Genomic DNA, 72089 nt, shown 5'->3' with positions numbered 1-72089 from the left:
AAGCACTTGGGCTTCAGGCCAGTTATTTTACATTAAAAAGGTTCGTGGTCTGCACTTTTGTGGGAGGAGAGGCTGGACTCTGCCCTTCTGAGCTGGGAATTTCTGGTTAAAGGCTTATAGTGCCTGCATATTTGAACTGTTTCTTACTGAAATTGGTACACCTTGTTTGCTGTAGCATAGACTAGATCCAGGCCTGCTGAATCAAGTTTTGTTTGTATGCTTGTTGTTTGTTTGCTTGTTATTTTCCTGAAATGCTACTTCCACCTAAAACGCGGCTTTTCAGCACTTCTGTGGATCCCTAGTGATATCTGCATTGCTTACTGTACTTATTTCCTTGTTTCACTTGAAAGAAAGTTACTGTTTGTCGTTTTTGCATTTAAGTTACCTGTAACACATTGCATTTAAGTTACCTGGCACTTGCTCACTAAAGCAATTATATAAGTCAGAACTAAAAAATTAAAATCACTACACCCTCACAAACTCCCCTTGAGTACCTTGTTCCCCAGTGGCCCTTTTTTTCAATTATAAAGGAATTCCCAATACTATTCTAGCATGTCCAAAGGTCAGTTGTCAATCTCCTCTCCGGTCCAGCTGGTGAATCTGGGAATTTTGAGGCAATGTTACAACTGCCTCATGTACACAGACAACCCTCTCCTCCTCCCAACAAATTCCAACACATGTGAGATGCAACCATATAGCCAAACTGAGGCTAAGCTCTCACCTCAGTACTGATGTAACCAGTCAGGAGGAGAAGGAAACCACACTCACTACAATTCCAGTCTCACATAGACCTACCACGACAGCAAACCAAACACATAAACACACAAAAACATACTCGGAGGCTCTAAATAAAAAACTGACTAAGCAGCAGACACCTCCAAAGCAGACACCCAAGCAACCGCTACCCCAAAACAAAACACGTGCAACACATAGCTAACAAAGCCAGTATGCCGAACAGTCACAGCCCTTAAGGCTAAACAACACACCTGATACACTTGTAATAGGTGACTCTATCGTCAGGCACACTGACGTCCCACTCACCAGACTGAACAAGGAGAAGGTCACGGAGAGCTGCCTGTCGGGTACTAGGATCCGCCACATAACACAAGCACTCAGGTCACTCTAAGGCAAAAACAAATATGACTCAGTCATTGTCCATGCTGGTGTGAATGACCTGAGACGTACCACCCTGGACTACATGAAAAGAGACATAGAGAAGCTCTCTGAGCATGTAGCCCAGGCTGGTATGACCCTGACCTTGAGTAGCATCTTACCCTCACCAAGAATGATGCCACAATATGAAGACAAGATGATCAATTTCAACAATTGGCTTAAGTATTGGTGTCATTCAAAGGGGATCCAATGCCTGTCAACCTGGGATGACATGCTCGACAAGCCACGATGCTTCGCTAGGGACAGCTTGCACCTGTCACCCCTGGGCTTTCAGATATTGGCAAAGGCTCTTGCTACCCCCATAGTGCCTTTTTTAGGCAAGGCTCAGAAGACAAACCCACCTCTATAGGTGTCACAAGGGATAAGAAACTAAGAGTAATGCTACTCAATGCCAGAAGTCCAAACCTCAAGATGCATGCACTCGAAACTATCCTTAGCATGGAGAACATCGATATCTGTGCAGTAACAGAAACCTGGTTCAAGGCTCCCGAGAGCACCCCAGCACTACCAGGTTATACCTCATACCATGCTTTTCAGCCCCAAAACTTGGACCAAACCTCAAAAGGAGGGGGAGTATCAATATTCGTCAAAGATACCCACACCTCCAGGTTGGTGGCACAGCACGAAGCATCAGAGACTATCCATGTGCAACTAACAGTGGGTAAAACTGCCTTCCAGTTTATAGCCTGCTACAGACCACCCTCTCAAACCAAGGAACCCCACGCGGCCTTCCTGAGAACACTGGAAAATAAGAAGGTCTCTCCAAACACCATTATATTGGGCGACTTCAACTACCCAAACATAGACTGGGAGCATTACTCTAGCTCCGACACCCTAGCCCAAAGGTTCCTAGAATTTATAAACTCAAATGCTATGGAACAACTTGTTACCACTCCCACAACGGGGGGAAAACATACTTGACCTGATCATTACCAACATGGGGACTCTATGCTCCAGACTAGAAGTGTATCCCTCATTGGTAAGATCAGACCATAAACTAATCTCACTGGATATTCACATCCTGACCTCACCCCCTTCCCAGAAAACCACAGTGAAAAACTTCTTTAAAGCAAATTTCACACTCCTCAAAACCGAGGTAGAATCCTTCAAAGCCCCCGGGCCTGTGGAAAATATGGCCCAGACCGCAGAATCTTTTATAAACGCATTCTATGAACACCTTCAGGAATGCATGGATCATGCAATCCCAAATAAAACCAAAACCCAATCCTCCAAAAGCAGACATCCTGTCTGGTGGACCCCAGCTATAAACAAACTATACAATAGAAGGAGGAAGCTACTACATGATAGAGCAAAATCCCAAAAAGGGAAGGCATCTCTGATCAGTGTTAGCAAAATCTACGTGCACTCATAAAATCGCCTAAGGCCAGCTTGAGAAAAATTGCACAGGACACTAAGGATAATCACAAGGCTTTCTTTAGTTATGTTAGGAACCTGGGTGGGAATTCCCAGATATGCTCAGAATTAGTCCAAATTGACAAAAAATACACCAAACCCACAGACATTGCCAACATCCTTGCTGACAGGTTCAGCGCAAACCCCCCCCCACCCCCACCAAAAGGGGAAATATCTATCCCGGCAGAGTGCTGCCCCCCTGACATCTCAGATGCTCAGGTAAGAGCCGCCCTCTCCAAAGCAAAAAACACAGCATCAATGGGACCAGACGGTGTCCCGGGCTGTGTGCTACATGAACTCCAAGAAGAGCTAAACCCAAACATAAAACTACTGTTCAATCTCAGCCTTACTACAGGATATTTACCCAAAGAGTGGCGTACAGCAACAGTGGTCCCTCTCCACAAAGGTGGTGCCTCAACGGATCCTGGAAACTATCGCCCCGTAAGCCTGACTAGCTTGGTCTGCAAAGCTATGGAAAGGATCATCATGGACCTCATAAATAAAGATATTGGGGACCTACAGACACTGGATCCTATCCAGTTCACCTTTGTTAAGGGCAGATCCTGCCTCTTAAACCTGGTCAATTTCTTTGAAACAGTCACCAAGACCATTGACGAGGGGAAGGTGGTCCACGCAGCCTACTTGGACCTCGCAAAAGCCTTCGATACAATACCCCACTCGGGCATTATAGATAAGCTCACCAGCTTAAATATAAACCCCAGTGTCACTAGATGGGTTGCAAACTGCTGGAGCTATGTCAGACTCCAAACCAGTTACAAGTGGCGTCCCACAAGGCTCAGTCCTGGGACCTCTCTTGTTCGGTATATATTTCTCAGAGGTACAGGCCAACACAGAAGGACTGTGGCTGACCAAGTTCGCAGATGACTGCAAACTGGGCGCCATAATTGACTCTCCAGCCGACACAAGCATCCTCCAAAAGGGCCTCATAGACACAGACAACTGGTGCCAGAGCCATGGCCTCAAGCTAAATGCCAAAAAGTGTATAGTCATCCCCTTTGGCAAAAATAAAGTGCCCACAAATTACCACATAGGTGGTAATCCATTAAGTACAGATGAAGTAATTAAGGACCTGGGGACCCAAGTTGATAGCAATCTCTCATTTGACAACCACGTGGCCAAAGTGGTTAGAAAAACATTTTATATAGCCCACCTAATCATGAAGGGATTCACATCTAGATCAGGGGAGGTCATCATGCCTCTTTACTCATCCCTCATCAGGCCCATAATTGAGTACAATGCCCCTTTTGGGATGTACCTTACCAGACACCTGCAGCAACTGGAAAGACCCCAAAAGTACCTCACCAAGAGGATCAAAGGGCTCAAAGAGATGCCATATGCTGCCCGGTTAAAGAAACTCCAGCTCTACTCAGTGGCATACTTCTTGCTCAGAGGCAATCTGTGCCTGACATATAAAGCCATGTCCAACCCAGAATTAATGGACATGCTGCACCTCAGAAAATCCAAATCCCATCGAGCTACATGCTTGAGAGACTTGAACCTCAGTACTGAAATAAATAGGACATGCTGGAGAGACAGATTCATAACCCAGAGGCTCCCTCCACTCTGGAATAAAATCCCAGTCCAGGTTAGGCAGAGTCCCTCATTGACTCTCTTCAAAAGGAATCTTGATGAGTGGATGGGAGATCGTAGGTTACCCCGGGTATCACTTCTGTGTCACTGTTAGACAGAGGCACAGTATACTAACCTCGAAAAAGGGCACAGCAAAATTAATTTAAAATGGGTGGCGAAAGCCAAACACACTCTGGCTAGGCTTACAAATGCCCTAGGGCAGATAGCCTAGTATGAACCTATGAACCTATGGGTGCAGTGAGTTCCAGGAGGAGGGCCATCACCTACTAACAGAAACCATGCATCACAGCCCCCCCAGGGAATATGATGTCACTGATACAGACAGTGACCATGAGGATAGGTGTGTTGAGGCACAGGTAGGGTCATCAGGGGCTACCACTGGGCCATCAATTGACAAACCACATGTATCTACCCCATCCACGCACACAGTCACACTCTCTCTACATACCTCATCACTGTTGGCCTTAGCTGAGGGACAGCCTATGGTTGGCATTGGCCAGGACAGTGTGGTATCTATAGCATGTGTGTCAGGACACAGCATCCATAGCCAGATGTCTGGTGGGGTATCACATAGGCAGATGTTCAGGGATGCTCGTCAGAGCACTGCTGGTCACTATGCCCCTGGCAGACATGACACATTTATTTCAACCACACGCATGTTTTAGACTGTCATGGAGGCACAGGCATGAATGGAACGGTACACCAGGCAGGGTCTAAGGATGCAGAGAGCTCATCACACCTCTGTAACTGACAGCATCTGTGATCTAGCAGGTGTCATCCATAATTACACCGAGGTCATGGATAGATGGTGGGGTGAGACATTTGATCTCATCCACAATGTCATGTCCATTCATCAGGACAGGGGGTGTGAGGCACTCAACTACTGTGAATGGTGTAAACAACAACTAACAACCTGATTACATACACTGTACAGTATTACAGACAGCTATGTGGGGGGACAGATGCAACAGTAACTGCAATAATGATGGTTTTGTCCACAACAGCCACACCCAGTGAGTTATAGTAACCCCAGTAGTGCTGCAGACCTCAACAGTGTGGACGAGGACATTAACACATCTATGACCTGTGAAGGACTGTATGTCCACGGGATGGCACACATGGAATGTTGGCATATGCCAAACAGTCTGGTTCTGTGAATGGAAGTAGATCCGTTAATAATTCCACACATTCCTACATGTGGGATGGTGTACAAAAGCCTGCTATGATCTACATAGGCATTGTGCACCCCTTAACCCTCATCTACACCTGTCATGATTGGATAAAGGAGGTATACCAGGTTCAGGTTGTATTCTCTGCCTTTGACAAGTCCATTGGCGGGGTCCCATGTGTTAAGATTACCAATGACATTGGCCATGGGTTCATTGTTGATATGTTCCATGTCCCTGCAGACCAGGGTCATCAGGCTACTGGGTGGTAGTTCCCAGCTGACATGGTGGATTTGTGGTCATCCCTGCCAACATTGGTGAATCCATTGTCAGGTGTAGGCCTATTGGATTGTATGAGGGATCCCAGCTACTTACTGCACCTGCCCAGGTGGTTACCCCAAGAATGACATGTCACTTGACTGTACTGCATGATATGTCAGTAATGCCAGCCTGACATCCTACAGGTGGGATGGAGTACTGTTAACATGTACTGCCCTTATCGCGTAGGGCCCTGCTTATGGGATCTGCTAATGTTGGCATTGTATTGCAGGCCAGACGTGTTTGGCTGGGGGGGAATACCTATCCATGCCAGATGTATGTTGTTTAGGTCTCTCAAACCCATCAATGGTGCATGTGGACATATATGTTGTGGTTACATTCCCAGTTCCATCTACAGATGTATGTCCATATATACCTATAATGATATATATGTGTTCACCTTTGACAGGGAGACAATCATTCCTTCGAACGGCCCTTTCTGCAAACTGAAAGGACAAACCCGTCATTTCTTACTGCTCCACAGTTCAAAACACAAGAGTTCTAAAGGCACCTTCACTGACTCTCGAACTGCAAGTTGGAATACATATCTTAATGTCGGGAGGCATGCCCCCCTTCACCCCTGGTCTGGGGGGGCTGGGCCCCCCAAAACCCCCTTAGTGTGATATACTAGCTCCTAGTTTTCACTACAGTGGGGCTAGGCAAATATTCCCCATCCCCACTATAGTGCCATCTGCAACCAAATTGCCTAATCTGCAATGAGCGAATGCATAGTGACATTCGCTCATTGCACATTCGATGCATGTATTGCAATATTGTGCAATGATGAGAACATACTTTTGGCCTTCCAGCTTTCGGACACATGGATTTCTCCCTTTGAAAGGTGAGCCATATATATGCTGACATATATGCATTCCTAGTGCTGTATATATGTGGACATGTGGATATATACATATATATCTACAGATGTATTCGTATCTGTGTATATATGTATTTATTGGCATATATATATATATATATATATATATATATATATATATATATATATATATTCCTATATCTACATATATAGATATGTTATATCCATTTAAAGATGAATATATATATATATATATATATATATATATATATATATATATATATACAGACACACACACACACACACACACACACACACACACACACAAATACATCTAAATGGCGGAATACATTCCCTGTAGTGTTGTATACCTGGTCTGGATGATATGTATGTGAAAACATTATGATTATGCATATTTGCCATGGCTCAGTGGTAAATCACTTTGTGTATGGTGTGTAGGGTCCTGGTTTCGAGCCTTGCAGGAGCTGTTTATTTATTTGCTGGGTAGAACACAGCCCATTGGATACAGAGTGAGTAAGTGGGCTTGCATGGGTTTGCGCAATGGTAAGCACTGCTAACCTCCGGTTACGTTTACATACACTCAGCTTCTAAATTGCTTAACCTGTGTAGGCAGTGCTTAGCTCCATGTAAACCCATGCAAACCTGCTTAACACTGCTTTAGGGTGCCTTAATCACTCTGTATCCAATGGGCCGTATTCTGCCCAGCAACAAAATAAACAGCTCTTGCAAGGCTCAAACCAAGGACCCTGCACACTCTAGACAAAGTGATGTACTACTAAGCCATGACAGATACAGAGATATTCAATGTTTCAGAAACATATCAGCCAATCCTGTCATGCAACAGTACAGAGAATGTATACCAACATCTAGATGTCTACGTGTGTAACTATATTGCAACTTTAACAGATAAAACATACCCATATATGTATAGCTATACATATATAAATATATATGTTGTTTTACAAACTCTACATACATATATATCACTATCTATGCACATATACTTATATATCTGTTAGCAGATAAATATATCTATATAGGTATATATGGCCATACATCTTTAGATAGCAATTGCAGATTAACAAATACACCTATGTCCACATGCACCATTAATGGGGTTGAGAGGCCTCACACACTATACGTCTTGTACGAATAGGCATTCCCCCCACAGCCAAATACACTACCAAGTGCAGTCTGCCTCCCATAGGACATGTAATATGTGGAAGCCATCAACGTCCCCAAGATACAGATACACAGACACATATATGCAGATACAAATATACACACACACACACACACACACATATATATATATATATATATATATATATATACATGTGACTACACATACACACACACACACACATATATGTACAGTAAGATACATATGTAGGAGGTGCACACAATATAGAACAGCCACTATGCTTACAGTTAACACCTGAACAATTGGACACTGTGTGGACGACACATACTAATGTCAATCGTTGCCTGCAACATATAGCCATAGAAAGGTCATAGGAAAGACACCACACACAGGTTTGCAGAAATGGGAATCCTTTAATTGTGTACTATAACAGTTTTATATGCCATATCATATAGCTGTTCAAATACTGATAACCATATAAACAGAGTACTGCAACTGTGAAACAGTTACACTAATACAATAGTTTGGAAAGGTTCACAGCTGTTGCTCTCCAGGCCAAGCCATTCAGAATGTACAATAGTGCAGACAGACTGGGCCGCAGGTACCACACAAACAATAGTATGTACTGCAGGTTTGTAGTTCAGCAGCCTCTATCTACACTTTGTACAAACTCTGTAAGAGGTAAAGACATTTTGTGATAAAATGGGTTGTACCCGGTGCATAACAAGGCATAATGCATAGAACAGTCTGTATGGCAGGAGGCAGTAAGCTTTCAGTACCCCAAGTAATGTAAGTAATGTCAATATAGGTGGAGTATACGGTACTGTACATCCACATACCTTATAGCAGCTCACCCCTGATACCCCCACATTTTGTAACAGCCTAGGTCATTTATGGTGCTCCCCACCTAGACTCAATAATACAAGCCCATATACCACTGTTACATACACTGACCTCTGCAGTGCATAAGGGCACACATGTGTTGCGTAGGTGACACCCACACATATATGGCCCCAGCCCCACTGTATATGTGGGGGATACAACAGCAGTGGACTAATGGCAGCAATGGCAGTGTGATATACTCACAGCCCACTACAGAACAACCCTCAACAACATGACATATGTGCAAAGCTTGGTATGTATATGAAGGACAGAGGCTGGAACACAGGCACATATGTGGAACACTGTTGCCATAGACTAAGCAAAGTGCTGGTGTTACAGGATAGTGTGCAACATACCCTTAGTCAGGGAATTGAGGTTAGATATAGACATGGATGTAACCATGTACTGATAGCAGGCAACACACACACACTACCAGTGTAATATCTGACACAGGACCTGTGTGATGGACAGACAACACATGATAGGCATACCTCTGTCCAGCAAGAGGTTAGGCCCACAGTAGTGATCTATGCAGACAGACTGCATTTCAAGGTACACTAATATGTACACACACACACCCTGTAACACCAGTACTATGCAAAGCATTATGCAACTCTACCCACAGTCTGTCTGTAGTTTCTGATCCTCCTACAAATATGTGTCCACTCTGAGTGTGCAGGTTCTCCTGTAAGAGGTACTGCTACCTGCTGCCTGTATCACTAATGCCCACACTCAGGACGGATGTCCATCACACAAGAAATGTAAAGGGACCATGCCCACATGCTGTAGGGATTTATAGTGGGTGGTTGCCATGACAATGGTAATTCAATGTAGTACACATGTGTAATTATTTATATATATATATATATATATATATATATATATATATATATATATACATATATATGGCTATCTGGATATGTATATGTACATATACTTCCACCATATGTCCTGGACATGGAGTGTAGCTGTACACCAGCCCCTAAAGTCCCAAAGTCGTAGTGCAAGGGGATGACTGGTATGTATAGCAGGTATATTACTAGACTGTTGCTACTGTCATTGGGATTGTCTTCACAGACATGATGTGTGTGGATGCTGACATCTGCTTATAACATGTGTGCCATTGGCTACTGACAGACATCCTAAAGAAATCATTGTAAGGTACTGCTGCTAGCATGTAATGCCCCTGTGGAGTGCAGCAGAGATATTGGCCACTATATGTGGAACTTCGGACACACCCTGTAGAGTCCAGAGGGTATACACATAATCCCTTATTGCACCACATGTGTACCAAGCCTGACAGTATGGATGTAGACAGCCATGTAGATGGGTAAAATACATAACAACTGGTATACATTTTGCACCATCGGTGTTGGATTCACACACTCCTGCCTGGCCTGACACATAATGACTGCTGTGGAAACCACAGCCCACACCGCTGAATCCTTTATAAATGCTTTCTACAGATACCTTCAAGAATGCATGGATCATGCAATCCCAAATAAAACCAAGACCCATTCCCCCAAAGGCAGGCGTTCTGTATGGTGGACCCCAGCCATTAACAAGCTTTACAACAGGAGGAGGAAGCTACTGCATGACAGAGCAAAATCCCCTAAAGGGAAGGCATCTCTGATCAGTACTAGAAAAAAACTACGATCACTCATAAAAATCATCCAAGGCCAACTTTGAGAGAAAAATCGCAAAAGACACTAAAGGCAATCACAAGGCCTTCTTTAGTTATGTTAGAAACCTGGGTGGAAACTCCCAGATATGCTCAGAGTTAGTCCAAAATGACAAAAAAATACACTGAACCCACAGACATTGCCAACATACTGGCAGACAGGTTCAGTGAAAATTTCTCCCCCCCTCCCCCCCAAAAGGAGAAATATCTATCCCAGCAGAGTGTAGCCTCCCTGACATCTCAGATGCCCAGGTGAGAGCCCCTCTCCTAAGCTAAAAACACAGCATCAATGGGACCAGACAGTGTCCCGGGTTGCGTGCTACGTGAACTCCAAGAGGAACTAAACCCGCACATAAGGCTGCTGTTTAACCTTAGCCTTACTACAGGATACGTACCCAAAGAATGGCGTACAGCAACAGTGGTCCCACTCCACAAAGGAGGTGCTTCTATGGACCCTGGAAATTACCGCCCCATAAGCTTGACGAGCCTGGTCTGCAAAGCTATGGAGAGGATCATTATGGAACTCATAAACAAAGACATTGGGGACCTACAGACACTGGATCCTACCCAATTCGACTTTGTCAAGGGCAGATCCTGCCTTTTGAACCTGGTTGACTTTTTTGAAACAGTCACTAAGGCCATTGATGAGGGTAAGGCAGTTCACATAGCCTACCTTGATCTTGCAAAAGCCTTTGACACAATACCCCACTCGGGAATCATAGACAAGCTCACCAGCTTAAGTGTAAACCCATATGTCATAAGATGGGTTGCAAACTGGCTCAAGGACAGAACCCACAAGGTCAGAATTGCTGGAGTCATGTCAGACTCTAAGCCAGTCACAAGCGGTGTCCCACAGGGCTTGGTCCTGGGACCCCTCTTGTTTGGCATTTATTTTTCCGAGGTGCAAGCAAAGATAGGAGGATTGTGGCTGACAAAGTTCACAGATGACTGCAAACTGGGTGCCATAATTGATACTCCAGCGGATGCAAGCATCCTTCAGAAAGGCCTCATAGAAATGGATAACTGGTGCCAGAGCCATGGCCTTAAACTGAACACCAAAAAATGTATAGTCATACCCTTTGGGAAAAACAAAGTACCCACAAATTACCACATAGGTGGTAATCCATTAAGTACGGAAGAAGTAATCAGGGACCTAGGGACCCAAGTTGACAGTAACCTCTCATTTGACACTCACATTGCCAAGGTGGTTAGGAAGACCTTCTATACTACCCACCTTATCATGAAAGGATTCACATCTAGATCAAGAGAGGTCATTGTGCCCCTATACTCTTCCCTTATCAGGCCCATAATTGAGTACAATTCCCCATTTGGGATGTACCTTAACTGACACCTGCAGCAATTGGAAAGACCCCAAAAGTACCTCACCAAGAGGATCAAGGGTCTCAAACATATGTCATATGCTGCCCGGCTGAAGAAACTCCAGCTCTATTCAGTCAGATACCGCCTACTCAGGGGTGATCTATGCCTGACGTACAAGGCCATGTTCAATCTGGAATTAATGGACATGCTCCACCTCAGAAAATCCAAATCCACCAGAGCCATGAGAGGGAGAGATTTGAACCTCAACACAGAAATAAATAGGACATGCTGGAGGGACAGATTCATAACCCAGAGGCTCCCTACACTCTGGAACAGAATCCCAGTCTATGTTAGGCAGAGCCCCTCACTGACTTTCTTCAGGAGAAATCTTGACGAGTGGATGGGATATCGTAGGTTTACCCCGGGGGTCATCTCTGTGTCACTACTAGACAGAGGCACAGTAAACTAAACCCTAAATGGGCATAGTATTCTCATTCCAAGGTGTGGCGAAAGCCACACACACTCTGGCTAGGGTTATAAATGCCCTAGGGCAGATAGCCTAGTATGAACCTATGAACCTATGAGTCTATGGTACAGGGGTGCCATGGACACATACTACCCACTAGATATTGACATACATCTGTACAGCATCCCACTGCTCTGTCTGACATAATACATGACGTTTAAGGGAGGCCCAGCAGCAGTACATCTGGTAAGTATCTGCACATAACATCCCACTGGTTAAGTACACTAAGCTGCTAGGCATGTAACAATGCACTGTGCAGGCTACAGGCAGACTGGCTCAACACTGGCCTACATTTCGTATGGGGGAATGCATATATACCTGCATATATAGCAGGTTAGACAGCCATGTCACAGCACAGGGTTAGATACACATGTGTGACAGTGCATAACCACAACCAATGTGAACGCAGCCACAGCCACATATGGTAAGCTAGCATAATATTACAGTATATGAACTATCTGTTCTACACCATCCACATATGTGCCACTCACAGAATGACCCTACATATACTGGGCTGCTACACAGTTTGCTATAATGGCTGTCTGTGGTATGGGACATGTGTGTGTATGGCTCTACAAACATGTATGCCAAAACGGTACCATACAATGGGCAGCATGTAACATCTGATAGAAGGGGAGCTAGAAAAATTACATCTACCACAGTCTGTACACAGGCTGAAGTACATATTAACAATACACACACTGCCGACATTCACCATCACTACACAGACCTCAGTTCTGTACAAACATCCACAGAATGTCCAGCTTATGTCATAAAATATAACCACTACTGTACATGATGTGTAGCAATCTAATATATCACTAGCTTGTTTCCAGATATGATGACAGTATTTATGGTGTACAGCACATATGCACCACTTCAGGCACACCACATATGCAAAGGTTGACAGAGGTGTGGCTGATAGCACATACACAGGGCCAGTATAGACATGTTGCTGTGATAACCTCATATATTTTCCATTGTAACAGGGTTTTTTGCAACATATGTCCTATGAGGGATATGAAGTCAGTAAATGTCACAGCCTTCACCATCTGCAGACTGCAATCCTTACACTGCCTTCTACAATCCACAGATTGATGCACTGTGGCTAACACATGAAATCATAGGCACAACACTGCCCAGTCTGCAGATGACCCTGCAGATGGGGATTCCTCATATACATGGAACTGACATGGGAAGTATTGCAACATGTACAACAGGCATATCCAGACAAACACTGTTAAACCAACATTACTCCAAATGCAGTATAGCAGCACTTACAGTCTTTAGTCAGGTCAGGCACATCCCCCTCCTGTTGGTTGCCCTCTTTCTACAGTGTATGTTGTTAGAGGTAAATCCCCAACCATCTGGGATGCTGGTTGTCAAACATCAAATCTAGTTCCTGCTCACAGTGACTGCAAAGGCCCAACACCACCATGATGCTCCTAGGTATTGGAGTGTGTTTCCATGCAATTGGCTATGGGATTGTTACCACAGCTGTTCCACATGCAATCAGCTAGGGGAGGGCTGCAATTCATGCAGAGGCCATCAGATGATCATGAGCATCATGTAAAATACACATGCTGCTGCCTAAGCAAGGCAGGTGTGGGTCTCCACATCCACCAGAGAGGGAGTGGGGGAGGCAGACAGAGGCAGATACATGTCAGGGAGGGGTGGGAGGGTAAAACTGAAGCATGTTTGTGTCACACACCTACCAGCACAGGGTATCAACCCCCCCGACAACTATGTAGTACTATCACAGTTCAATGCAGTTATTGGATGCACCACATGGGTTACCTGATGTAGAGCACTCAGAACATATATGTGAGGGTGAGTGACATCTGCAACAGGGATACGGTAGATATACAGTAGGTGTTGTACACGTGCCTGTCTGCATAAACAGATGGCAGCATCAACACAGGCATACTCACACAGGGACGCACACACATTGACACAATTGGCAGGGCCAGGAGTGTAACTCATCAGTAGTGGGATTGCCACAACACATCAATGTGCAGGTATCACATGCACCACACGGGTCATATGGAGGCCATATGGGTAAAGGGTATGAGGAGATGTCAGACATCAGACAGCATGCTTCAGTATGCCCTGGGGGGTTGTAGTGAGTGTGGATGTGGACATATGCACCATACAACACACACACATGAACACACAGGGTGCCAGTTCTGACATGCATGGCTGTATGTCTACACGGGTGTGTGGTGGTCAACTGTGCCAGCAGGCTGTACAAGGGTAGGCAGTGGGTATCTCATGGCATCATGCCATATGACAATGGTCTGCATTGTGGCTCAGGCCTGTAATTACTGCATTTGCCCACACAGGTGGGTATTACATTCCCCATCCAGTCAGCTGGGTGACTATTGTGCGTGGCTAATGCTGTACATCACATGCCATGTATGTGTTCCTTAGTCCATGACATGTATGGTGTCTGGGATGTGCACTCCTCCCACATGCATGTACAGTGACATGTGGAACTGTACCTGGGGTGTCTGCCCCATGCTGTGAACACAGATTATCATCAGATGTGCCAGTCTTGCCCACCTGTGGCAGGAACTGGTAATGGGCAGCAGGTTCACTCTGCACCTACATTGATAGCATGCCAACAGTATTTCCTGATGTCAGTGTCATCTGTCCATACAGGGCATGTTGTCAGGCATGGTATGTCTGTTGTGAGTCACATGTGAAGGCACCACAGGTGGTGCAGGTGTCCATTGGGGAACATGCTGGAGGTGCACTGTCTGCATGTACGTGCATATTGGACAGATGGGCAGGGTGACATGCCCTCTGTAGCCCACTGATATCACTGCATAGTTACTATCAGTGGCCAATATGCAGTGTACTGACCACATATTGACTGTTGCCTAGGCATGTGTGTGCGTATGACACATGGGTTGAGTGTGTGCTCTGGGTAATAGTGGGGTTCTAATTTGGATTGGCTGGCCTTGATGTCACATGTATGGGTATAGTTTTGCACCCCAGACTCCCAGCTAATTTACATCTGTTATCCTTGTATGGTTGACATTGTGATATATAGTAGGGCCACCATAAAAGTAATAAGCAAAACCCCTTCCATATTGGCCACACACTCACCTCTGCACAGGATACGAGTTACATACACACACACACACACACACACACACACACACACACACACACACACACACACACACACACACACACACACACACACACACACACACACAAACACACCTGTCATGTCTGTGAGTTGAACCCTTAATTAACTAGTTTAGTACACTACAGCACTACACAGTTATAGTATGCACCATTGACATTACTGGAGAACTTTTTCCCCAAAGATGTATTTCACAGTGACAGACATCAGCAGGATTACCAAAGTAGGGCATTTCACCTGTACTGCGAGTGACTAGCCTAAAATGCATTGCTCCCTCTACACAAACAGTAAGACACACACAAAACATCCACAACTGTCATGTGTGGGTACAGAACGCCTGACCAAGGCCTATATCAACTACAGCATGGAGCAGCTATAGGTCGCACCACAGGGATTTCAGGGAAATTTCTCCCCAAAGTTGTATTTCACAATGAATGACATCAGCAGGATTGGCAAAGGAAGGCATTTGTATTGTACTACAAGTGAGTAGCCTATGATGCATTGCTCCAGACACAGACATTGAAACACACGCAAAACATCCAGAACTGCCATGGGTGGTGATAGAACCCTACCACAGTTCTAAATCACACTACAGCAGTACACAGTTACAGGATGCGCTACAGACATTACAGGCTATGACTTTCCCAGAGATGTGTTTCTTGGTCAGTGATATCAGCAGCCTTGCCAACATTGGGTATATGAATTCTAAGGAGTGTGTGTGACCTAAAACACATTGTTCATCACTCAGTCATAAACAGACAAAGACACACAGATTCACACACACAGTTGCCAAGTCTGGGGTTAGAATAGCTCCCTAATTACTGTATCACACTACAGCAGTATGTGCTACAGAGATTACTGGGCTATGATTTCCCCAGAGGTGTATTTCTAGGTGAGTGACATCAGCAGCCTTGCCAAAGTTGGTATATGAATTGTACAGGGTGTGAGTGGCCTAAAAAGCATTGCTCTTTACTCAATCAGACACACACAGATTCACACACAAGCACACAGTTGCCAGGGCTGGGGTTAGAACACCTACCTAACTACTTTACCACACTACAGCAGTGTGCAGTTACAGGTCATGCTATGGAGATTACTGGGCTATGATTTCCCCAGAGGTGTATTTCTAGGTGAGTGACATGAGCAGCCTTGCCAAAGTTGTGTATATGAACTGTACGGAGTGTGAGTAGCCTAAAAAGCATTTATCTCTACACAGTCAGAGACCAAGAGACATGCACACAAATACACACTCACACAGTTGCCAAGTCTGGGGTTAGAACTACTACCTAACTAGTTTATCACTACAGCAGTATGCAGTTATGGGATGGACCATGGGGATTAGTGGGCTACAGCTCTCCCAAAGGTGTATTTCACATTGGATGACCTCAGCAGGCTTGTCATGATACTTCTATGGGGAGAGCGGTGTGTGCATGGGCCATAACCCATTCATGTAGGGGTTGACATGCCTACTTGTACAGTCATGTTGCACAGCTGGCACGTGCAACATGCTGTCATGCTGACAGATACTGGTGGCTAGTATCTGCAGTAAGTGACACCTGCACCTCTTGTGTTTGGGGCCCTTTGGCTGTGTGCTGTGTGGGACAGGCCCAGATGTCTCATTGTCATGGTCACCCTCTTCAACACATCTCTATCTGTCTATCTTTGGCTTATTATAGTGTGTTGTCCTTACATATATGTCTGTATTCCTATCCACTGTGCAAGGCAGGAGTGGTGCATACTGACATGTGCCTGCACTAAGAACTGCAACTGACAGATATGTCTGGTCCACTGGTGTTTGCTGACATGGCCTTCATGAGTTTAAGTGTGTGAGCATGCCCAGTATGACCTTTCAGTATGTTGTTGACTGACATTGCCTTCATTCCTCTAAGTGTGTGAGCATGCCCAGTATGGCCATATATATTGCATGTGTGGATCAAGTCCAGGTAATTTGTACTGCAATGCTGACCTTTGTGCTGTACACCGAGAGGTAGCATGCTGTGTCTGCAGGGTATACATTGGTCATTTGCCATTGACTGTTGCTACATTTCTGCATAGCGGGGGGGCACACCTGACTTTCTACATTTCTACACATGGGTGGGGGGTCACACCTGACTGTTACTATAAGTGTACGCAGGATGGTGGGGCACACCTTACACTTTTACACATTTGCTAGGACTGTACTGGTATGTTGGGTACACCATGTCAAGTCGGTAGTCTTACCTATCGTGCTGGCTAGAGGCATACCAGTGTACTACAGATCTTAGCTTTTACTACCTACATATCAGTTCCTGACTTCCTAGCCTTCACAACTTACATCCAATTGGCTGGCCTGCTGTAGTCTGTCTGTGTAGGCCTGGGGTAGGCGTTACCCATAGGGCTCATTCAGAGGCCATAGTACAGCATTTGTTTGAGTTTGTCTACACCTATCCTGCTGGCTGTGACTGTTGTTGGGTATGGACCTTCCCAACTGGCATGTGTGAGTCACTTACCTTGTGGGTGTCCCAGTATTGAGGGTGATGCTACAGGGCTGCCTATGTCGGTTTCACATAGTACACTCCCTATACATGGTTGAGCACAGGTAATGCCATGTTTGGCATCCCTTTTACTGTATGTGCGAGTCGGAGAGAGGTGTCATTCCCTGGGTCCCTACTGTGTCAGTGCATGTGCTATGTGTTGCCTCTTTGCCAAGGCCAGGGCATACTGGGCACATCTCCTTCTGCCTACTGGGGCAGGCTCAGGTTGTTCCTCCTCTGAGTTACTCTGTGCCTGTGCAGGCCTTGGCACTGGTGGGGGGCTGTGTGGTCTTGCCCCATGCTGTTCCTGCTGCAGCTGTGTCCACAGGATCATATTGTGTAGCATGGCACATACAAGGACAATTTGGGTACATGTAGTTGATGAGTACTGCAAGGCTCCACCAGATGTGTCCAGGTACCAGAACCATGACTTGAGCATCCTAAACACATGCTCTATTATGATTCATGTTTGTGTGTGTGCCTCATTATGGAGTTCTTGTTTGGGTGTGTGTGCATTTCTGATCGGTGTCATCAGCCATGGCTCCAGTGTGTATCCAGCAACCCCCACTCGGTGAGCACGTGGGATGTCCCCATTGGCAAATGTCTGGTACAGCTGCATCAGATGCCAGATGTGGGAATAGTGGTAGCTTCCAGGGCAGCCAGCACACACGTTCATTATTATGCCCTGGGCATCACACACAACCTGGCAGTTGATGAAGGGAAAGCCCTTGCGGTTAATGTAGACCCTGCCCCGCTCACCTGGTGGTACTTTAATGCATATGTGTATGCAGTCTATTCCACCCACTACCTCAGGGTATTCTGCTATTTGGTGGAAGAGAAGCATATTGCTGGCCAATGCCTCACGGGTGATGGGGAAATATACATGCTCACCGACAGGTGCTGACATGGCATCCAGGAACCAGGATGCTGATGCCTGTGAAATCCCCATCATATCCCCAGTTGGCCTTTGGAAGGTACCTGTAGCTAGTATTCTTAGACCTATACACATACCTTGGTATCCACTGGGATGGGTTCCCTTCTGTTAGTTCTGTGTGTCAGGCGTGGCCGGCACAGCTCAACAATTTGCTGTAGGAGGTCCCTATTCACCCTATAGGGCTCCACTATCTCCAGCTCATGCAGCCTTTGGTAGGTTACCCTGGGTCTAAACACTCTTCTCCGTCTCCCCACTGTAGTCTGTCTTTGTAGGTGTGGGGTAGGGTTTACCCATAGGGCTCATTCAGAGGCCATAGTACAACATTTGTTTGAGTTTGTCTACACCTATCCTGCTGGCTGTGACTGTTGTTGGGTATGTAACCCCCAACTGGCATTCACATCCTCACCATGCTCAGCCTCTTGCACATGCTGGTTTATGATAGCAAAAGCAGCCCCTAACATTTTTTCTCTGGCTTTCATTTTGTAAAATTTCTATGTCTGTATAGACTGGTGGTGCAGAGTTTTTGGGAAAAACAAGGGGGAGAGGTGTTTACATAGTTTATAGTGGTGTGCTGGGCTGGGCTGGTGTGTTACCTGTGTAATTGGCTGATTCTGATACAGTTCACCTGTCAGCTAAGCTAGTTTTCTTTGATTACCTTCCTACTGCTGTTTTCCCTTCCCATTGCCTCCCTGTTTAAGCCTGTGTGCACGCCGCACAGACAGAGTGCTCAAATGTGCACAGAGCTGCTTTTTCCTGGTTTAACTTCCTTTTTCTTCCTGTAAAATCCAGTGCGTGGCACACACACATGCTTAGACTTTGTAAAGAGTGCTAGACCAGTTTAGACACATCCCTAGCTTAGCTGTGCTAAGCTAGGAGCGATCCTGAGCCACATGTCTCCAATCCACTTACAGTATGCCTGATACACACCCCCATGATGTCACCTATATCCTAGTCTTGCACCCAGCTAGTTATACTATTACACTCTTGGGACCTGTCTCACATCCTTCCCATTGCCTCACACCCTGCATACCTCACTAAAAAAATTACAGGCCTAAAGCAGATGCCCTATGCTGACCACATTAAAAAACTCCAGCTATACTCTGTCACATATCATCTACTCCGAGGCGATCTCTGCTTAACATACAAGGCCATGTCAAACCCAGAGCTGTTGGACATGCTACACATAAAGAAATCCCAATCCCTCAGAGCCACATGCTCCAGGGATCTAAACCTTGTCATTACAATAAACAAAACATGCTGGAAGGATAGGTTCCTGACCTATGCTTAAACACGTGAGATCTGCGAAAAAAAAATAAAAGTTTTTTTTTTTTTTTTAACAGTTTGCAATGCCAATGTCCTTCTATTTGGCCATTGGCATGCTTCCTCAATGATATGCAGCCTTTATTTGGAGTTGTCATAGTTCCATTTTGTAGATTACGGATATGCACTCGGTTACTAACCGAGTACATTTCTGCACACTGCAGTCATCCTGCACGGACAGCTGCCAGCTTCCAGGATCGCATATTACCCTCATTTGCATGGTTTTTACCTGAAAATGAGGGTAATTTGCATACAGGAGCTCAGTCCATGCAGGATTAGTCTAACAGCTCACGTGCACATCCCGGGAGCTTTTCCTGGATCGCACATCAGCCATATTGCCGACAATAGCTCTTACACTAATCCTGCATATTCTATAGGGCTTTGTAAATCCAGGGTAAAGTGTTTTTCTGTTATGTCAGAACTATACTATGGAATTATTTTAAGTTTCTGTGTGATCTCTGAACTCTTGAGTAGCACTTTGATGTAGTAGTATTGCCTTGTGTTTTAATTATTTATTATTAAATATTTTAAAACCTTTTACATGTGACTGGTTTGTGTAGAGATAAGTTAAGCTCTAAAGTACATTGCATATTTATAGAGTTTATTGTACAAGGCCACTCTAATAAGCCTTGACCGATTAGTCACACTACTAATTGGATAATAATATTGCACAGTAATAATTGGACACCCTTTTAAGGGCCTTTGGGTAGCTGATAATTATCTGTTGGTGGTGGCAGTAATTACTACCATATCGTCTGTGTAAAGGGGCACAGCTGGAGAATCTGTGTCAGCCTTTCCCAGGAGTGTCTGTAAAGTTGTATAAATACTTATCTCAAAGTGTGTGTGTGTCAGCTACTTGGGCAGGGGCATGAAGCACTGGTTGGACAGAGAGGGTACTGGAGGTTAGCTTGCCAGCTAGGCTGAGATCTAGACACTATAGCTGTGCCAGTGGGGAGTCTTATTGTGGACCTGGAGAGCAAGGTAGCAACCAGCCCCAGACTAACTGTGATCTCTGTGTGCACTTAAGGGAAATTGTACTTTGCTTTGTGTATTTGTTATTCTTTCCTCTTATATGAGACACCCTCTCTGGTGTTAGTGGTGAGGTTTGAGGCTCCTTGATTGCTGGGCCAGGGCATGGCCGTCACACCTCCATTTTGATTTTTTCATAATTTACTGCTCTCTGCCCTTGTTTGTTGATGTTTTTAATTTATCTGTATTTATTTAAACTCTATCTGCCTTAGTATTGCTACACACTCAAGTGTGCTAGCTTGTACTGCATTTAAAGTGTTTTTTGCTACTGTTCTAACTGCTTTTCTGCAAAAAAAATAAATAAATAAAAAAAGTTCTAAGCTTGTTTCCCATCTTTCATGGAACTAGTCTAATCCAGATAAATATTTGCTGTATCCAGGACTGTTTTGTAAGTTTCTGAGTCCCCCAGACCTTTCTGTGTTGGAGGGAAGCCTTCAAGCTTATCAGTGAGAGTGGTAAGCACTAGGCAGCCTATCTACTACAAGATGAGTGGTTTCTGGTCCAGAAATTGTAGTTTATTGGCTGTTTGGGCATTTCTTCCATCCCTTTCAACTTTCTGGTTTAAAAGCCTATGTTTGCCCACCGTGCAGCAGTGCTCAGCTGAGGTAAACTATTACCAGTGCCAGAAAGTCTGCTCTTCAATTTTTCCCTTAGAATGTGCTTGTTCTTTTACTTGCACTTCAGTTAGCTTAATCGGAAACACTTTAACAGGCTTTTGTAGCATTTATTTTAGCACACTTAGGTGCTATCAGCACTAGTTGTTCCTACGCAGCAACAGCACCAGTACTTATTAGTTATGACCACTCCTCCTGGTATGATTGTAGGGCAATTTCCTGTAATTTCTCCTGCGAACCTGGTGCACTTGGGCATTCTGAGACAGTGTGGCAACTGTATAATGTACACAGACAACCCTCTCCTCTTACCTCCCAACACTTATACCTGTGAGAGATGCACTTATATCACCAATTTGGAAGCAGTGCATGTTCCAACCAAGAATGGACTAGCTGGTCAAGAGGAGAAGATCAACACCTGTAACTCACTACATAGAACACACAGCCCTCCAAAACACCAGTCATCACAACCCACACATAAAAACACAAACCATACACCCACCTTCATGGAGGCTCTCAGTAAAAATTTACCCAAACAACAGAGACTCCCAAGACAGAAACACACTTGACCACCACAACACAACACCAAGCTCAGAACACATAGCTTACCACCACAGTGTGCCCCTCAACCCAAGCCCTTAAGGCAAAATACTTTGCCCAATGTACTAATTATTGGAGACTCAATTGTGACAGTCAGTTGTCTATCAGGTGCCAGGATCTACCACATAACACATGCACTCAGGTCACTCCACAACAAGTACAAATATGACTAAGTCATTGTCCAAGTGGGTGTGAATGACCTGAGACATACCTCCCTGGACTACATGAGAAGAGATGTGATGGAACTCTCGGAATATGTGGCCCAGGCAGGTATGACCCTAGCATAAGCAGTATTCTACCGTCACCCAGAATGTTACCACAGTATGAGCAGAAAATGATTGACTTCAACAATTGGCTAAGTTTCTGGTGTCATTCTAAGGGGATCCAGTATCTGTCTGCCTGGGACGACATGATCAACAGACCTCGATGCTTTGCCAGAGATGGCCTGCATCTGTCACCCCTGGGATTCTGGGTACTGGCTAAGGCTCTTGCCACCCATATAGTTCCTTTTTAGGCAGTGTTCCAAATACAAAAATTCCACCATAACAGCTACAAACAAATGCAATCTGAGGGTCATGCTGCTCAGTGCTAGATGTCTAAATCTCAAGATGCACTCGCTTAAAGCTCTCCTCAAAATGGAGAATGTCGACATCTGTGCTGTAATGGAGACCTGGTTTAAAGAGGCAGAAAGCACACCTGCACTCCCAGGCTACAACTCATTCAATACCTTTCAGCCTCAGAATACAGCCAGAAGTGCCAAAGGTGGTGGTGTCTCCATATTCTTAAAGGATACACACCCTCTAGACTGTTATCCCAGCACAATGTATCCAATATACTTCAGGTACAACTAACACTGTGTAAGACAGCGATAGAAGTCATAGCCCACTACAGAACCCCAAATATGTCCAAGTTCCTAAGCACCCTGGAACCTATCAAGGTCCAACCCAATACTCTCATACTGGGTGACTTCAACAACCTTTCCATCATCTAGGAAAACTATTCAAGTACCAATGTACAGGACCAATGCTTTCTGGAATTTATCAGTTCCAATGCCCTGGACCAGCTCATTCTGATCCCCACTAGAGGAAGCAACATCCTTGACCTGGTTATCACCAACATGGGAGACCATTGCTCCATACCTATAGTCAATTACTCCCTGGTTAAATCTGATCACAAACTAATCACCATAGAAATCTCTATCTCATCTACACCCCCCGTTAAGGAGATCACCCTGAAAAACTTCTCTAAAGCCGACTTTGGGCTCCTAAAAACAGAGGTGGCTAACATCGTGGCACCCATACCAATGGAAAATAGCTGCATGACTGCTGAATCATACACCAGTGCACTGTACGAGCATGTACACAAATGCATGGACCTTGCCATACCAAATAGAACTAAGACACTCTCCTCCAAATAAACAGAAGTTAATCTGGTGGTCCCCAGCCATCAATAAACTCTACAACAGAGGGAAGAAAGTGTTGCAGAAAAAAATGAAGTCACAAGACTGGAAAAACTCCCTTATCATTCTCAACAAAAAGCTGAGATCCTTTATCAAATCCTCTAAAGCCAGCTATGAAGGCAAAATTGTGGCTGATACCAAAAACAACCACAAAGCCTTCTATAGCTATATCAAAAACCCCAAAGGCAATACCCAGATTTGCTCTGAGTTATTGCACAATGGCACCTCCTATACTGAGCCAACAGATATAGCCAAAATACTGGCCGACAGATTCAGTGCCAACTTTACCCTTCCCCCCCAAGGGCCCTATCACAGTACCAGAAGAAAGTCAGGTACCCACCATTTCTGTGGCACAGGTAAAAGGTGCATTGTCCAAAGCCAAAAATACAGCGTCTATGGGACCTGATAATATTCCTGGCTGTGTCCTACATGAGCTACAAAATGAACTGTCCCCACATCTGTGTGCCCTGTTCAATCACAGTGTTTCCTCAGGCTATGTCCCTAACAAATGGCACCCTATTAGCCTGATGAGTCTGGTATGCAAAGCTATGGAGTGCATCATCATGGACCTGCATAAAGATATAGGCAATTTCCAAACTCTTGACCCCACACAGTTTGGCTTTGTCAAGGGAAGATCCTGCCTGCTGAACCTGGTTGACTTCTTTGAGGCAGTCAGCAAGGCTGTGGATGAGGGTAAGGCAGTGCATACAGCCTACCTCAACCTGGCCAAGGCCTTTGATATCATTGCCCACTCAGGTATAATTGATAAACTCACCAAACTAGGCATAAATCCTTACATCGCTAGGTGGGCTGCAAATTGGCTCACAGACAGAACCCACAGAGTGAAAGTTGGGGATTCCAAGTCAGACTATCGACCAGTCATGAGTGCCCACAGGGCTTGGTCCTGGGCCCTCACCTGTTTGGAATCTACTTCTCAGAAGTCCAGGCCAACAGAGAAGGACTTTGGTTGACAAAGTTCATTGATGAGTGCAAACTAGGAGTCATTATCAACTCCCCAAATGATGCAGACATCCTACAAAAGGACCTCTCTGAGACCAATGACTGGTGTTGGAACCATGGCCTGAAGCTTAACGCTAAAAAATGCGTCATCATCCCCTTTAGAAAAAAACTCATCTCCCATGAATTTGCCAGCCATGCACACATATTCTAAATCTCATGATAAGATTTATGACAGGAGTTAATGTACTGCTAATCTGTGCAGCACTGCTTTCTAGATGGTTTCTCTCTAGTTACTCAGACACAGTGGATTTGCAGTGACTTAGCGCTATCTACTCCCTGAGAACAAGTGCATTTGTCAAGTTATCTGTTATGTGCATTTACTGTAGCTGATGGATGATTTAAAGATGAACCCAAAGCTTAAAATATTTCCAGATGGTACTGCTTTAAGTTCAGTGCATACAGGAAACTATTGAAGTGTTAGGTAGCAATGTAGCAGACTAGCAGTTAATTTTATTTTTATAAAAGAAAATAGTGTTTTAGTTTTACACAAATTCAAAGTTTGATAAGAGTTCAAATGTTAACATAAATAAAAGGTTCCCTATTAGAAGACCGAAGATGCATTCTTTCGAATGCGTCTTGGTCGAACTCAAAAGCCTGAAAAGCAAAATATCAAAGCGGCTTTTAAGCAAATTCTTTCCCTGGAAAAGAATTCACTTGGCCGCTTCATTACTTTGCCATTTTCAGCACTGTAGTGTGGTTTCAGGCTGGTATATTTAAGTAGGGGGTTTGTGGGATACGCATCCCTCCACTTAATGTAATGTTTAAAGTGGGTTTTTTTTGTTGGAACAGAGATTTTTTTTCCTAGGAAAAAACTCGTTCTGACAGTTCAAAATTGTAAGCTTTCGCTTACATAGGGTTGATTAATCACCGTTCACTTTTTTAAGCATTCGGGGATCTAATATAGACCCAAATAAAATACTACTGTTCTGTTTATACTTTGTGTTTAATATTTTGTCTGTTCTTCTATTTGTGTTTAAAAGTTGGTATCCCACAATCCCATGTTAAATAATTATGTATGCAAATGGTATGTTAATCATCATACAGATTTTGACCAGCTGTACCTACTTTTCATGGGCCTTTGTCTAGATTTTTGATGAGTCCAGGTTGAGAGGGATGTGTGCTGGTTGAGGTAAAATCCCCAACTCTGACTGAGTGTGATCTGTCAGTGAGCCAGTTAGCAACCCATCTGACGACATAAGGATTGATATTCAACTGGGAGAGTTTATCAATGATGCCTGAATGTGGGATTGTGTTGAAGGTCTTGGCTAAGTCAAGGTAGGCTGTATGAACAGATTTCCCTTCGTCTATGGCTCCGGTGACATTTTCGAAGAAGTCCATCAGGTTTAACAGGCATGACCTGCCTTTGACAAAACCAATCTGTGTCAGATCAAAGGTTTGGAAATCACCTATATCCTTATTTATAAGGTCCATAATGAGTCATTCCATGGCCTTACAGATAAGGCTGATTAAGTTATGGGCCTGTAGTTTCCAGGGTCTGTTGCTGAACCCTGTTTATGAAGGGGGATGAGGGTTGCTGTTTTAAATTCAGCAGGGACAAAACCAGTACTCAAGCTGTGGTTGAAGAGAGTACCTAATGGAGTTGCTAACTCATGTTTTAGACCATTTAAAATGCAACCTGGGTTCCCATCCGGTCCCACAGAGGATGTGTTTTTGGCCTTGGAGAAATCCTTAATGACTTGCTCTCTGGAGATGCAAGGTGGGAGAGATGCAGTAGGAGTGCTTTGTGGAATGTTTGAAGGGGAGAGGGGGGTGAAATTTTCACCAAACCTGTCAGCTAATAGGTTAATTATTTTCACAGGATCCCTGTGTGTGATGCAATCCACAGCTGGTTCAGCACATATCTGGGTCCTACCTTTTAGGTTATGGATATAGCTGAAGAATGCCTTATGGTTATCTTTAGCTATGGTTGCTAAATATTTTTCAAAGTTACCCTGAGAGGATTTCACAAGTTGTCTTCTTTGTTCAAGCAGAGGAGGGTGTTCTTTCAGTGCTGGGACCTCTCTTTTTTATTCTTAGACAGCAACTTCTTCCTCTTGTTGTATAACTTATTAATGCTAGATGTCCACCAGGGAGGCTTGTATTTTCTTGAGGATCTTGTTTTGATCCTATCAGGTACAGCTGTGTCAATACATTTGTATAAGTGTTTGAGCACGGCATTTGTATATACCTTAGTATAGTTGTCAATGCCATCTGTGGGAAAAGGAGCCTGGAAATTATTTATGCCATTCTTTAGGAGAGTATAATTAGCTTTGGTGAAATTGTTTAGCCTGATTTCACCTAAGAGGGGTTTCGGTGTTATAGCTACTTCAACTATGACTGATTTGTGATCGGATTTAACCAGAGATGGTCCTATACTTGTGATGCTGCAATGTCACCCATGTTGGTGAGGACCAGGTCGAGAATATTTGAGCCCCTTGTGAGGTTGCATACTATTTGTTCCAGGGTATTAGTGATAACACAGTTCAGGAACCTTGAGCGAGCATGTTGGTACTCGTATAAGTTTCCCAGTCAATGGACGGATACTTAAAATCATCCATGACTAGAGTGTCTGGTTGTAATTTGATTGAGTCAAGTAGGTCCAAATAAAGAGTCAGTATCTTGGTTCATTGAAGGGGGCCTACAGCTAACTATGATTTGAAGGAGGGTCTTACCCACAGTTAGTTGAACTTGAAGTAACTCCATGGAGTTTTCCTGTGTAACTAGTCTAGAAGTGTATTTATCTTTGATGAAGAGATACTCTTCCTCCTTTGGTTCTCACACATTCATTTTGTGGTCTGAAAGTGTGGAAGGCATTGTATCCATGCAAAACTGGGGTGCTCTCTGTGGCCCAGAACCAGGAAGAGGATTGCTTCCAGAGAGTGCAGTTTCTGATTTGAACTCCTAGCGTTTAGCAGCATAACCTTTAATTTATTTGTGAGTGATATTTTCACATCGGAAATTTTTTCTTGATACCATGCCTAAAAAGGTACTATGGGGGAGCCAAGTACCTTAGCCAGTAACTGAAAGCTTAGAGGTGACAGGTGAAGACCATGTGTGGCAAAGCAGTGTGGTCTAACAACCATGTCATCCCTGGCTGACAGGAACTGAATCCCCTTAGAATGACACCAGAAACTAAGCCAATTATTGAAGTCAATCATTTTTTGCTTATATTGTGGTATCCTCCTAAGTGAGGGTAGAATGCTGCTCAAGGCTAGGGACATACCTGCCTCAGACACATATTCATAGAGCTCAATTATGTCTGTCTTCATATAGTCCAGTGACGTATGGCTCAAGTCATTTACACCAATATGAACTATGACAGAGTCATAACGATACTTGTTGCTGAGACAGTTGAGTGCATGTGTGATCTGACGGATCCTCACACCCTATAGACAGCTAACCATAACCTTCTCCTTGTCCAGCCTGGTGAGTGGGACATCTGTGTGTCTCACAACGGAGTCACCTATGACTAAAAAATTTGTTTAGATATGCTTTGTCTTAGGGGCTTATTTAGTGAGACACTGGTGTTTGTGTTTTTATGTGTATTGAGTGCTGTAGGTATTGTATTAGGTGTAGCATGTTTGTGTTTGGAAAGTTTGTGGTGTTTTGAGCTAGGTTTCTGGTGAGTACCTCTGCATATGATGGTTTATGTGATGAATACATGGTTTGCATAGGACGTGAAGTGTGTGAGCTGACAGCATGTTCAGTGCTGCTGTTCTGTGCGTGAGAGAGCAAGGATTCCAGATTCTTAGTGTAGATGCATCTTTCACAAATTGTACTTGGGTGATTTAAGTGTAAACGATTGCCAGTGTACATGAGGTAGTTGCTACACTGCCTCAGGATACCCATGTCAATCAGGTTGGTAGGAGAAATGGAGGGAAACTGACCATCCATAATGCTAGGTTAAATCCTATTTTCACAGTGGGGAGAGAAAATGGAGGGGTGTGATATAACTGGGTGCTCTAAATGGGGTCTATGCTAATAGTGTACTCTGTAAAGGGTCCAGTGGTATGAGGCTATTGTAGATTTGGTGGTTTTAGATGATTTAAGGGGCAAAAGTGCATCTAGGGAGCTGTCTGGGCAGCTAAGTGCAATTTAAGGACTTCTCGGCCGAATCACTGGCAGCTGCTATGGAAAAATTTATCCACTGAAGATTTTGCATCTATAACCACCAATGGTTACCCCCACTGCACTGTAGTGCACGATGGTGCATGGAGGTGTGCTACTCACAAGCAGATGAATACAGCAGAGCATTGGCTGTTTGCCTATCTCTGCGGAGCTGTGTTAAAACAAAAGCAAACCCATGCAAATGTGGGGCTAATGTAACAACTGTGAGCAAACAGAATTAAACATAACAAATAAAAAAGCTCAAAACTGAGCCCTGTGCCAGCAACCTTCAATCAGATGAGGCCTAACTGCACTTGCCTGACACAAGGGTGCAGGGGGGTCCTCTCTAACAAAAAATAATCTGGTTTAGTGCTCAATTTAACAAACAGAACCAGCTTTGGCAGGTCTGAATCTAGTCTACGCTACAGCAGACAAAAAATGCAACAAATCAGCAAGAACAGCTAAAAAAATCAGCAATATAGCAAAAACATGTTTAAAAGTGCAAAATATAGTAGAAAATTGTACTTATGGTTAACAGAATGCAACTGATTCCTTGGATTGCATAGAAGAATACAGCAGAGCAATGTCTGGTCAACTAACTCTGTGGAGCTGTGTTAAAACAGTGAGCAAACTGAATTAATCACTTTAACCAATAAAAAGCTCAAAACTGAGCCCTGTGCCAGCAACCTTCAGTCAGATGAGTCCTAACTGCACTTTTCTGCCACAAGGGTTCAGGGGGGCCTCTCCAACAAAAGATAGCCTGGTTAAGCGCTCAATTTAACAAACAGAACCAGATTAAGCAGGTCTGAATCTAGTCTATGCTACAGCAGACAAAAAGTGCAACAAATTAGCAATAACAGTTTTAAAAAATCAGCAATACAGCAAAAATACAGTTTAAAAGGGCAAAATACAGTATAAAAGTTGTACTCATTGTTAGCAGAATGCAACAGATTCCTTGGATTGCACCAATGAATACAACAGAGCAGTGACTGGTTACCTTACTCTGGGAAGCTGTGTTAAAACAGTGAGCAAACTGAATTAAATAATTTAACCAATAAAAAACTCAAACCTGAGCCCTATGCCAGTAATCTTTAAACAGATGAGTCATATCTGCACTCTTCTGCCACAAGGGTGCAGGGGAGCCCTCTCCAACAAAATATAGCCTGGTTTAGTGCTCATTTTAACAAAAAGAACCAGATTAAGTAGGTCTGAATCTAGTCTATGCTAAAGTGGAATCCTAACTGCACTGTCCTGCAGAATGCAACAGATTCCTTGGATTGCACAAATGAATACATTACAGCAGTGGTTGCTTGCCTAATTCTGTGGTACCTCATGTCATTATGCAATATCCTGTAGAGATCATTACATTGGTCCTTGTCTTTTAAACAGCAGGATCTCTACCACAAAGCACATCTCTGTGAACTTTTTCACTGAGGTTATTGCCATTGTGCAGTGCAAGCAAATTTAACATGAACAAGCACTCAGGTCACTCCAAGGCAAGTACAAATATGACTCAGTCATTGTCCATGCTGGTGTGAATGACCTGAGATGTACCTCCCTGGACTACATGAAAAGAGACATAGAGGAGCTCTCTGAGCATGTAGCCCAGGCCGGTATGACCCTGACCTTGAGTAGCATCTTACCCTCACCAAGAATGATGCCACAATATGAAGACAAGATGATCAATTTCAACAATTGGCTTAAGTATTGGTGTCATTCAAAGGGGAATGCCTGTCAGCCTGGGATGGCATGCTCGGATATTGGCAAAGGCACTTGTTACCCCCATAGTGCCTTTTTAGGAAAGGCTCAAAAGACAAACCCACCTCCATAGGTATCACAAGGGATAAGAAACTAAGAGTAATAAGTCTAAACCTCAAGATGCACGCACTCAAAACTCCTTAGCATGGAGAACATTGATATCTGTGCAGTAACAGAAACCTGGTTCAAGGCTCCCGAGAGCACCCCAGCACTACCAGGTTATACCTCATACCATGCTTTTCGGCCCCAAAACTTGGACCGAACCACAAAAGGAGGGGAGTATCAATATAAGATACAACTCCAGGTTGGTGGCACAGCTCAAGCATCAGAGACTATCCACAACAGTGGGTAAAACTGCCTTCCAGTTTATAGCCTGCTACAGACCACCCTCCCAAACACAGGAACCCCACTCGGCCTTCCTGAAAATACTAGAAAATATGAAGCTCTCTCCAAACACCATTATATTGGGTGACTTCAACTACCCAAACATAGACTGGGAGCATTACTCTAGCTCCAACACCCTAGCCCAAAGGTTCCCAGAATTTATAAACTCAAATGCTATGGAACAACTTGTTACCACTCCCACAAGAGGGGAAAACATACTGGACCTGATCATCACCAACATGGGGACACTATGCTCCAGACCAGAAGTGTATCCCTCACTGGTAAGATCAGACCATAAACTAATCTCACTGGTTATTCACATCCTGTCCCCACCCCCTGCCCAGAAAACAACAGTGAAAAACTTCTCTAAAGCAAATTTCACACACCTCAAAACCGAGGCAGAATCCTTCAAAGCCCCCGGGCCTGTGGAAAATACGGCCCAGACGGCAGAATCCTTTATAAACACATTCTATGAACACCTTCAGGAATGCAAGGAACATCCAATCCCAAATAAAACCAAGACCCAATCCTCCAAAGGCAGATGTCCTGTCTGGTGGACCCCAGCCATAAACAAACTATACAATAGAAGGAGGAAGCTACTACATGATAGAGCAAAATCCCAAAAGGAAGGCATCTCTGATCAGTATTAGCAAAATGGGCACTCATAAAATCGTCTAAGGCCAGCAGAAAAATTGCACAGGACACTAAGGATAATCACAAGGCTTTCTTTAGTTATGTTAGGAATCTGGGTGGGAATTCCCAGATATGCTCAGAATTAGTCCAAAATGACAAAAAATACACCGAGCCCACAGACATTGCCAACATCCTAGCTGACAGGTTCAGTGCAAACTTCTCCCCACCTTCCCCACCAAAAGGGCAAATATCTATCCCAACAGAGTGCTGCCCCCCTGACATCTCAGATGCTCAGGTAAGAGCCGCCCTCTCCAAAGCAAAAAACACAGCATCAATGGGAGCAGATGGTGTCCCGGGCTGCATCCTACATGAACTCCAAGAAGAGCTAAACCCAAACATAAAACTACTGTTCAGTCTTAGCCTTACTACAGGATGTGTACCCAAAGAGTGGCATACAGCAACAGTGGTCCCTCTCCACAAAGGTGGTGCCTCAACGGATCCTGGAAACTATCGCCCCATAAGCCTGACTAGCTTGGTCTGCAAAGCTATGGAAAGGATCATCATGGACCTCATAAATAAAGATATTGGGGACCTACAGACACTGGATCCTACCCAGTTTGGCTTTGTTAAGGGCAGATCCTGCCTCTTAAACCTGGTCGATTTCCTTGAAACAGTCACCAAGGCCATTGACGAGGGGAAGGTGGTCCACACAGCCTACCTGGACCTCAGCCTTAGATACAATACCCCACTGGCATTATAGATAAGCTCACCAGCTTAAATATAAACCCCTATGTCACTAGATGGGTTGCAAACTGGCTCAAGGACAGAACCCACATGGTTAGAATTGCTGGAGCCATGTCAGACTCCAAACCAGTTACAAGTGGCATCCCACAAGGCTCAGTCCTGGGACCTCTTGTTCGGTATATTTCTCGGTACAGGCCAACATGGAAGGACTGTGGCTGACCAAGTTCGCAGATGACAGCAAACTGGGCCATAATCAACTCTCCAGCCGACACAAGCATCCTCCAAAGGGCCTCATAGAAACAGACAACTGGTGCCAGAGCCATGGCCTCAAGCTAAACGCCAAAAGTGTATAGTCATCCCTTTGGCAAAAATGTACAAATTACCACATAGGTGGTAATCAATTAAGTACAGAAGAAGTCATTAGGGACCTGGGGACCCAAGTTGATAGCAATCTCTCATTTGACACCCACGTGGCCAAAGTGGTTAGAAAAACATTTTATATAGCCCACCTAATCATGAAGGGATTCACATCTAGATCAGAGGAGGTCATCGTGCCTCTTTACTCATCCCTCATCAGGCCCATAATTGAGTACAATGCCCCTTTTGGGATGTAGCTTACCAGACACCTGCAGCAACTGGAAAGACCCCAAAAGTACCTCACCAAGTGGATCAAAGGGCTCAAACAGATGCCATATGCTGCCCGGTTAAAGAAACTCCAGCTCTACTCAGTGGCATACCGCCTGCTCAGAGGTGGTCTGTGCCTGACGTATAAAGCCATGTCCAACCCGGAATTAATGGACATGCTGCACCTCAGAAAATCAAAATCCCATCGAGCTACGTGCTCGAGATACTTGAACCTCAGCACTAAAATAAATAGGACATGCTTGAGGGACAGATTCATAACCCAGAGGCTCCCTTCACTCTGGAATAAAATCCCAGTCCAGGTTAGGCAGAGTCCCACATTGACTCTCTTCAAGAGGAATCTTGATGAGTGGATGGGAGATCGTAGATTTACCCTGGCTATCACTTATGTGTCACTGTTAGACAGAGGCACAGTATACAAACCTCAAAAAAAGGCATAGCAAAATTAATTTAAAATGGATGGCCACTCTGGCTAGGCTTATAAATGCCCTAGGGCAGATAGCCTAGTATGAACCTATGAACCTATGAACAGCCATATTGTATATTAACTTTAACTAGTGAGATACATGCCTGCCCTTTGATGGAAAGTGGTTGTGACCTCCCTCTGGCAACTGTCCTTTCAGTTGACCAGTAGATTGCATTGTGTAACTAGTTACTTACGTCCCTAGCTTCTTGGCATCTGCATTCAGTAAATGTAAGAAAACATAGTCTGTTTTGTGCCTCCTTGCTAATTATTGTGTATCACCTACAGGCTGATAGTTTTCTTCCAATAAATGGCCTGAGGGTGGGATAAAAACAGCCTAGGCTTGATGACCAAACTGAATAGTGGGCAGTTTCCCACTTATGTTCCCCCCTTTGATTGAGTGTGGGTCATTATAGTAGAATGTGCTCCCAAATCATCCTTCACTTAGGTCTCTACATCCACTCAGTCACCATCTTCTTTAACAGGAGAAGTATGTGCCATGTGTTGTTGCATTTCTCTTTCTTCTAAGAGTGTGTAGAACAATGAAAAGACCTTAGTAGTGAGCTATATTTGTATTAATTTTATTTTAGGCAGATAAGATTTATGTATGTTCAGCACATGACCTACAAGTATGTGATTCATGTGTGTGATTTTAGTTGCTGATGCTTTGGAATATATAACATCATCTTAACATACTGATTAATTTGATAGACACCTAGTAAGTGATGGTTTTGTAATTTGCTTAGCGGTGTAGTGCTTTGTTCTGATAATTTGTTCTATACAGTGTATCATTGTGGTTTTCTGTCAGTATACCTCCTCCTAAACTTCCCAACTATCTAGTAGATAACCAGCTTCTGTTTTCAATGCTGAGCTTCTGTCCTCATCATACCACAACTACTACCTTGCTGAATTTTGGTAATGCTATCAACACCCATAGAAATTCAGGAAGCCTAGTCCCCACCATCTTACTAGACTTATCAAAAGCTTTTGATGCTGTCTCCCACCAGAAACTCTTAACATACATTTTCATCTTTAGGGCTCACCAACTCTTCACTGAAGTGGCTCCTTAGCAACCTCTCAAACAGAGCACAAGTAGTGAGATGGAAAAACAATGATTTCTCCACTTATCAGTAAGTATTGGTGTTCCACAAGAATCTATACTAGGCACCATATTTTTTGGTGAGTACCTTCGCGTAGTAGACTGTTTTCACAAAATCTCAGCAAGACAGCAATGGTATATAGACTGTATTTTACATAGCATATATCCTGGCCAGAGGTAGGTTAAAAAATAAAAAAGGCAGCTTGGTGCACAAGTCCCAGGATAAAAAGTCCCCAATCCTGGTATGCGCACTGGTGACAGAACTGGAAAAAATGGCAGTGTAGAATCCTCAAGACACAGAAACATTCCTACAATGGGGCTAGGCTCAGGGGGTGTATGGCTACTCTGATGCAGAAGGAAGTAGTAGTTCACAAAAACTGACAGGCCAAAAAAGAAGCATAAAGATGACAGAGTGGACTACTTAAGATAAGGAAGAAATTCTGTATTGTTTCTATTATGTAAAAAGCCCAAAATTCCCAGATAGAAGTTATTCAAAAAGATTAAGAGAGAAAGTAGAGGGAAAAAAAATACTTGCACAAGAAAAATTGACAAAAGCATCAAATGCAAGTTTGTATTCCTTAATACAACCAACCCATGAAAAGCATTATATAGACTAACAAACTTTGGATCATTTGGAAAAAGAAGCAGCAGAGGAAAAGCAAAAATATAAAGAACAAAACCTAAAGATTTTAGAAAGGTATAAAAAAAGAAACATAGACATGGGAAAGAAAAGAGACCTGATGTGATGCATAATTTATGCAAAGGAGAAAGCTAAACTAATTAATTAATGCAAAAAAAAGCAGATATTTGAATAGAAATACAGGCAAAGGCACCCAGATATGGAAAATTTCACAATGCAAAACATAAGATCACAAAGGGGGGAATGTAGAACAGAGGATTAGTAAAGTAGAAGTTAAACAAACAGAAGCTGAATTTATGGAATACCTGCAAAGTGAAAGATTTAGTGTAGAAAGTCTAACATGGGTTATGTCACAGCATGACGGAACAAGGAGTCGCCAAAATAAGAAGAAACAGGTAGAATGGGAGACATCTGAAGAAGAAATATGGACATGGGAAACAAAAAGAGATTTAGTATGGAGCAATATTTATGCAAATGAGAATGCAAAACTAACCAATATAAAAAAGCAGCACCAAAGGTATTTGAAGAGAAATACAGGCAAAGGTGTCTGGATATGGAAATTTTCACAATATAAGAAAATAAAGGAGGAAAGTAGAAAAGAAGATTAGTAATGAAGAAGTTAAAGAAATAGAAAACTATGTTATGGATTACCTGCAAAGTGTAGGATTTAGTGTAGAAAATCCAACTCTGGTAATGTCACAGCATGATGAAACAACGAGTCTGCAATTAAGGAAAAAGGTGGAGTGAGAAGCATCTGATTACTTGCCACATGAAGATATTCTGGAGCTTGCAGTAGGAAATCAGTTCTAAAGTTCAGCTGGAGTTGCACAGCAAGGGAAGGCGCAAGAAATAGTGGCAACTTACAGCAAGGGAAGGAGCAAGAAATAGTGGCAGCTCTAATGTAGACAATGTTGTGGAGTGATAGGCCAGTGAGTTCCTATATGAAAGAGCACGGGTGATACAGGATGTAGCTGAAGAGAATATGTCACAGGAAGATGTTCTGGAACTTTCTAGAACAAAGAATGTGCCCTCAGTTTAGAAGAAAATGAACTAAGGGAAGAGTTGCTTGATTTAGTGGAGATGGCTAGACATATTAAGACTGATAAAGAAATAGATTACAGAAAGTCATTAAGACCCAAAATGTTCAAAGTCTGATAAAACAGATAAACACAGTAATCAGAACTATTAACAGAAATTCCTGTGACATAACAGAAGTAAATAAGATAGATTACTGTGCAGTTAAATTAATAACATATAAAGTCTTACCACAAAAACACAGAAATCAAATGCCATCATGGAAGTATCGAACAGAGAAAACTATAAAGCAACTAAGAGAAGAAGTGCCATTGTTAGAAGAGCATAAAAGAGGGAATCGATCGATAAAAATACTTTGAAAGATTGACATGATAAAAGCAATTAACAGTCTCAGAACAAATCAGGATCTATCATACACTGTTGTAAATAATCAACTAAAGATATCAGCACAGACAGAAAAACGTAGAAGATATGCAAATAAATATAAAGGAAAAGTACAAAATAAGCAATTGAATGAAAAGTTTTATAGAGAATTAGGAAACAAAGCAAAAGGAACTGAAATACTACCAAAAATAAAGAAATAGACACATTTTGGAGAAATATCTATGAAGACCATTTAGAATATAGAAAAGATGCTGAATGGATAGAAGACATAAAAGAAAAAGTAAGAAGTTCAAAGGTATAGGATATGAAATGGAATGAAGTAACTGCCAGAGAAACTGAAAAAAAATCTCCTAAATGGAAAATCCGAAGTCCAGATGCAATGGTTTACTTTTGGCTAAAAGTATTAACATCTTTACATGAAGATTAAGCCCTGAGTAAGAACTACTTATATGCACATCCCGCATCCCTCATCTTCTTTTTGTAATAACTTAACTATGCCAACATAAGACACATTGGTACTAATACAACAATTCCCCTCACTTCCTAGTGTAATAAACAGACTCAATGTTTCTCGGTCCAAAAAGACTTTATTAAAGAATAGTCAACTGCTTTGATCCCGATCACTATTTGGACTTCTTCAGAACTAAGTAATATCCAACCTACAATGTTTAAATACTTTCATACTCATGTTAATTAAGGTCATGTGACTCAAATTAGTTAATGTAAAAAAACCTTAAAAAAGAAGTATACCATAAAATGTTAAAGGTAAAATATAAAGCTGAACATCTGAGCCCTGATACAAAGTACCTTCTAATTCTCAGAAATTGTCAGCGAAGATCACAAACAATAAACATTAAAAACAAATGACAAGTCAAGCATATATAAACCACCATTACAGTGTAAAGGATGTAATAAATGAGTGAGTATTCAATATTCAGTCACACTCTACAAATCTTGAGCCCTACTCTTTAAAACTTCAAGAATGGAGAGGTTTTCATTTAAACCTGAGGATGCTGTGGAATTTAATATTAGTTGCCACTGTAATTCCTGTCTTTCTATATCAAGCTTCCACCATCTAACACTTGGTTTCTTTGGAATGATGTCCAAAACACCAAAGCAACATTTTGTAAACCCTATGCAAACCAAGGAGTGCTTAAAAAGTGCATTATTGAGATTCCGTCTAGAAATTGCATACAGGTGTTCATAGATTCCTTTCCTCAATTGTCTTTCTGTCTTCCCCACATAAAAAATCCGCATTTGTTGCAAATAGCAATATAAATAATACCTCTAGTAGCATAATTCCCTTTTTTCAAGTGTAATTGAAAGAGAATATTCTGTAGGGAGACGGTGGGCCCTTCTAAAATATAGGGACATTGTTTACAGTTGTTTATGTTTTGTGGATGATTTAAAACTGTATAATTCATCAGATGAAGAACTGAAAGCACAACTGCAAATGGTTAAAAGTTTCTCAGATGATATAAGAATGTCATTCTGTCTTGATAAATGTGCAAAAGCAACATTTAAAGCAAGAAAGGTACAGCGCCACAAGGAAATAATCAGTCTGCCACAGGAATCTGATATCAAGGAACTTGAGCAATAGGGAGCGTATAAATATTCGGGAAGTGATTAAGGACTGACAATAAAACATGAACAGATGTGAACAAAACTCAGTAAGGATTGTTTTAGAAGACTAAAATTAATACTGAAAACAACCCTGACATCTTGGAACAGATTCCAGGCTATAACACGATTTGCTTTTCCTGTTCTAACTTAGAAAAAGTATGGGATTAGTTGGACAGGAAAACAAGAAAAATGCTTCATGCTCACCAAATGATATATAAAAATCACTGTATACCAAGATTAAATATTCCTGTTTCTGAAGGTGGTATGGTCCTAATTGCAATTGATTACATGCATAGATCTGCAGGATCTGCAGTCATAGGATTGCATGCACATCTACTGATTTCCCCAGATCCAAACATAATGGAGGTTTTAAAACATGAGGAGAAGAAGTCTAAGACGACTTCCCTGCTTAGTTTCACAGATGCATATCAGTGTCAAGAGGGAATAGAAATCAAACTAGAAGTAGACAAAAATCAGCCAGCAGCTAAATGTGCCCAAAAACTAAAAAAAAAAAAAAAAAAAAAAGAATCTAAGGAGAAAGATCTGATGAGAAGGCAGGAAAAGTGGAAAAAGCATACTGTAAATACACTTGCAAGTACAGAAAACTCCTCGGACAACTTCATGTCAATCAGAATCTGATGCAGAAATGGTTAAGGAGAAGTAAATGTAAACCAAAAGATGAAAGGTTAATATTGGCTGCCCAACATAGTGGACTACATGCACGTTGCTTTACAAAGTCCATTGAACATGGGGGAGAAACAGACAAATGCAGGTTTTGTCAAACAGAACTGGAAACAGTTACGCATCTTGTTGCTGGGTGTGATACGCTAATGGCAGAGGGCTTGTATACTGAAAGGCATAATAAGAATGTTGCATTGGGGATTGTGCAAATATTACGATACTGAAGTAGCTGAGCAGCATTAGAAACATGATCGAAAAGGCATTGCAGAGAATAATGAAGTTTAAATGACATGGGATCACCAATTACCAAAAGTTACAAAAAATAGATGTGAGAAAACAAGATATAGTTGTCCATGAAAAGAAGACAAAAGCAACATTGACATTTGAAATTGCTACACCTAGTGGTTGCAGTGACAGAAGTACAGAGAGACACAAAGTCACAAAATACCAGGATTTGCAGGCAGAAATGAGGGCAATGTAGAAGAAGGATACTGAGACAGTTTAAGTAGGAGCAAAATGTCATAAAAATGAATTTATAGTAGTATTTAGATATGCTACTGATATATGTAACTCCATATGCATTACAGGAGTTATTTCTGGGCATGTTGCGGGTGCTGTAGACAGCAACATTTGGCTAATATCAAAGATTTATGCAATACTAATTTCATGAACTTTAATTGTACTTTGACTTAGGAATGGGGTACATTCCTGTCATGGTACTAGAAACCCAAAAGACTTGGAGGAATTAAACTGAGTAAAAACCTACCTCGCGAACAGAGCCACTAGGCTCTACTTTCTTACTGCCATCTTTCGTCTATCCTGCCCCAGTCTTCACTAACCTTCATGCCTTACAGCCTTTTGCTGCCACATTTGCAGGAAAGTATAACAATAGAACACACCACTACCTAGCCCTCGGAGAATTAAACTGTCTAGAACTATCATATCACCAAGCTCTGTCTCAGCTAATTACAATACACAGACTTCTCTATAAGCCAGAAAATTGCTCATCCCTTAACAAGTTAATATAACACTACTCTCCCAACAGAATTTTATGTTATAGAGAAAAATCAGTAATCACTATAACTAAATCATCTAATTGTTTAGGTGACCCTGTATTCATATGGTGGCGGTAATCTATGGAACCACATTCATCTACCACTGGCATCCATTCAGAATGCAAATTAATTAAAAACAAAATTAAATCTTCACCTACTAAATCAAAGGTAGTGCTCCTTGAATATGTCCAGGATAAATGCCAGTGTTATCTTCAGCTTTCCATGTTGTCAAGCCATTTATGTTCATTCAGAGGCCTATACCTCACAACTAGTCTTCACCAATACCTGAGTAGCTTTATTAGCATCTCCCAGCTATATACATAGCTTTGTTATACTGCTCCCCCCACATCTGAACTTCTAATATAACCTTAGAATAGATATATAGAATTGTCTCCGACATGCTTTATACTCCATCTCTTATTTACAATGTTTACTTTTCCTGCCATACCTAGTTTCCTTCCCTCACTTTCATTTCTTTTAATTTTTCAGCACTAATCATGTGATCTGTTATCTATCTGACAAATACACTAATGTACCTCTTCAAATGCTAGATGTTTAATGCTCAATAATGCATTAAGTATCTTTTATACTGTAATTATTACTTTTATTTCAAATGAATGTAATGTATTTAGCAAACACGTGTAATATTTAATGTATAATACTTGATGCTTGTTCAGGTATGTTAATGATTGTAAAAAAACAAACAGAAAAAATAGATGCTGGAGCAATGCTAGGCTGCAGAACACGAAACACATCCAATATACGACAAAAAATCAGTTTATTTCAAGGACAGAGGTAAGCGCTTTCACCCAGAAGGGCTTCATCAGCCCATATTCATCCTCCAAATTCAAAAAGTTTAAATAGTAGTACTGGCAGGAAACACACCAATTTACCTCTCTTCTGTTACTACCCAGTGTGCATATAACTCCTTTCATAGAGATCATTCTCCACTAGCTTACTGAATGCAGCCACTAAGGGGTGTACCACAGAGACATACTGACTTGGTTTCATGAGCACCTTGGCACTTGAATCAGAGTGTTTACCTTTAAATTCAATCTTCAGAGATAAATTCCTGATCAAGAGTTTAAAATCTATAATAGTCTCAGTAAAATCACTAAAGGAAGTGGGGATAAAAGTGAGGTCCTTAGATAACACATCAACCTCTTCTGAAAACAATATGTAAAAGGAAATATTACAAATTAATTCTTCCCTACTTTCTCCCACATCCTCTTCAGATTGTGGTTGGGAAGGGAATTGGCTGAAAGTTTACTTTTCTGCCTGCCTCTGCTCATTGATCATGCTCTCCCCTCCTGTGATCTAAGATGATAAGAAAAGAGTGGGGGACTCCAGAACTAGTTATACCCTCTATACTATTTCGAGGGGGGTGATTTGAGAAATGTTTTATCTTCCTCCTCACTACTACATCAACATCCCATATCATGGACTGTGTCTTGGATTGTGCTGCAACCTCTGAGCTGTTTCCAGCTCGAGTCTTATCTACTATATTGCTTGATGTAGCTATATTAATGCTGTCAGATTCACTAGCATTACCACAGTTATCACCCACAACAGATCTTCAAATCATAGCACTATTGTTATCATTGCCAGGGTCACTACCTCCAGCTCTATTATTTACACTCTCATTCAAAACACAAATACCATTGTCAGTATTACTCACAGCAGATATATTCTGAACATTTGTAAACACATGCTGCATTCCATCAGGGCCATGCAACCTATCCGCTGCATGATTAGTCCTTCTAGCTCGAACATCAGGCTTAGGCCATGTAAAGACATGGCCATGTTAAAAGTCATTAATGTCCCTTTGCAATTTATGTCTCTTTTGCTCAAAAAGATGTTTCTCATATAGGGTCACACTGTCCAGCATTACATCTACTGTTTTGTCCACTACTCCCACCAGAAAACATTCAAATAGATGCTTCTGCTGCCTCCTAATGTCCGCTCTTAAAGCATCTTCTTCTGGCGCAAAATACTCATTCAAAAGCTTCATATATTTGAGGCTTACTTCACTACTGAGCTGCTGCCCTTTGTACAACAGCTCTGGATACTGGGTCCCGGATGTTGGCATTTTAAGGACCCTAAGTCCTCTTGGTATCACTTTTCATTGGAGGCAATCCTCAAAATGTTGACGTTGAGTTTGCAGACTTTTAAGTTTACAAAAATCCGCTTCCAGCCTTTCCATTGCTACACGGAGCTCATCTCGATCAAAGGAATCAGGCGTCGCATCACTGACATCATCACAGGCAGCCTCGTACAATGTAAAGGAATAATCTCCCCAGAAACACAGTTAGCGAATCTATCTGTAACAACACAGAAGTCCTCATTACCTTTCTATACATATGGCAGCTCAATCGATTCACTAGCTTTCTCAGCCATGCCCCCATGAAAGAAACACCAACAGCAATAAATAAGATTGTAAAAAAGATGCTTCCACAGAGTTAACGCTCCAACAGACAAAATCAATCCAGTAATAAAAACGAACAGAAAAAATAGATGCTGGAGCGATACTAGGCTGCAGAACACAAAACACATCCAATATACAACAAAAAATCAGTTTATTTCAATGACAGAGGTAAGCACTTTCACCCAGAAGGGCTTCCTCAGACCATATTCATCCTTCAAATTCAAAAAGTTTAAATAGTAGTACTGACGGGAAACACACACCAATTTACTTTTAAAGCGCCAAACATTAGAATACACAAACTATATATAAACAAATATATATATATATAAAATCCTTAAAAACAAACAAATAACTAGTCTCTACTTAAGACTTTTTTAAAAAAATGCATATATATATATATATATATATATATATATATATATATATATATATATATATATATATATATATACCATATTGCATATAAAAAATAAACAAAAATCCATACATATTTATGGACATTACAAAATATTATAAGTGTGGAAAATAATAAATAAATTAATTCCCTATTTAACCCTAAGTCCTCTAGATAAATATGTATGGATTTTGTTTATTTTTTATATGCAATATGGTATATATATATATATATATATATATATATATATATATATATATATGTACACATTTTTTTTTAAAAACAGTCAAGTAGAGACTAGTTATTTGTTTGTTTTTTAAGGATTTTATTTATATATATTTTTTTTTTGGCGCTTTAAAAGTAAATTGGTGCATGTTCCTGCCAGTACTACTATTTAAACTTTTTGAATTTGGAGGATGAATATGGTCTGATGAAGCCCTTCTGGGTGAAAGTGCTTACCTCTGTCATTGAAATAAACTGATTTTGTTGTCGTATATTGGATGTGTTTCGTGTTCTGCAGCCTAGCAGCGCTCCAGCATCTATTTTTTCTGTTTGTTTTTATTATTGGATTGGTTTTGGCTGTTGGAGTGTTAACTCTGTGGAAGCATCCTTTTTACAATCTTATTTATTGCTGTCAGTGTTTCTTTCACAGGGGCATGGCTGAGAAAGCTAGTGAATCAATTGAGCTGCCGTATGTACCGAAAGGTAATGAGGACTTCCGTGTTGTTACAGATAGATTCACTAGCTGTGTTTCTGGGTATATTAATCACCTTACATTGTACAAGGCTGCCTGTGATAATGTCAGCGATGCAACGCCTGATTCCTTTGATCGAGATGAGCTCCATGTAGCAATGGAAAGGCTAGAAGTGGATTTTTGTAAACTTAAAAGGCTGCAAACTCAACGTCAACATTTTGAGGTTTGCCTCCAATGAAAAGTGATATTGAGAGGACTTAGGGTCCTTAAAATGCCAACGACTGGGACCCCAATAAAGTTAAGCTTGTTTTCTGCCTTTCCTATAAGTGGTCTAGACTGTTTGTAGGCTTCTGAGCCCCCCAAGCCTTTCTGTGTTGGAGGGAAGCCTTCTAGTTTAATTTTGTTTCTTAGAACTAGCCAGTTTTCTAGTTTCAGCACTCAAATCTGTTTTTTTTTTAACTCAGCACTTGATCAGAACTCGTTGTAAGCACTAAATAAGCTGCAAATTACTACAGCACTCAACTTTCCTCACTTGTCTAGAGGAAAGCAGTTTTTAGTACTTAATAAATAAGCACCTATCCAGGCATGTCTAAGGGTCAGCTCCCGGTGATTTCTCCTGTCTGTCTACCTGATGAATCTGGGCATCTTGGGGCAATACAGCAATTGCCTCATGTACACAGACAACTCTCTCCTCCTACCACCCAACACTACAACCTGTGAGAGATGTACTTATATAGCCAAACTGGAAGCAAAGCTCTCTTCACCCAAGTCTGGACTAGACAGGCAAGAGGAGAAGGTAAACACTTGCACCAAAACACACACATGGAAACACAAAACAACACACACATGGAAACACAAAACACACACCTATATTTGCTGAGGCTCTCAATAGAAACCTGCCCAAGTATGAGGGACCTCCAAATCAGAAATGCAAGCAAACTCCACCCCACAACACAAACCAAATGACACATAGCCCACAAACTCAGTGTTCCACTCAATCACAGCCCATAAGGCATAACTTACCCAACACTCTAGTCATAGGTTACTCTATAGTCAGACACACTAATGTTCCACTCACCAGGCTAAACAAGGAGAAAGTTACTGTCAGCTGCCTGTCAGGTGCCAGGATCAGCCACATAACGCATGCACTCAGGTCACTCCACAACAAGTACAAATATGACACTGTCATTGTCCATGTTGGTGTGAATAACCTGAGACGTACCTCCCTGGACTACATGAAAAGAGACATGGAGGAGCTCTCCGATCTTGTAGCCCAGGCAGGTATGACCCTAGCCCTGAGTAGCATCCTGCCATCACCCAGAATGATACCAGAGTACAAGGACAAAATGATTGACTTCAACAATTGGCTAAGCTTCTGTTGTCATTCTAAGGGGACCCAGTATTTGTCTGTCTGGGACGACATGATCGACAGACCACGATGCTTTGCCAGAGATGGCCTGCACCTGTCACCCTTGGGATTCCGGATACTGGATAAGGCTCTTGCCACCACTATAGTGCCTTTTTTAGGCAAGGTTCAAATGACAAATTCACCACTGTAACAGGTACAAGCAAGCACAATCTGAGGGTAATGCTACTCAATGCTAAAAGTCTAAACCTCAAAATACACTCACTCGAGGCACTCCTTAAAATGGAGAACATCGACATCTGTGCAGTGACAGAGACCTGGTTCAAAGCTCCAGAGAGCACGCCTCCATTACCAGGCTATAATTCATACCACACCTTTTGGCCACCTAACCCGGAACGAAGCAATAAAGGTGGAGGCATGTCCATATTCATTCAGGATATCCACACCTCCAGGCTAGTTGCACAGCATAATGCATCCGAGATTACCCAAGTGCAACTAACTCTGTGCAAGACCGTAATCCAAATTGTAGCTTGCTACAGACCCCCCACCATGCCCCAGGATTCCCTCTCCTCATTTCTTGATACACTAGAAAGTATTAGGGTACAACCCAACACCCTAATAATGGGCAATTTCAACTACCCCACCATTAACTAGGAAAACTACTCATGTACCAACTCTTTTGCTCAATGTTTTCTGGAATTCATAACTTCCAACGCCTTGGATCAACTTATTCACACCCCCACCAGGGGCAGCAATATCCTAGACCTGGTCATTACCAACATGGGCAACCAGTGTTCTACACCAGAGGTCAATTCCTCGTTGGTCAGATCCAACCACAAGCTAATCACCCTACACATCCACATCCCGCCCCCACCCTCAATTAGGGAAACCACTGTAAAAACCTTCTCTGAAGCCAACTTCACACTTCTTAAGACAGAAGTGGCAAACTTCATGACACCCATGCAGACAGACAATAGAGGTACAACTGTAGAATCCTACACAAATACACTTTATAAGCACTTACACGAGTGCATGGATCATGCTATCCCTAATAGAACCAAGATGCTATCCTCCAAAAAAGGAATTCAATCTGGTGGTCCTCTGCCATAAACAAACTCTACAACAGAAGAAAGAAACTGTTGCAAAAAAGAGTAAAATCCCATGACTGAAGGAACTCCCTGGTCAACCTCAGTAAGAAGCTGAGATCCTTCATAAAATCCTCCAAAGCTAGTTGCGAAAACAAAATTGCCACTGACTCTAAAGACAACCACAAAGCATTCTATAGCCATGTCAAGAATCTCAATGGCAACACTCAGATCTGCTCTGAGTTACAGCACAATGGCACTAAATATACAGAACCAACTGATATTGCCAACATTCTGGCAGATAGGTTCAGTGTTAACTTTACCCCCCTCTCACCCCCTAGAGGGCCCATCTTTATACCGAAAGAATGCAAAGTTCCTGTAATCACGGTTGCACAGGTAAAAAACACACCTCCAAAGCCAAGAACACAGCATCCATGGGACCTGACAATATCCCAGACTGCATTCTACATGATCTACAGAATGAACTGGCACCCTACCCAAGTACAATGTTCAATCATAGCCTCACCTCAGGCTTTGTGCCCACTGAATGGTGCACCACAATGGTTATCCCACTCCACAAAGGGGGAGCCACAACAGATCCTGGGAACTACCGCCCCATTAGCCTGACGAGCCTAGTCTGCAAGGCCATGGAGCATATCATCATGGAACTCATAAACAAAGACATTGGTAATCTCCAAACTCTGGGCCATACCCAGTTCAGATTTTTAAAAGGCAGATGATGTCTCCTAAACCTGACTGACTCTTTGAAGCAGTCACCAAAGCCATAGATGAGGGTAAGGTGGATCACACAGCTTAGCTAGATCTCGACAAGGCTTTCAACACCATCCCCCACTCTGGAATTATAGATAAGCTCACTAAAGTAGGTATAAATCCCTATGTCACAAAATGGGTTGCCCACTGGCTCATGGGCAGAACCCACACTGTGAAAGTAGCAGATGCCAAATCTAACTTCAGACCAGTGACAAGTGGAGTACCACAGAATTCAGTCCTGGGTCCTCTCCTGATTGGTATCTATTTCTCTGAAGTACAGGCTAACACAGAAGGTCTTTGGCTAACAAAGTTTGCAGATGACTGCAAACTAGGAGCCATAATCGAAACTCCTAATGATGTGGACATACTACAAAAGGGCCTCACTGAGACAGATGACTGGTGTTAAAGCCATGGCCTGAAGCTCAGTGTCAAAAAGTGTATTGTCATCCCCTTTGGTAAAAATTCTGTACCCATGAACTACCACATAAGTGGTAGTCTACTTAACGCCGATAGTGTGATAAGTAACCTTGGGACACAGGTGGACAGTAGTCTCTCCTTTGATAATCACATCGCCACAGTGGTCAGGAAATCCTTCTACGTGGCTCACCTCATCACAAAAGGTTTCTCATCCAGAAAAAAAGAGGCCATTGTTCCCTTCTACTCATCACTCATTAGACCCATTATAGAGTACAACGCCCCTTTTGGTATGTACCTCACAAAACATCTACAACAACTGGAAAGGCCACATAAATACCTCACAAAGAGGATTACTGGCCTCAATCAAATGCCCTATGCAGACCGTATCAAAAACCTCCAGCTTTACTCCATCGCATATCGCCTACTCAGAGGTGATCTTTGCCTAACATACAAAGCTGTGTCAAACCCAGAGCTGTTGGACATGCTCCACTTAAAGAAATCCCAATCCCTCCGAGCTACACGCTCTAGGGACCTAAACCTTATCACCACAATAAACAGAACATGCTGGAGTGATAGATTCCTGTCCCAGAGACTTCCCATACTCTGGAACAGACTACCTATCTATGTCAAACAGAGCTCCTCATTAACACTCTTCAAGAAAAATCTTGATGATTGTATGGGAAATAGAAAAATCACCCCAGGGATCACTTCTGTGGCTCTGCTCAACATGGGCACAGGAAAATAATTTTCTTGGGTGGCGAAAGCCAGGGTACCTTTTTGGCCAGGCATATATAGGCCCTAGGGCTAATAGCCTAGTACCTACCTATGAAACTATGAACCTAATATCCAGAGCTGTTGTACAAATTTCAGCAGCTCAATATTGAGGTAAGCCTCAAACATATGAAGCTTTTGAATTAATATTTTGCACCAGAAGAAGATGCTTTAAGAGTGGCAGAAGCATCTATTTGAATGTTTTCTGGTGAGAGTAGTGGACAAAACAGTAGATGTCATGTTAGACAGTGTGACCCTATATTAGAAATGTCTTTTTGAGCAAAGGAGACATAAATTGCAAAGGGACATTAATGACTTTCAACGCGGCCATGTCTTTACATGGCCTAGGTCTGATGTCCCAGCTAAAATGACTAATTGTGCATCGGATAGGTTGCATGGTACTGATGGAATGCAGGATGTGTTTACAAATGTTCAGAATGTATCTGCTGTGAGTAATACTGACAATGGTATTTGTGTTTTGAATGAGAGTGTAAATAATAGAGCCAGAGGTAGTGACCCTGGCAATGATAACAATAGTGTTGTAATTAGAGGATCTGTTGTGGGTGATAACTGTGATAATGTTAGTAAATCTAACAGCATTAATGTAGCTACATCAAGTAGTATAGTAGATAAGACTTGAGCTGGAAACAGCACAGAGGTTGCAGCACAATCCAAGACACAGTCCATGAAACGGGATGTTGCTGTAGTAGTGAGGAGGAAGATAAATCATGTCTCGAATCACCCCCATGCAAATAGTATAGAGGGTATAACTAGTTCTGGAGTCCCCCACCCTTTCCCTATCAGCTTAGATCACAGGGAGGGGAAAACACGATCAATGAGCAGAGGCAGGCAGAAAAGTAAACTTTCAGCCGATTCCTTCCCAACCACAACCTGAAGAGGATGTGGGAGAAAGTAGGGAAGAATTAATTTGTAATATTTCCTCTTACATATTGTCTTCAGAAGAGGCTGATGTGTTATCTAAGGGCCTCACTTTTATCCCCACTTCCTTCAGTGATTTTACTGAGACTATTATAGATTTTAAACTCTTTATCAGGAATTTATCTCTGAAGATTGAATTTAAAGGTAAATACTCTGATTCTAGTGCCAAGATGTTCAAGAAACCAAGTCAGTATGTCCCTGTGGTACACCCCTTAGTGGCTGCATTCAGTAAGCTAATGGAGAATGATCTCTATGAAAGTAGATATATGAGCACTGAGTGGAAACAGAAGAGAGGTAATCTTACATTTTAACAGAGGAGAGCTTTAGTACGATTAGGTGATAATCCTACCATTCCTATAAAACCCGCTGATAAAGGCGGTTGTATTGTAGTTATGGATATGATTTCTTATAATGAATCTATGGAATGAATGTTGAGTGATGAGAAGTCTTACTGCCCTATCAACAATGACATGGTGTTGCTATATGTTCATAGGATGTATAGTATGTTAGAGGATCTGTTGAAAAGTCATGTCATTACAGAAGGACTCTGAGTACTTGGTAGCGGAGGACCCCCTCATACCCATGATTCAAGGTCTTCCCAAAAATACACAAAAATAGGGAGCTGCTCCCGATGAGACTGATTGCCTCAGGTAGGGTCTGGTCCACAGAGCCTTTCTCTATCTGCATTGAAAAGTTCCTTAGACCTGCTGTAGATGCCAGTGAATACATACTCAGAGATACCAAGCAGTTTTTGTTAGATTTGTATACATATATGAAACAAATTCCTGATGGATTGGAATTTTTACTTGTTACCATGGATGTCCAATCTCTCTCTTTACTGTCATTCCTAATAGGGATGGGGTGGAGAGAGTGTATGGATATTTGAAGGAGTGTACGGAACTTGCTGAGTCCCACATTGATTTACTAATGATGTTTTTGGAGGTTGTATTGTTAAACAATGTGTTTTGTATTGGGGCACAATGTTATCTACAATGAGATGGCATAGCTATGGGCACTTGTGCCAACAGCTACACCAATGTCTTCATGGCTGCCTGGGAGAGGGAATTTCTGTTTAAAACATGAGGTTACTTATCTTTTGTTCCTTTTACAGGCGTTTTGTGGATGACCTGTTTTTCATCTGGAAAGGGACATCAGATGAGTTGATTGTATTGACTGATGAAGTTAAATGGCTTTCTGAATATCTTAAGTTTAGTTTTGAGTTCTCTGATAGATGGATCCCCTTCCTGGATGTATATATAGAGAGATTGGAGAATGGGATATTGAACACAGGTGTCTATAGGAAACCTTGCCATAAGAATGCCCTTCTACACAGACACAGTATGCACCCTGGCTATGTTTTTAAGAACGTGGTCAGGGTCAAGCCCTACTGGTGTCTAGATATAATCCCTCAGATGTAGGGTTTTCTGCTGAGTTGGAAGAGCTGCATAAGAAGTTTAGAGCCCAGGCATACAAGATGGATGATATTCAGAAGGGTATGGAAGGACATTCCATGTTGAGGGGTGGCACGGCTATCCCTTATTTTTTGGAGCCTGGTATTAATCAGGGTACCATACATGGAGAGGATCACTTGGGAGCAGATTCAACAGAACACTTGGACAGTGGCAATCTTTTTGATAACCATAATGGACCTGGGAATATTAGATTCCCCATATTCTACCCTAAAGATGTTGGATATATTAAGGATATCATCAGGAACCACTGGGAAGTATTAAGGGTAGTTCCTGATGTCAGGAAAATTGTAGATGATGCTCCACAGTTTGTGTATAAGAACAAGTTGAATCTGAAGAGGCTGTTGTGCTATCCCAGTGATAGAACAGAGACAAGAGGGCCTAATGCCTATGAGACTTTTCCTTGTGGACAACACAATTTTTGTGGGTTTATAGATTCCAGTAGTGATTTTACTCATCCCTTGGATCTACATGAGTTTGTGCTCTGGGTATCTGCTGATTGCATGTCTGAGCATGTTGTTTATCTTGCTTCCTGTGAGATCTGTGGGAAGTACAATGTGGGCAAGACCAACAGAAAATTCAGGGATAGGATCCATGAGCATTTATATCAGATAATTTTTGGTACTACTGATAATGCACTTTCGAAGCGTGTTTTGGACACTGATGACACCCATGTCTTTAGGATTAGGGTTATAGAAATCATACGTCCCAATCCTAGGGGTGGGGATATCAAGCCTCATACTGAGAGTCGAGAAGCGAAGTGGATTATAAGGCTTAGGGCAGATCAATATCCCGGCCTTAATGACAGAGTACCTATCAAACCCTTCTTAAAATCTAGAGGACTTAGGGTTAAATAGGGAATGGATTTTGTAATGTCCATAGATAGGTATGGATTTTTGTTTATTTTCTATATGCAATATGGTGTGTGTGTGTGCGTGTGTGTGTGTGTGTGTGTGTGTATATATATATATATATATATATATATATATATATATATATATATGCATTTTTTAAAAACAGTCTTGAGTAGAGACTAGTTATTTGTTTGTTTTTTAAGGATATTATGAAGCAAATGCAGAAGGTAACACCACTGGAAACATATACCTCTGTTGTAAAAATCCAAAAGTCTTCTTTTCCAGAAATCTTCTTTATTCAAAGGTTAGCGCTTTCACGTAGTAAACACTACGCTTCTTCAGACATAAAACACAGTAAATAGCACCACTCTTAAATACAAATTTTGGCCAGAATCAAACCAATCTAACAATTATTCACTTGATCAAAAGCCATAATCATTGCTTAAAGGCATCAAATGCAATAAATTAAAAACAGGTAAAACCATATTAAATTTGTAAACTTATAAACTTATTTATATGTCATAATGAATCTATTCGTGTGCCTTGACAACTAATATAATCTGAATACACACGTAAAACTATAAATTAAATTAAATAAAAGCGATAAACGCTCTTTTTGCAATACACTGTATTCACAGTCATGCGCGTAGCGCTAAAAACCTGACAACTCAGCTATATAACTCAAGTGATCATATAGCACTATGATATAATCTAACAAAACCTCTTGTTTTTTCTCTCTCTAATGCAGCCGATGGCAACATCTAAAATCAATGTGAAAGCATATGATCTTATAAAAATATAAATATAGTAGACATGGTTAACGTAGTTAGTATTCGAGGCACTGCAAAAACAAGCAAGTGCATAACTTTAAAGACCATGTAACTCAACTATATGATAATTAAAATACAAAATAAATATCTATTATTAGAAATGATAAAGCAAAACTTTTTATAACCGACTAGTAGATGATCATCAAGACATTGTGTTACTTTCTCATTACTATATATCAATGCTTAATGACTTCCATGATGATACAAAGCGCTGACATTATGCATAAACAAATGAAAAGGAAAACCTTCTAAAGCACTCAACTACGGACCATACAGCATAAAACAATCACGTATTATAAACATACGGAATCAAAATCAGATAAGCTCTAGTGAGCCCCGCTTATATATAAAAACAGGATCTATCTGCAACATTATGTCATTTAAAGTTACTGATAAACAAAACAATAACTTTAAAAAGTTCAGCTGAAACTGTCTAGAACAAAATCACTAAACTAGAACATCTAATTAAAACTATATATTCCATATGAATAAAACTAATCAAATAAAACAATACCTAATGAAAAATATGAAGAATGTACGACTATACAAATATGTATAGATAAGCATGTATAAAAAATATATATATATCCTATAATAAATATATGCTTGATCTTATATTTCCAGTACATTTCATATTATGCTTAAATCTATCAATTAATTATTAAGACTTAATTTATTTGTATCTTTAGATTTAAGAGACACATATTATGGATCAAAAAACCCCAAATATGAAATTTAAAACATGTCTATTAAATATAAAAAATGAATATATGGTAATGTATAATGTAATCATGAATATAAATATAATTATAATACATGTCAAAAACTGCAATATATGAAAAACATTAACATATTCCTATATATAAAATAATGAACTATAAACTAGATTAAACTATATTATGATGTAAATAAAAACTATATAATGATATGATGACATAGAATTAAATAATATTGGTGTTATAATTTTCTATTATCAAGAATAGGCTTGATGGATACATATTGATTCAATCCTGGACAATCATGCGCCCTCAGTTTCAAAATCCATCTCAACTCTATATTAGCCAAATAATTCATCCTATCCCCACCTCTAGGATTAGATCTAACAATTTGCAAAGTCTCAAAACTAAAACTATGATTATTGTACATTAAAATATGCTTAGCTAAAGCATTTAATTCAGTACCTTTTTTGATGTCATACAGATGGTTATACATCCTATCTCTTAGTCTATGTTTAGTTAAGCCTACATAAAATGCAGGACAATCATTACATGTTGCTAGATATATTAAGTTAGTGCTGTCACAGTTAGAACCAAAAGTAGGTTTAAACACATATAGGCCATTGGGATGTATGAAGTCCTGTATATGAGAAATATATGGACACATGTGACAGTGTCCACATGGATAAGTTCCTAATCTAGTACTGCTACTATTATGACTTATAAAATTACTTTCAATGCATAAAATCTGTTTCAAATTGTCACAGTTCTTATAAATGAAACTAGGATAATCCCCCATCAACATATGGGTATCCTTATCCATAGTCAACACATTCCAATTCTTTTTAATAATCTGTTTTAATGCTTGCACATCACTAGTATATTTCAAGGTATATGTAATCTTAGTACTAAAACTAGATACACTGTGCATGCCATTGTGATGATGGCAAGTGGTGGGTATCTTAACTGTATTTCTATCTGGTTCTTTTTTATCTATTATTTGAAGCTTACAGCAATCAACCATTTTGCCATCATAACCTCTTTGAAGAAAAAGAGAGGTCATATGACTGACTTCAGTTAACAATGTATCATGATCTTTACATATCTTAGTTAAACGGGTAAACTGACCCCTAACTATTCCTGTGAAAACATGTCTCGGATGCATGCTACCATAACTTAATAATGCATTCTTCCATGTTGGTTTCCTGTAAAGGGAAGAAGTAATCTTGCCATGTTTAGATAATGTAAGAGATAAATCTAGGAAATGGATGGTTTCATGTGACATTTCTGTGGTGAAACGTAAAAAAGTAGTGGTGGATTCCAAATATGTAAGGAAGATGTCAAACTCTGTTTTAGTACCCTCCCATATTATAAGGACGTCATCTACAAATCTCCTAAACAATCTGGCTTTTTTATACATAGGATGACTAAATAAAAAACTTTCCTTCCAGTAGTGGACTACCAAATTAGCATAAGTATTAGCACAGGGGGTGCCCATAGCAACCCCCCATTTTTGTAAATAATACTTATCTCTAAACATAAAAACATTATTACTTAGAACCAAGCCTAACAAATGGCTTACTAGTATCTGTCTGTTGTTGCTAAAATTAGTAGATTTAACCATAATCTCTCTTATGGCTTGTAAGCCATATTCATTGGGTATGGATGTAAATAAATTCTTTACATCCATTGTGATCAATAAAAGATCAGAAGCATCATTGTTTAAATCTAGGTTTTCTAAATCCGCTATAAGTTTATAAGAGTCTTTAAGAATAGTGGAGATGTTATTAACAAGTGGTCTAAGTAGATGTTCAATGAAAGAAGAGACAGTTGAGGTAGCCCATCTTTCACCTGAGACAATCGGTCTCATGGGTAATGGGTGGACATTTTTGTGTATCTTGGGTAGACCTTTTATTATAGGTATTATGGGAAATTCAATGAAAAAATAATCATAGGTTTCTTTGCTAATTTGGCCACACATCAATAGGTCATATAGGTCATCTTGTATATTCTTAATAATATTATCTATCATTTCCAAGGTGACAATCTGATAAGTGTTTTCATCTGCTAGGAGCGAATACATGTTATCATAATAATCTGTTGAATTCATGATTACTACACCCCCTCCTTTATCTGCAGGTTTTATCATAACATTCTCATTGCTTTTAATTCTGTTCAAGAAGTCTCGTTCACATTGAGTTAAGTTAAAATATTTACTCCGCTTAACCTTATTGGAAAAAGGTTCATAAAAATCTCTTTCACATAATTTCATAAAGCATTCCACATGAGGTGGAATGGGGGGTGAGGAGCTACTTTTGCTCTTAAATGGGCAGATGTTTTTGGTAACCTGTGGTTCATTTTTATCCTTAAAGAAAACCTTTAATGATAGATTACGACAGAATAGCCTTAAACCTATCAAAGTATCACTCAAAGTGCTGGCCTGAGAGGGGGGATGAAGCCCAGGCCCCTATTTAATAAAGAAATATCTGAAACATCAAGAACAGTATCTGAAAAATTATATACTAAATCATTCAGTTCCTTGTTTTTCTCATGTTGCCATATTTGTCTCCTGATATCTTCCTCTTGCGGGGCCCCTGCTGTTGGACCGACCTCTCGACCTTGCTTGTTGCTTTACTGGGAAAGGTAAAAAACGTATACTGTCCATAGAGGAGTCCTTTGGTCTTGCTCCTGAAGTAATCTCTGAAAAGGTTCTTCTATTGGCTAATTGATTAGGAGGAGGAGTATCATTTATTGCAGAGTTATTAGTGATACTAGCATTAATCACAGTTTGTTCAAGCCTTGTTAAATGATTAGAAGAAGAAGGAACAGACATATTTGTTGCTGGTACGGCTTCTGTAGTTGTATTAACATTAACAGAGGGAATGGTTTCTCTATTCACAGTGGTGGTCATATCACTGGCAGCAGCACGTTGCGCCCTAGGCCAAACAAAAATTTGGCCTGAAGAAAAATCATTAAAGTCTCTAAGAAGTTTGCATTGCTTGGTTTGTTTTAGCCTCTCACTGAACAAATTCACTTGTGACCATATATTATCTAGTCTCTTAACACAGTGTTTGCTGTTAAAACGTTCACTTAAATCTTTCTGTAACCGATCAACTTTGCTCCTCAATTCAGCTTCTAAAGGAGCAAAATATTCCAGCAGAAGTTTCATATAACTAAAACCAAGTTCAATGTTCAAGTCTTGCCACTTTCTTAATAATACAGGGTGGCTTTCGCCATAAGTGGGCATACAAAAAATACGCATTCCTCTAGGGACAATACGAAAATGGAGACTGGCTTCCATATGCTGTCTCTGCCAAGCATAACGTTGCAGTTTAAAGAGATCATCTTGTAATTCATTGCACAATTTATTAAAGTCTAACATATTCTCACCATTGAGTGAAGGTTGTATGGGAGCTTGATTGTTAGTCAATTCCAGAGCCAATAAAGGGTTTTCATCCTGATGCAGGAGTGTTCCCCAAACGGGTAATCCAGCCCTTGTCTCCGGACGAAAATCGAGTTCTATATCACTTTGCTCCATGTATTAAATCAGCTGCAGCAAAACAAAGACGAACCAAAAAACCAAACTGCAACCGATGTATAAAGCACCTTCCGCACAACAAAACTCGAAAATATGAAGCAAATGCAGAAGGTAACACCACTGGAAACATATACCTCTGTTGTAAAAATCCACAAGTCTTCTTTTCCAGAAATCTTCTTTATTCAAAGGTTAGCGCTTTCACGTAGTAAACACTACGCTTCTTCAGACATAAAACACAGTAAATAGCACCACTCTTAAATACAAATTTTGGCTCCAGAATCAAACCAATCTAACAATTATTCACTTGATCAAAAGCCATAATCATTGCTTAAAGGCATCAAATGCAATAAATTAAAAACAGGTAAAACCATATTAAACTTGTAAACTTATAAACTTGTTTATATGTCATAATGAATCTATTCGTGTGCCTTGACAACTAATATAATCTGAATACACACGTAAAACTATAAATTAAATTAAATAAAAGCGATAAACGCTCTTTTTGCAATACACTGTATTCACAGTCATGCACGTAGTGCTAAAAAACTGACAACTCAGCTATATAACTCAAGTGATCATATAGCACTATGATATAATCTAACAAAACCTCTTGTTTTTTCTCTCTCTAATGCAGCCGATGGCAACATCTAAAATCAATGTGAAAGCATATGATCTTATAAAAATATAAATATAGTAGACATGGTTAACGTAGTTAGTATTCGAGGCACTGTTTTTTTTTTGTTTTTTAAGGATATTATTTATATGTATTTTTTTATATATAGTTTGTGTATTCTAATGTCTGGTGCTTTAAAAGTATATTGGTGTGTGTTTACCGCCATTACTACTATTTTAACTTTTTTAATTTGGAGGATGAATATGGTCTGATGAAGCCCTTCTGGCTGGAAGCACTTGCCTCTTTCATTGTAATAAACTGATTTTTTGTTGTATATTGGATGTGTTTCGTGTTCTGCAGCCTAGCATCACTCCAGCATCTATTTTTTCTCTTTGTTTTTATTGCTGAATTGGTTTTGGCTGTTGGAGCGTTAACTCCATGGAAGCATCTTTTTTACAATGTTAATGATTGTGTTTAAAAAATATTTGTAACATGTTAGAGCTTTTTTCTCCGGGCCTCTGCTGAAAAGCATTTTTTGACTAAACCCAGTAGGACAAATCTGGTAAACAAAAGTAAAACAATCTAAAATAAATAAAATAAATATGTAAGGTGTGCTCCAGAAGAGACTATAGCAGGATTGCGCCTGTCAGCTATGATCCATGTAGTCCAGCCTCATATGGTCACTCTAAATGGTAGAAGCATATATTGTTCCTCAGAATGATGTAATAAAATCCAGATGTCATTAAAATTTTAATCAGCAGCTGAAGTCCACAAGATGCTATAATACTGTCTGGCAAGTTTATGTAGGAGTGCATTGCAGACTACACCAACTAATGTTAGAAGAGCAGACTATATGTGTTATTTCTAAAAGAAAAGACCAATATCAATAGCAGAAGTTATAGGAACCTGGCAATAGATCATGTGAGTTCTTTGATAGCTAGCAGATAAATTATAAGTTCTTCTAGCGAAAAAATAAAAAATAAAAAAACAAGGTTCACACAACATCAGGAAACAAGCAGTGAGGACTCATATGACCCCAGCTAAGGCTATGAATCAGTAGAACATCAGTAGCTGGAATACAAACCAGTACACTCTACTGGTTCACAGCTCATCACAAAACTCACAAAAGTGCTGTTGCATAAAATGTCTGTTTTCTGGAAAATCACTGAGGATTGAAGTCACTAAATAATGATATACATTTGAGTTTCAGACTTCATATAGGTTCATAGTTGTTTACCTGGCTAACAACCACAAGGGCCTTTTTAAGCCTAGCCATCCATCTCGAATCTCTGACAAGTTCTGGTACCCTTGATAAGTGTAAGCAGGGGCTTAGGAGATAAAACATTTACAAGCAGGGGCCTGGGATATGAACTATTTAGAGGTTGCCTATGTCCATTAGAGACATAGGTGCCAAACCAGGGATACAGTTCCTGTTCCCCATCCAATTGTCCAAGTTACACTCAAATTGGGTTAGGGAGGAACTCTGCTTCCCATGGATGGGAGCCTGTGCCAGAGAAGGGGTAGTCTCTAGGATATGTACCTGTCTCTCCAACAGCTCCTATTTATATTACAGGCAAGGTTTAAGTTTATAGACCCAGTAATTCCGGTGCTGTTTGTTTTGCAGATATGCAGGAGGCCCATCAGAGTGAGCACCGGCAATACCTTGTATGCCAGGCATAGATCCCCTGTTAACAGTCTGTATGAGACAGAATATGGGGATAAGTCCTTCAGACTGTTTCCACAGTACATGTTACTTACACCCTGTATTCTTTTAGTAAGGAACCTAAGTGGATGTTCCAATTGTTGTATATGCCTGTTTGGTACATACCAAAAGTGGCATTGTACTCAATGACAGGTCTGATGAATGCCAAATACAGTGGAAAAATGACTTCCTTGGACCTAGATGCCATACCGTTGTTTATATGTAGCACAACATTGAATGATTTCCTCACTAATGTAGACACATGATGATTAAAAGCGAGATTACTGTCTATGTGTGTACCCAAGTCCCTGACTACTGGCTCACTTCTTAGGGGTGTGGTGTCAATATGATAGTTACCAAGGATGGATGACTTCCCAAAGAATACTATCAATCATTTCTTAGCATTTAGTTTTAGTCCATGGCTCTGACACCAGTTGTTTGCTTGTGTCAGGTCTTCCTGGAGAACGTTTGTGTCACTGTGAGATTCAATGACAGCTCTTAATTTGCAATCATCTGCAAATTTAGTCAGCCAGAGACCATTGACATTGGCCTTGACTTCACAGAAGTAAATACCAAAAAGAAGCAGTATGGGGACTGATCCCTGAGGGTCTTTGCTTGTGATTGGCCTCTTTGTAGAGGTGGATTCCCTAATTCTAACTTTCTGGATCCTGTCTGTGAGCCAGCTGGTGATCCATCTGGTGACATAAGGGTTTTTACCTAACATGTTGAGTTTGTCAGCAATGCTGGAGTGCGGTAGTGTGCCAAATGCCTTGGCTAGGTCAAGATATACAATGTGAACCATTTTGTCCTCATCTATTGCTTTGGTGACCTTCTTAAGGAAGTCCACCAGGTTGAATAGGCATGACCTTGACACAACAAAACTGCGTTGCGTCCAGTATCTGGAGATTTCCTTTCTCATTACTCTTCTTTCCATGGTTTTGCATATGAAACTAGTGGGACTTATGGGTCTGTAGTTTCTAGAGTCTGTAGATGGCCCACATTTGTGCAGAGGGATAACTGCTGTGTTTCTCCATTCATGAGGCATGAAGTCTGTTTGGATAATACAGTTAAACTGCAATTCCAGAGGGCTTGATAAATTATATTTCATGCTATTCAGAAGGCATCTTGAGATATTGTCTGGGCCCAATGATGCAGTGTTCTTGGTCTTAGAAAGAGTATTAAGGACCTGTTCCCTAGTGATAGCAGTGGGAGTTATATTTGATGGTATTTCCTAAGGGAAGGTTGATGGGGAGAGAGGGGTATAGCTGAAGTGGAATTTTTCAGCCAGTAAGTTTGCTATATACTATGGCTCAGTACAGGCGACTCCATTAAGAATGAGCTCTGCACACAATTGTTTATTGCCTTTGAGGTTGCAGACATAGCTAAAGAATGCCTTGCAGTTGTCATTGGCCTGGGAGGCCAAATGTGCCTCAAATTTGGCTTTGATATACTTTATTTGTCCTCTGAATTGTTTGTTTAGTTTGATGAGAGTGCTTTTATACAGCCTATTGGTGTTTTGATTCCACCAGGGTGGCTTGTTTTTTGCGTTAGTTCTGTACTTCTTCTTGGTGGGTAGAGGTGCCTCTATGCAGCTATTAACATGCTTGTACAGGGTTTTTGAGAACAGTTCCACATAGGAGGTAGTGTTCTCAAGGTTTATGGGGCTTGAAATTTTGCCAGGTTATAACATAATAGTAGGAAGTTAGCCTTAGACTAATTCCTGAATATTCCAGGGTTAGCAGGGGTTCCAGTGTTTATTTTTACTTTAAATTAGGCCATTTTGAAGTCTGACCTTACCAGAAAAAGACATTACACTAGGGGGTGTGCATGTGCAGCACTCTTCCATATTAGTGAGGACCAGATCCAGTATGGTTGTACCCTTGGTAGGTGTACTGACAATCTGGTCCAGGAAGTTTGTATTTACAAAATCCAAGAATCTCTGTGCCTGTACATTTGGTGTTGTATATGATTCCCAGATAATAGTGTGGTAATTAAAATCACCTGTAAATATGGTAGTGAGTTGGATGGTTCGTGTTTCTAAGAGGTTTAAATACATGCTGTGGTTTCCTGGGCCAAACAGCAGGGCCTATTGTTTGCAATGAAATGTTATTGGATTTTGCCTATGGTGATTTGAACTTGGAGAAGCTCAAGTGTATTGTCCTGTTTAACCAGTCTTGAGGTATATTTATTTTTGATGTAAACAAGGCAGCTCCACTTTCTGTGTAGTAGCTGGTCTAAATTTGGAGAAGACGTTATAACCTGGCACTGTCAGGTGCTCTCCGCAGCTTTAAACCACGTCTTAGTGACCACACAGATGTCAGCATTGTCCAGAGTTAAGACAGCTTCTAGGGAGTGGAGTTTTTTTTTTTGTTTAGACTCCTAGTATAGAGCAGTAACACATATAGATTTTCTTGGTTTTGATTTGCTATGTCGGAAGTACTTTCAGTCTGGCATTGCCTAAAAAAGTCACTATGTGGGGAGGACAATATTTTAGCTAACATTCGAAAGCCTAGAGGGGAAAGGTGCAGACCATCCCTGGCAAAGCAGCATGGTTTGTGGACCATTTCTTTCTATGCTGACAAATATTGCACCCCCTTAGAATGATGTCAGAAGCTAAGGCAATTATTAAAGTCAGTCATCTTTTGTTCATATTGTGACATCATCCTTGGAGAAGGTAAAATGTTGCTCAATGCTAGGCTCATACCAGCCTGGGACACATATTCTGAGAGCTCCATGATGTCTCTCTTCATATAGTCCAGGGAGGTACATCTCAGGTCATTTACACCAACATGTACTATGACTGAATCATACTGGTACTTGTGGTCTAATGACCTGAGTGTGTGTGTGCAATGTGGCAGATCCTTCGGAAAATGCATGGTAACAGAAATCCTGTTACTTTAGGAAATGTCTAACTTCATAGGAGCAATATTTAAAATCTTTCTCTATTTTTGGGCCTTTTTACTCCCAATTTCCTGTGCTAAGAGGATGACAGATATGAGTTAAGGTATGCTGGCAGTTTTGTTCTGGTCATTTTTAAAGATGGAAACAAGCTTCACACACCAAGTAAAATAAAAGTACTTCAAGCATTTCCTTCCATAAAGCCTACATATCACTATTGTTTCACTCATTAAACTCCCTATTTCTATTCATTTGCTGTTCAAAATCCTGACATGGATTTTTACATGTATAAAATCCTATCAAACAGTATATATGAGAAGATGATTTCTGAAAAGTAAGAGCTGAACTACCTTCTTACAAAGTCATGTATTTGCTTCTATACAGTCAAGAACAGCAGTGAAGCTTAATGTTTCAAAAGCAGGTTAAAATTATAACATAAAATAAAACAGTGTGTGGTAATTCCACATACTGAAATTTCAACAAGAAAAGTTTCTGGACAGAAAATTTCATGTTAGTTTGAAGAGTTGCATTTGTCTTTGCCATTACTGTTGTCTTACTACCGTCATAGAAACAAATGTTATTAGCGCCATCAAGTGGAGCTGTATGTTAACTTCAGAAATGTATTCATTCATAGATTTTTGAGGGCGCATGAACTGCCTCAGGAATGTGTCATACCCTTTTTGGTGTTTATGCCTTTTGTAAGATTTACCAGTTTTTAACTAGACATTTAAGACCACAGTGGATTTGTTGTGTTCCTAATTACAGGGCATGGGCTTCTGCCAAAATGTGTTACTGTAATCAGCATCAGAAGTCACCCAAAAAGCAAATGCTCTTCTTGGGTTTTTCTGCATCTAATAATATTTTCTGCTTAATTTTAGTTGCTATTTTGGTACTGGGTAAAAAAGCAGGTTTACTTCATCAAAGAGCATTTGATGTAAACAGAATTCAGGAAGAAGGGAGAAGGAAAATAGGCAGACATGGATGGAGTGAGGACAAACCCAGGCAGCAGACACATCTGTAGGTACACAGACCACTGTCTTGCCCAAGTATTTTGTAAAAGACAGCAACTGTAATGTGTCATGTCTGGGAAGGTAATCATACCTCTCAACCTTTCAGTTCAAGAAATCTGGACAAAGACAAATAATAGGGACAAAGGCCCAGAATAGGGCCAAATTTTATAAACTGCTCTTATAAACGTAGAAAGTTGCTAGATTAACAGGTTTTGAATTATTGTATATTTTCTGAATGATATGAGGTCTGAAACTGAAATATCTGTCATTATTTACTATTATTTAGTGACTTCAGACCTCAATAATTTGTCAGAAAACCACAAATTTTATGAGGAAAAGACCAAAAATATATGGCGAAAATCTGGGCATTCTACAAAAATCTGGACAGTTGAGTAACAGTGTAACAAGTGGAGCCATCCGATATTGCGGCATGCCATAATGTTGTGACACATAAAAAAATATCACACATTTTTCAAATGTTTTATTATAGTTATCTTCTGATTATTGGTCTCAAGTGAATCAAAATGATTAGATAAAACATGCATATGCCTTATTTGTTGTCTGCATACTAATATTACAGTGTGAGTATATACAGACAGTCTAGATGAGTGAGCTTTATGGGCTGTGTATAAGTGTATTCTATAGATGCATCTGAGCTTACCATGCTCTAAATGTTGTTAGAATATGTAACATGGTGAGCACCTGTTAAATTATGTAATTTTGAGTGTTACAGTATATTTTACAGTTAGCTCAATCAGATGTATGCAATGTGGAGCTTTTCTTCCTGGGCCTGTGTTGCAAAAGGGCTTTGTTCAGTTGGTCTTTCAGATAGCTGGACTCCAGTGCTAGAGCATTTCTCATTTCATAAAATGGGCAGAGGGACTGCCATGATATAATGGAATGTTCATTATGGTTTCACTCTGCTGTGCTTTACTGGTTAAATCAAGAAGGCACAAATTGTGTCTTGCTATACTTTACAATAGCCAGTGAAATGGGACTTAAAAGAAACTTCTACCATGGAGTGATAAATATCATAAAATACCTCAGTAAGGCATGATATATTTAATCCTAACATACTTAGTATTCAAAGGTATTGCACCAAAGAATAGTTCCTTATGACTCATAGCCATGATACACATAAAATAAATCAAATGTAATCCATGTTACTCTTGACAGCAAGTTGCATAAAATATAGGAAAGGATTTGTATACATAGGTTTAGATCTGCCACCTTAACAAAACAGATTCAGGCTGTGACATTTGCTGTTATCCTGACTTGGAAGAACAATGTATCTGGCATGTACAAATGTATTTTATAAACACAAACAATAGTAAGAGTACTTAGGCCCTTCAGTAAAAGTTGTGTTGAGCTGAGTTGTTTAATAATGATAATTCACAACCAGGTAATGTGAGGCTTAACTTATTGGTGTAACTGAGATAATCATGTTAACACCAGTGGATAGCCACAACGAAATCTCAGGAAAATCCATATTTATACAATGTTCTGTCCTAATTAACTGGTTTTCTCCAGACACTCAGTATCTGGAACTAAATTCTAATTAAATATTACACAAAGTAAAAAAAAGGTTTGAGTACTGCACAACAGGAGAGTTGTAACTTGAGATCTAAAGACTGAGTGTCTGTGGATTGTGAAATCCATCAAGGAATTCATTAATGAGTTCGTAATGATGGAGCACATCAATAAAATGGGTACAAAGCCATTCTGTCCACCAACACTGTGCACAATTCTAAAAAGCAATGATTGGTATATTTGCAAGGGCCAGCTGCACATAGAATGTTTACATGGTGTAACAGGAGCTGTACGTGACACATTTACAGTGGTAGACATTATACCAGGAAGTCGGCAGAAGCAGGAAAATGAGAGCATGTGTGAAGTCAAGCACTGTTATGTCACTGTCATAGTGACATGTCAACTGATAATGACAAGCGAACTACTGATTACCACATTTTGCACTACAGATATGCTAATGAACTTTATAACAGCTTTTTTAGCTGCTTGCATGCACTGGTTCTATCACGAATAAGTAAGAGATACAAAATGGGAGAACTTAGAATACACACTCCTGATAATGTGTATGTTAGATAATATCTGTAAGTGGGTGATAAATGACAGAAACAGGTGTTTAACAAGGAGACAGCTGTATTTATTAAGAAATATGAACTTAGCTGGTGATAAGTTTATGACCAGGGAAAAGGATATATTTAGTATTTAAAGGTGGATCCCACTGAGACGGGTGTATGTCATCAGGGAGCAGATGCTATTTATATATATATATGACTGAAGGAACACTGAAGAAGATGGCTGTGTGTGATAGGATTATTTACACAAGCCTGGATGGTGACAGACATGTGGAAGGAAAAGTTGTGATATTAAAGGAGATCCCCTTCCTAAGTGCCATGATTTTCTAAAAGAAAATTGTTGTTTCTTCTCTTTAATGCAACCCGAATGCCACTTACATTGAAAACATAATGGAATCTTACTATTATTCTTACTACAGGAGCACTTAAAGTATTTTAAACCCTTCAAACTAACCAGTGCCATGGCATAGAAGGCTGAAACCATAATTATGGCCCAGATGACCTGGGTTTGATTAGTGGCTCAGATGTCTGAGGTTCTGGCAGGGAGGAATGGTAAATGGGTATGCATGGGACCAGAGCTATGCATCTGTTATAGCTTCCTTACCAACCTTTACCAATGCAGGTTCACAATCTGTAAGACAGATTTATGGTGGAGCATTGTTTTGATGCAAGAAGTAGAAGCTGATATTGGCCAGCGTATCTTGCACTTGGCATTATTGCAATTGCCCTCCAGGTGTACTGGAATGGTAGTTATCAACTGAACTTTCTTCAAAGCTTGTACTCTCAAAGCCAAAATGTCAAGTCTTACTAGTTTCACTAATACTGGCTATAGTAACTCTAGGACTGCCGCTGTGGGGGGAAGATACAGAAATGCAAGTGTGAGATGTTGCACCCCCATCTCACAGAAGCATTTGTTTTTATCATACTTGCAAATTATTGGATTGGTTCGATTTGCCTCTAAGTTTTTGAAGTACAATAAAATAAAATTGTTGTCATGTGACCTTTACTAACATACTAGTGGAGCTGTGATATAGGTGGCTGACCTCTTGTTTGCAGCACTGCATAGGATACAGAGAGCACTGTGATTTACTGACCACTCATGCATGACAGTTACATTATTCCATCTACCCTGCAGGTGGCGCCATCATGCTTTGGTCAGAAAAAATGATGCAGTATGAGATATTGGCCACTCATCTGGTACTAGCTTTGCTTTCTGCTGCAGGTTATATACATGTCATAGATTGACACAGGAGGTGCCTGCCCATCATGTCGCTTTATTTTTAGAAATCTAAACAGAATGATCTTGATGTCAGTGTGATAATGCGTATCAGAATGATTGCTGATACTGGTACATATGAATTTGCTATGGGTTTAAGTAAGTAGGACATGATGGCTATAGTGTTCAGACACTTCTGTCACATTCTGCATAGTACACAGCTTCACCCATATGTATATATATATTTTTAACATGATCTTAAATGTAATGCTCAGTTATTGTACTCATCAGAAAAGGTTAGGTTTTGAGGCTAAACTGTCATTGGTCATGTCTTTCAGGAGCTGCATGTTTTCTTAAACATCTACAGATTTTCTTCTCCAGTTTGTACAGGATATTTTTACATAATCTTATAACTTAGTCTTGGCTTCGTGATATTCTGCTTTTGTGCTTTATTGTTTCTTGCAGATATACAGAGCACATTGCAGTGTACACTAGGCATGTTAAGAACAGAACTACTTCTCCAGGTTCAGTTCCACCCAGTTCATTACTGTGCACCCATTAAGAGTAACTGCACTGCACCCTAAGGTTTTCACTGACTATTCTGAATCCCAGCTCTACCTATTCAGTATTGACAATGTTTTTCATATTCCCATCTAGCAAATGTTTTTCAAAATATGAAAAAGGACATTAAAGGATAATTCACAAAGTGGCAACAAGCCTTTTTTTCTTTGTACATGGGGAGGTGTTACTACTTTGTGTTACAGTACTTAAAACAAATTACTATCTCATGACTAAGCATCGGAATAAGTTTAGTATTTCCCAACAGTTTAATGTTGATGTGCACCTCACCAAGCACCAAGTTTTTTTTGTAATCCTCTCAATAAACATGCAGGAAAGGCTAGAGGCAGTGCAGAGTGCAGATGTGACTTCAATGCTCAGGGACAAACCAAAAGAAGACAAGCTATTGGTATTGCATATGCATTCTTTTAATGATAACAGAATGGGAAAATATTGTTGTGACATAACTGTTTGTATAAGCAATTAGGAAAGGATGTAGATTTTGCTACCAAGGAATGAAACTTTAAAAGCAGTCACTTTACAGCCAAGAGAAAGGACAACTAAACAGAAAGGTGTTTAGGCATGGTTTTCTGACAAGTGATTAAACATTCATCTTGTCAAAGAGAGAAAATAAGCTTTGCATGTACCAGCTTTTGTTTTGTGTGAGATCACGGTACAATGGTGAACAGGGAGTTTGCCCTTTCCCCACTGTATTATGATCTAGGAGTTGATATGTATAATTAGCAGGGAAGAGGTGCACTTGTTTTTAATTTTGTTTTTATATTTGTTTTTCAACTGGCTGGTGATAGATAAGTTGTGTTTGATTACCAGCCAGTCAATAGGCTACATTTTCGATATAAGGACATACAGCCATGTATATATTTATATCTATCTCTATCTCTCTCTCTCTTTATATACATATATATATATAAATATATATATATATATATATATATATATATATATATATATATATATACATGTGTGTGTGTGTGTGTGTGTGTGTGCGTGTGTGCGTGTCTGTGTATATAAATATGGTATTACCTAAAATTATCTAAAACAGAAAAAGATCATCAGTAAAAATATCAACAGCAAAATATATAAACTGAAAAAATCTAAACACAAAATATTGACAAAATCGAATCATATTCAAAACCAATGTTTTGTAGGGGGTCAGGACCCACTACACCCATATACCCCTGAGAATTATATATATCAACTCCAGGATTGCACATCAGTGGGGAAAGGCCATAAACTCTTTCCTAGTATAAGTCTTTCCAGCATAAAATGCCTTTTTTTGTATATTTCCAGTTCACACCCATAGCTCCTTATGGCTTCCAACTTTTTGGGGGTCTGGCTTATTTAACTAAGCAACTTACCAACTAATAATAAGCAGTATCAGAAAATGCAAAGAGTTATTAACAAAATTAACCTAACATCATTAATCTAGGATGTGCTGCATTAGCAAAATTAATTACTATTTGCTACCGATTGTTCATATTTTCATGTTTGTGTTTATGTTGCCATAATTGAGAGCCCTACATGTTATTGCGGGGTATGGTGTGATATGCCATTGTGGGAGACACCGAAATTTATTGTCATTGTCAATTTATATCATACTATACTTGATATACTGCTACTTGTTTGTTAGTAATTATGGAAATAAACAATATTTCCATATGTACTTAATATGTTAAAAACCAAGTAACTTACAAACTGTTGCAAGACATCAGGTGAAACCTTAAATGTTTTTGAAGAAAACTGTCTTTGATATTTGCACTGTAAGCTCAACATCTTTATAGATATTCATTAGTTGTATTGCTAATCATACAATTAACACATGTTCTCATATTGTTGTAAATACCTCAATAAGTATGCATTCATAGAGAAATTTCTTGTTGTCACATGAAAGCTTATGTCGGATTAACAACAATATTTTAACAATATGTTTAGGTTGTACAGTTTCCAAGCTATGAGTAATTGTGAAATTTAGCAAAAAATATTATTTGGGCTTTCTCTGCTTTATGATATATAACAGTATTTATGGAAAGACTATGAATGTACTGTCTGTTTTCACTGTAATTAATACTTTTCACTGATAATATTACTATTTGTGCAGTTGTAATAGCTTTTACTGTTCACAAAATATTTCTGTTTGTTTAGCTTATGTTTTTTTATTTTTTTTTTCAGAAAATGTTTAGGAATGCAAATTGTATGTAGGCTGCTAGAGGTGTGGCATTCCACACAACATAGATATTAATGAGATAACTTCTGTTTTGTCAATATTTTGTGTTTAGATGTTTTTCAGTTCAGATTTTTTCAGTTTGAATACTTTGCTGTTAACATTGTTTTACAATTTCATTTGCCAAAGTTGATGATGAGACGTTTATGACATTGTTATCCCTTATGTGAATTAAGCAGGCTGCTCGTGTCAATCTAGTCCTGAAGGGTATCAGCACTTCTACTTTCTTAAGCACATTGGCCAGGTATGTTGTTTGCATTTCACACAGTATGACTGAGTATCCAAATATTTTCTAATGTTTAAAGGGTACTGTAGTGTAATAGTATTTGTTCCATTTTTGAGAATTTCAGGCCTACCTTATGAAATCAGTACTGGTTGTGATGACTGCCTTTGTGAAAACCAACAGTATTGGTGTTGAGGGTCACACATAGCTGAGCTCTGTGTCTGGCTGGTCCCATGGAGATAGAATACAGAAGTTCCTATTTCAGATCCACCCCCACTGTAGGGATGTAGAGTCTACAGAATGTGCAGTGGCTGCTGAGGAGTCCCACATGGATTATGTCATTGATGCACCCTTTAGCACCAAGGGTTGCATAACCTGACCATGTAAAAATATGCCTGCTTGGGAAATCTCGTGAGGTCTTGGCTGAGCAGATTATAGCTGTATAGTTCCATAGGTTATTACTAAGCTAATGACCACTAGGATCCTTACAAGCCTAGCTGTACACCTCAAACTGTTTGGGTCTTGAGTATCATGGGTGTCTATACCAAGATGGGAGATGTTAGCTGAGAGATAACTAAGAATTTGTGGGGGGTGTTAGTCAGGATAATATTTCTTATTGACAGCAGCTATTCATACGGATGTAGGGGCCAGACTGGGGATAAATTTATGATTTCCCATCCAATTGTCAAGGTTTCATTTGAGTAGGGTCAAGAATGAATTCTGTTTTACATGGATGAGGAGCCTATGCATGGATCCTTTGGGACACATATCTGTCTCACTAGTGCATTCTGTTTATGTGATAAGGAAAGTTCAGATCCCTGGATCTAATGTTTCTTATGCTGTTTCTTTTGCACATGTGCAACAGATCATCACGGCTGGGTCTAATGAAGCCATGTAAGCCAGACAACGATCCCTTCTCAACAGCCTATAGGAAACTGCATACAGAGACAGATAGTTTAGACAATCAGTGTAAGATGGGGTACTTACCCTTGAATTCCCCTGGTGAGAAACCTTTGTGGGTGTTCCAAATGTTACAATATACTATATTACAATAGCTCCCAATTTACAGTCATCAGATGACTTGATGAACCACAGGCCTTCAACATTAGCCTTGACTTCCAAAAAGTAGATGCTAAACAGAAGCCTGCCAGCATGGAGCCCTGGGGTACTCCACTGGTGACTGGTCTCTTGGTTTAGGTGGTCTTGCTGATCCTTACTTCTTAGGTCCTGTCTATGAGCAAGCCTTCAATCCAGTGAGTTATGTAGAGATTTATAACTAGCTCAGAGAGCTTGTCAATAATGCCTGAGTGGGGTATTGTATCAAGAGTCTTGGCTAGATCAAGATATGAAGTATGCATTGCTTTACCCCATTCCATTGCCTTGTTAACCCTCTCAAAGAAGTCTACCAAGTTAAATAGGCATGACCTTCCATTAATAAAACCAAATTGTAATGGGTCCAGTGTCTTTAGGTTGCCAATGTTCTTGCTTAACATTTCTATGATAATTCTTTCCATGGCTTTGCATATTAGGCTTGCTAGAATGATGGGTCTGTACTTCCCTGGGTCAGTTGATAGTCCATCCTTGTGGAGGGGAATGACTGTTGTGGTCCTCTATTCACTTGGAATGTAGCCTGTTTCAAGGCTATAATTGAAGAGTGCCTCAAGTGGTCATGAGAGGTCATGTTTTAAACTGTCCAGAAGTTAATGGGGGATGTTATTTGGACCCACAGAGATGGTGTTCTTGGCTTTAACCAGTGCTTCCAGCACCTGGTCACTGCTAACAGATAGGGGTAGTATGTTGGAAGGTTTTAGCTGGTGGAACTGGGGAGGAGTGGTGGGGGGGGTGAAGTTTGAGCTGAATTTATTAGCCAGTAGATTTGCTATGTCACCCTGATTGGGGAAGGTGGTAGCATTCACCACCAGTTCAGCTCATTGCTGTGTGCTACCTGTAAGGTTCTGGACATAGCTGAAGAAGGCTTTGTGTTTGTCCTTAGGTTGTGAGGCTTTCCTGACCTTGTAGTTGGCCTTGTTGGACTTAATTAGGCCTCTTTTTTCCTCTTTGTTTCTTGTTTATTTGTATAAGAGACCACTTGTCTTTAAGGAGTTTCTCTTCCTGATTTTTGCCATACATTTTTGTCTTTTATTATATACCCTCTTTAAATGAGGATTCCACCTCTAGGGTTTGTTTTCGTGTTTGTTTTGAGTTTAGTTTTGGTAGGCCAGCCTCTGTACAACTTGTTACTTGTTTGTATAGAGACTTCATAAATACTTCTGTACAGGTAGCTGTGGTCTTGGTGTTAGGGAGAACCTTGATTTTTGAGAAATCATCACTAAATAGGATGCAGTTTGTTTTTTCATAGCTCCTAATTGTTACTGGTTAAGCTGGGTTTTCTGGATTGATTTTTACTTCATAGGTTTAAAGTTTTGTGATCTGACTTCATTAGGGAGAATATAACATGGGGGGGTGGGGAAGTGTAACACTCTCCCATGTTGGTGAGTACCAGATTAAGTATGTTTGGTCCCCTAGTTGGAGAGTGCACTATCTGTTCCAGGGTGTTTGTGTTAATAAAATCCAGGAAGTGTTGTGCCTATGAGTTTGAGCCAGTATAATTTTCCCAGTCTATATAGGAGTAGTTAAAGTCAGTCATAATGCACTTAGTCAGATGTGACGCCTCTAGTAGATTTAGGTAAGAGTCGTGAAACTGTAGGGGCATAGATGGTGACCTGTCACTACCCATGATATGGTGATGGACCTTATCTATATGACTTACACATGGATGAGCTCCATGGTATCACCCTATTTAACCAACCTAGAGGTATGTTTGCTGTTAATGTAGATTGAGATGCCTCCACTTCTAGCCCCTGTCTGTGCCATTATTGGTCTAAAAGTATGGAAGGCTATTTAGCCTTGCACTGCTAGAGTACTTTCTATGGCTTTATACCAAGTGGTAACTGCCTGGGATGCAATTTATGTTGGCATCCCAGGCAGTTACCACTTGAGTCATACAGGGAATGGCACACTTTTTTAACACTATGCTTGAAGTGCCAATAACCACCACGATGAAACAATACAAGCAGTGTCGTAAATGAAAAAAATATTTGGCTTCCCAAGCATATGTCACAGGAAGGTCACAGGCAGCAGACATGTTGATATTGATAGAAATAATAAGAAGTTATCACAGTCTGCACTGGGAAATACCAGGTATTTAATTTCTGTTACCTCTGTCATTTGAGACATAAACATTGTCTCATGGCCCAGCAAAGATGTGGCTTGGATGTACATGGTCACGATGCAATGTT

Source organism: Protopterus annectens, chromosome 13.part0, assembly GCF_019279795.1.
Source record: "Protopterus annectens isolate FY-2018-M chromosome 13.part0, PAN1.0, whole genome shotgun sequence".
Classification (NCBI taxonomy): Eukaryota; Metazoa; Chordata; order Ceratodontiformes; family Protopteridae; genus Protopterus; species Protopterus annectens.
The sequence above is the reverse complement of the archived record's forward strand: the minus strand, read 5'-3'. Positions refer to the sequence as shown.